The sequence below is a fragment of the Erpetoichthys calabaricus genome, chromosome 10, assembly GCF_900747795.2.
Source record: "Erpetoichthys calabaricus chromosome 10, fErpCal1.3, whole genome shotgun sequence".
Lineage (NCBI taxonomy): Eukaryota > Metazoa > Chordata > Cladistia > Polypteriformes > Polypteridae > Erpetoichthys > Erpetoichthys calabaricus.
This window is the reverse complement of record NC_041403.2, coordinates 81776836-81848924: the sequence shown is the minus strand read 5'-3', so window position 1 is coordinate 81848924 and position 72089 is coordinate 81776836.

The window sequence follows — 72089 nt, the reverse complement described above, 5'->3', positions numbered from 1 at the left end:
TGGCAGCAACCAGTAGGACCCAGGTACACCCATCTACTGTCCGGAGAAGTCTGGCCAGAAGTGGTCTTCATGGAAGAGTTGCAGCCAAAAAGCCATACCTCCGATGTGGAAACAAGGCCAAGCGACTCAAATATGCACGAAAACATAGGAACTGGGGAGCAGAAAAATGGCAGCAGGTGCTCTGGACTGATGAGTCAAAATTTGAAATATTTTGCTGTAGCAGAAGGCAATTTGTTCATCGAAGGGCTGGAGAGCAGTACAATAATGAGTGTCTGCAGGCAATAGTGAAGCATGGTGGAGGTTTCTTGAACGTTTGGGACTGCATTTCTGCAAATGGAGCTGGAGATTTGGTCAGGGTTAATGGTGTTCTCAATGCTGAGAAATACAGGCAGATACTTATCCATCATGCAATACCATCAGGGAGGCGTATGATTGGGCCCAAATGTATTCTGCAGCAGGACAACGACCCCAAACATACAGCCAAAGTCATTAAGAACCATCTTCAGCGTAAAGAAGAACAAGAAGTCCTGGAAGTGATGGTATGGCCCCCACAGAGCCCTGATCTCACCATTATCGAGTGTGTCTGGGATTACATGAAGAGACAGGATGTGAGGAAGCCTACATCCACAGAAGATCTGTGGTAGTTCTCCAAGATGTTTGGAACAACCTACCAGCCGAGTTCCTTCAAAAACTGTGTGCAAGTGTACCTAGAAGAATTGATGCTGTTTTGAAGGCAAAGGGTGGTCACACCAAATATTGGTTTGATTTAGATTTCTGTTTTGTTCATTCACTGCATTTTGTTGATGTTGATTGATGAAAATAAACGATTAACACTTCCATTTTGAAAAGCAATCTTTGTTTACAGCATTTTTTCACACCTGCCTAAAACTTTTGTACAATACTGTATATATATATATATATATATATATATATTATTTTTCTGGACTTTTGCTGTTATATCTTTGACATGGTAGACAAGTACACATGTTTCAAAGCACCACCACACATTTATTTACAGTTGCTATGTACAATTGTGCACACAAGCCCCCAAAACTCCCCCAAAGTCCAGGCCTCTTCACTATGCTTCACTCTCTTCAGGACGCCTCTTCTCCTCTCCACCCGAGCTCTGTCCTGCTCCTCACCCGACTCCAGCCCCCGAACAAGGGGAGGCGGCCCCTTTTATAATCACCCGGATGTGCTCCAGGTGCCTCCCGACAATCTTCCGCCGGCACTCCCCAGTGTGGCGGAAGTGCCAGCTGTGCACCCGGAGGCACTCTGGGTGTCCCCAATCCTTTTCCCCCCAGCACTTCCAGGTGTGGCAGAAGTGCTGAGGTCCAGGGCTCCTTAGGCATTGGGGCCGCCCCCTGGCGGTGACCATGGGGACCTACAGGGTTGAGCTTCAATGCTCTGTACCCGTGGTCCCCATAACCACCAGGGCAGTCGCCCCCACGTGGTCTGGGGGAGGCGTAAGCCCTCCTTCAGTCCTTTGGGGCGTCCCGGCCGGGTCGCCCCCCCCAGCCACCTGTGACACTGCCCCTCCGCTACCGAAGACCCGGCGGACGGAGCGGCTCGTCCCGCAAGGGCAGCTCACCCTCAAAGTGGGTCCTACTCCTGAAGCTCCAGGGCCCGGTCCTGCAAAACAAGAAGCAGAAACAGGGGTGGAGACACTGCCTGGACACCACCATCTGGCGTCATGTCGTGCCTCGCACAGGCAGCGCTCCCCCTTCCTACCAGCACCCCGGGGCCTACTCCTTTGGCACCCCTTCTGAGGTTTCCGTGCTCCTATGGTTGGAACCACTCGCACCCCCATAGCCTCAGCCGACTTTGGGGTTTCCCTCTGCCTACACAGAGGGCGGCCATCCACTGGACGTGAGCTTTCTGCCTCACGTCCTCCCTTATCGGAGGAACCGGCTCTCTTCCCACGATTCCACCTTTTCCTCTGGGACACCATGACGGTTTGGGTCTGCCTATGGCAAAGGCACAGATCCTGTCCTGTCTGCATCCCTATAGAGCGACACGAGGCTGGCGCTGGCTCAGGGCGTAGGGCACTAGGACCCGGGGCACACATCAGCCTGCGTCCTGCCTGCCCTCTCGCTCTCTCTCCCCTCACCACGCGTGCAGCACCCAATGCCACGTCCACTGTCGGAGACCCCCCTACTTGGCTCCGATCATTTACATCATGGGCCTTTTCAGTGGGATCTCCCTTATGCTTTACGGGGTTGGTTCTACTCACCATCCCCGCCGTACCGCTCCGGCCAAAGGATCCAGCGTCGTGCCATTCTGTCCACTCATGCAGCGCCTGCACTGACGCAACTGCCTTCCCCTCCAGCTTCTGCAACTCCACACGGAGGGCACGTAGCACCTGTGAAAGCAACTCTTTGGGCTGAAGGCAGACCTCCAGCTCATGCAGAGCCACAGGCAAGCACAGAAAGTCAGCCGGTGATTCACTTTCCTGGCTGTCAGTCACATACGCCTGCTGCTTCCTGTGGGGCCTTTCCTCCGGCCCAAGATGGACATTCCTTGGTCCCGCCTCCATCCAATCATTGGCGGGCACGCAAGACACACCTTCCAATCTTGTGCCTGTCTCGGGGAGGGACTTCCGGTCCGTGGCCATCTTGTCTCTCTTCTTCCTGGTGCGGCGGCATGCTTACGGTCTTTCGAGCTGCAGCTGCTCCTTCTCTGCAGCTGCCGCCGTGCTGCCAAGGCCCTACAGACCGTCATGCGTCTGCCACTGATGGGGATCCGGGCAGTCCCTGCCTGCAAAACACAAAACACACCCGGCCCTCCAGGGCCGGCTGCCAGCAAGCAGGGAACGTACGTACTCAAAAGCACTCTGGGTGTCCCCGATCTGATTCCCCCCAGCACTTCCAGGTGTGGTGGAAGTGCTGAGGTCCAGGGCTCCTTAGGCATTGGGGCGTCCCCTGGCGGTGACCACGGGCCCCTACAGGGTTGAGCTTCAATGCTCTGTACCCATGGTCCCCATAGCCACCAGGGTGGTCGCCCCCACATGGTCTGGGGGAGGCGTAAGCCCTCCTCCGGTCCGCCGGGGCATCCCGGCCGGGTCGCACCCCCAGCCACCTGTGACAATACAGTAATCCCTCCTCCATCGCGGGGGTTGCGTTCCAGAGCCACCCGCGAAATAAGAAAATCCGCGAAGTAGAAACCATATGTTTATATGGTTATTTTTATATTGTCATGCTTGGGTCACAGATTTGCGCAGAAACACAGGAGGTTGTAGAGAGACAGGAACGTTATTCAAACACTGCAAACAAACATTTGTCTCTTTTTCAAAAGTTTAAACTGTGCTCCATGACAAGACAGAGATGACAGTTCCGTCTCACAATTAAAAGAATGCAAACATATCTTCCTCTTCAAAGGAGTGCGCGTCAGGAGCAGATCATGTCAGAGAGATAGAGAAAAGCAAACAAATCAATAGGGCTGTTTGGCTTTTAAGTATGCGAAGCACCGCGGCACAAAGCTGTTGAAGGTGGCACCTCACACCCCCTCCTTCAGGAGCAGAGAGAGAGAGAGATAAAAACAAACAACCAAAAATCAATACGTGCCCTTCGTGCTTTTAAGTATGCAAAGCACCGTGCAGCATGTCGCTTAAAGGAAGCAGCAGCACAGAAGGGAGCAAAGTGAAGATAATCTTTCAGCATTTTTAGACAAGCGTCCGTATCGTCTAGGTGTGCGAACAGCCCCCCTGCTCAATCCCCCTACGACAGGATCAGAGAAAGTCAGCGCAAGAGAGAGAGAGAGAAAAGTACGTTGGGTAGCTTCTCAGCCATCTGCCAAGAGCGTCCCTTGTATGAAATCAACTGGGCAAACCAACTGAGGAAGCATGTACCAGAAATTAAAAGACCCATTGTCCGCAGAAATCTGCGAACCAGCAAAAAATCTGCGATATATATTTAAATATGCTTACATATAAAATCCGCGATGGAGTGAAGCCGCGAAAGGCGAAGCGCGATATAGCGAGGGATTACTGTGTATATATATATATATATATATCTGTCTGCTTTTCACGGGACAAGAGAACTACTTAACGGATTTAGATCGGGTTTTTTTCCATAATTTGCTCGAACATGGTTGTTCAATAGACATTATCATCTACAGATTGTTAAGAAGAAACGTTTGACATTTTTGAGAGAGAGATCACAGCTATGTGTGTTTTAGAGGGTAGCTGCTGATTGCCAGAGATATCACGGCCATGTGCTTTTCTCCCTTCGCAGGTTACGCTCTCCCATCAGAACTGAACACAATCAGATACAGTGCCAACATTTACCTACCTTCCACTTGGCCAGAATTACATTTTTTTTTTCATTGATTTTTAAAGTTTGTCCTGTTTCACTACTACATGGGCAGAGCCGCAGGGGACAGCTAGTACTAAATAAAAAACAGCAATCACTGAGATTGATAAAGGATAACCCCCTCCTAAACAATGTTTGTAAACTCAATCAGGTGTACATAATCACGATCTTCATTGCACACCAAGGTTACTGGCTTCCACCTGTGATTGGTTTAGCATACAAACAGCCTTTACTGGAGCCTTTCAGTGCTTGGTAGTACAACTGAAGCAAACAATTGACTGTGGGTGGTAGGGCACTGTCCAAAGAGCTCAGGGATAAAGTTGTGGACAGGCACAAGTCAGAAGATGGTTACAAAAATACTTCAAAAGCTTTATCAATCCCTAGGAGTACAGTAAAGTTCATAAATAAGAATTGGAAAGTGTTTGGTAGTACTAGGACCTTCCCCGGATCAGGCCATCCCTTCAAATTGGATGGAAGAGTGATGAGGAAACTGGCTAGCAAGAGGACAATGGGAACTTTGAAAGAGTTACAGGACTTTATGGCAAAGAGTGGTCATTGTGTAGATGTGACAATAATATCACAAATGCTCCACAAATGTGACTTGTACAGGAGGGCTGAAAGAAAAAAGCCACTCCTCAAGAAAGACCACGTTAAGTCTTGACTGAGCTTTGCCAAAACACAGCCTGAAGACTGGTGGCAAAAGTGTTATAGTCAGATGAGAGCCAAAGAGAACTATGTGGCCTCAACACCAAACAGTACACCAGGCAGAAAGCCAATACAGCTCAACATCCAAAACACACCGTGGCTACAGAAAAGCATGGAGGTGGTAGCATGATGTTGTGGGGGTGTTTCTCTGCAGCAGGAACTGAGCCACTTGTCAGGGTAGAAGGAAAATGGATGGGGCAAAATACCATCAAATTCTGGAAGAAAACCTGCTACCCTTTCCCATTAAGTTGAAATTGGGAAGAAGGTTCACCTTTCAACATGACAATAAACTGAAGCACACTGCAAAAAATTGACCACACAGTAGCTGAAGGAGGAAAAAGTGAATGTCCTTGCGTGGCCTATTCAGAGTCCAGACTTAAATCCTATTGAAAATCTGTGGAATGATTTCAAATTTGATGTCCACCAACGATCACCATCCAGTCTGACTGAGCTTGGACAGCTCTGTAAAGACGAGTGGGCAAATATTGTTCTAGTTGGTAGAGACTCAAGGCTGTAATTGAAGCAAAAGGGGGTTCTATAAAGTAATGACACAGAGTAGGTGATCCTTGATCAATTCAATCTTTCAGTTGATTAATTATTATTCTGAACTATTGCTTATATATGTTTAACATGGATGTTATAAGTTGCATTGAGTAAATAAAGCTGAAAAAATATTTTTGTGTTTTCATTTTAGGCTGTAAAGCAACAAAATGTGAATATTTTGAAAGGGGGTTATTCATTTCTATGTATGTGGTGACACCTCATCTGGGCTAGCAGTAAAGAGAAAAGCCCAGGGATGCAATGAGAATTCTGCATGTATCAAAGAATATTTGTACTATTTGTCAAAGGCAGTACAGAAGATAGCACAAAGAAGTGAATGCTAGGAATCAGTGCTTTTCTGATTTTTTTTTTTTTAGTGGCAATTGTACATCAATTTTCGTGATCCGGTGCTCATTTTCAGAGTTTTTAGGGCCCCTGAATTCATTTCTGGCATTTATTTTATATTATTTTTGTCCATTTTTGCCATTTTGTTTAATTTTTGCCACCATTTTGGGTGCCCGTTGCAAGGACACATGATGACCTTTATGGCCGTGTCCTCGGAAGTTGTGACCTGGGTATTGCAACACAACAAAATTAACTATTCAATCACTCTCTAAATCTCTGTGCTTCATTCTTTTGTGTATCAACCTTTTGCTTTTGTCCTTGATCGAGAATTATGCTCTTGATACTCGGTTTTCTTTGATCTACTGGTTTCCACTTGTTTCTGCTTTCCCATCATTCTCCTGGTTATTTCAAATCTCATCTGCCCAGTAGATATATCAATGAGGTCCGCAGTGAATTGGATCCTTTCATGTGAGCCCACTTGGTAAACAAGAGAAAGCAGCACTGTCTGTTAAAATGGAGACTTTGGATGGCTCTACATGAGCCCCATTAACCTTTCCGAAGCCTCCCAAGTACTGAGGGTGTAGCCCCTTCTGTTTCGATCATGTCTTTGTGGTGGCATTAGTTCTCTTTGTGGAGTGCCTTCTAGTGGTCACAACAGATTGAAACTGGCATCATTAGAAGGCAACAAACTAATAGAGGCAACAGTTACTCAATCAGAACCACTACACCATTTAACTTTTATTATTATTTTTCCTCTTTTCTAAAAATTTCTAAACATTTTTTATAAATGAAACATCATACTACATTTCGCCTATTGTTTTGTCAGGCTAAAATGTGCCAAGGCTACCAAGGGAGCCCATCCACTCATTTATAAAATTTGAACATTTGCATTTTGTAGGGCTTTTCATGTTTTAAAGCTCGCAGATTTGGCTTTATTAATGAACTCCTTAATTATCCTAAGACTCCCTAAAGACTAAACTAAACAAAGATATGAAAGAAAGAAAAGCTGTGCTCAATTTTGTTTATATGGCATATAAATTGTATTAAATTGTCTACCAAATGCCCCTATACTTTTATGCCCACACAATTAATGTATTAATTTCTTTATTTTACGCTGGATAACTCTGTTATATTTTAAAAGCTTGTTCGGTGCTCAACTGATACTTTGGTGAATTGAGAGTCTAATTAGAGCATTTTCTGGTTCATTTTGACTGCTCTTACTATGTACTCGGTAATATCTTTTATTTTGTGCGTTCCGTTTCATTTGTTACTGGAGATATTCTGAGAAAAAAAGTCCCCAACAGTGTTTGTATTGTTTGAGTTGTTTTTCTAATTTAAACTCCTGAACTGCAGAGACAAGCACAATGTACTGTATAGTTAGAGAAACTACGTCAGACTGGTGTGCTTGTGATTAATACTGGTAATAATCAGTGCCCATGATTGCAAATGCGCTAGTTCATTACTTTCTAGCGCTATCTGAAGAGGCTTCATTAAAGTGAGCTTTGCAGACTTGTGTGTCACTCATATCTTTGGCAAACAAGCATGACTACTCTTGTTTCACTCACCTTTGTTCACCCCTCTATTTATATCACTTAGTCTCTCCGGCATAAAGACTCTTTTGAGTCAAATACACCTTACTTCGATGCCAAACACCCTTGTCGTTTTATTTCTAAGCGCTGTCAGTGCTTACTTGTATGCAGAGGAGCCTGGAGTGCTGTTCTCGCCTTCTCAGTGTCCTGTTGCCAGCTTTCATCCTGCCGCTGAATTCTTATTTAAGTCCATCTGACTAAGAGTGTCCATTATGCATTAGTTTAGCTGCAAGAATCTGGCAAATCTGCGTTGCTTTTTCTTTTTCAAGTTGTTCCTCATAGTTTTCCTTTTGTTGATTTTTATGTCTTGAATTTGTCAGTTTTTTTGGTTTTCCTTCCATTTGGACTAGTCTCACACTCCATATAGACATGAGGAGTTTAAACCCTTGAGTTAAGCCAGTAAGTCGGTGGGACGTTTTCAGTTGAGTTTTGTAGGCTCAAGGAGTGTTTTGTAGGAGGAATCAAAAAAAGGAACTGTAAGTTTGGAGATAAACTGCTGCAATTCTGTATATGTTGTCATACAAATGAGCCAGAGACATCAAAAAAAGTTTTGGGCAGCCACCCGTATATTATGCCCTGGCTGCAAATGGGTAAATGGTTGAGTTGTTTATAGAACAGAGTCCAAAACAGAACTGATTGTGGGATAAGAATATGGCGGCTTTAAAGGCCTAGACATGAAGTGACGTCTTAGGGACCAGAACCAGAAGTGATGTTGACGGGACCGAAAGTGGCATCATCAATGTAAGAGGGACTGGAAGTGATGTCATCGGGACCAGAAAGTGACGTCATCAATGGTGCCAGTACCGGGACTATCGTTATCAGTAACACTGGTACCGGAAGTGACGTCATCATAGGCGCCGGAAGTGAGTGGGATTTCCTGTGGATGGTCCACTGAGGATTGAGAGAGAAAGTTGGTGCAGCTCGCCACCCTCTGGTCTGGCAGGTTACTACTATTATTCAGGCCCTTTAGCTGCCTCCCAATTGCATGTGGGTGACAATGTGTACGCTTAATGGTAGTGGCGTTGAAGTGGGTAGCAGTGTCAAGGCTGCCGTGAAACATTTGTGACCAGGACGCTGGCCTTCAAATAATATCGCCTTAAAAATATAAATAATTAAAAGTATAAAATTGTACTTTTAATTTGGATATTTTTGTTGATTTTGAAATACTGTTGACTTAGTGTGCCCTATGATACTGCCTTTTGCCAGGTCTAATCATTTCTACCACCACCCAACCTAAACATATGTGGAAATATTTGTAAATGTTCTTCTTTTTCCATTTTTTTTCTATATCCTGTGAATCCTAGAATCACTGGGATTAATATAGCATGAAAGTCAAAATGCCAGTGCAGCCACAATCCATAAATAAATCTCAATAAAAATGATAAAAGCTAAGAAATAAACACAATCCCAATCGGGATACTTGCCCGTTGATTCCACATGCATCTCTCTATGATTTCCAGTCCCCTTCTCACCACCCTTTGCCAGGCTGAGACGCAGGCATACACAGTCCACACTTTTCAGTTTTTGTCCCAGCCACCTCAGCTGGTACCTTCTGGGATATGTAGCACCCAACTTCATTATCCCACCAAAATCCATATGTTGTCAACACAGGGAAACATGGACACTGCACAAAGGGTGCACCCGTTACGTGAATCTTACCACTGAACCAATTCCAACATCCCATTGTTACAAAAGTGGCATGCTCTTTCATTATCTCCACACTCTTCCACTCAATCAGCAGTCACTAAGAGTTCATTAAGTTGGACATCTCTTGTGCCCACAGAAGTTGGCAAAGCGAGTTTTAGAACTCAATCTACATATGAACACCAGACTAAGCATATTACATTAATTTAAAAAAAAATAACAAGAAGTGGTGGTGTAGTGGTTAGCATATCTGCCCTTAAGGGGGAAGTTGTGGGTTCAGTTCATGGGCATAATGTATGTATATTCTATTTTGTTTTTGAAGTACAGTATCTATCAATTTCTATAGTAAATTTGTATTGTTCTTTGTTATCAGGCATTACCTATTATTCTAGCGTGAGCATCTAAAAGGTGTTTGTTTGGAAAAAATAGGAATACCAAGAGACAAAGTAAAATATTGAGGTATATATTAACATTTGGAATGTAATCCCTGTACAATGAGATTACATGATTTATTTAGACTCATCTTGCACTTACCTCTACTCCATCTGAGTTGGTGTTGCAAACCCAAATGATTTTTAAGTTTTTCTACAGATCACTCACTGTACTGTACTGTAAATTTCAGTACAAATACACTGTACATGAATGGACACATTCCATCATCGGGGGTCAGACTGGAAGTGACACCATCAGTGTTAAAACTGGAAGTGACAAAATCGGGGTGAACCCCAGAAGTGATGTCATGGTGGCGGACCGGAAGTGACGTTAGCTGGTAAACGGAAGTGACATCATTGGGTTGAAACCCAGAATTGACGTCATCATGTTTAAAACCGGACATGGCGTCATCGCGGTGAACCCGGAAGTGACGTCATCGGGGTGGACCGAAAGTAGCATTGACTGGTTACCAAAAGTGATGTAATCGGGATTGGAACCAGAAGTGACACCATTGGGTTAAAAAAAACGGAAGTGACGCCATTGGTGTTTAACCGGAAGTGACGTCATCGGGACAGAAGTGGCGTAATTGGGTTTGAAACCAGAAGTGACATCATTAGGTTTGTAAAACCGGGAGTGACGCCATCAGCAAAAACCGGAAGTGACGTCATTGGGCCTGAACCCGGAAGTGGCGTCATCAGGAGAAACCCGGGAGTGACGTCAATGGGTCAAAACAGGAAGTGATGTCATTGGGGTGAAAACGGAAGTGACATAAGCAGGTTAAAAACCGGACGTAACGTCATCGTTGTTGAAACCGGAAGTGGCATCATCGGGCGGAAACCGGAAGTTGTGTCATCGGGAGAAACCCGGAAGTGACGTAATGGGGCTAAACCCGGAAATTACGTCATCAGAGATTGAACTGGATGCGACGTCATCGAGGCTGAAACCGGAAGTGACGTCATCAGGGGAAAAAAAACGTAAACGATGCCTTGGGAGTTGAACCGAAAGTGACATCATCGACGTTGAAACCGGAAGTGATTTATCGGGTGAAAACCGGGAGTGACGTCAAAGGGTCAAAAAGAGGAACTGACATCATCAGGGTAAAATGGAAGTGACATCAGTGTGTTGAAAAACCGGAAGTAACGCTATTGGTGAAACCGGGAGTGACGCTATTGGTCAAAAGCAGAAGTAATGTCATCGGGGAAAACGAAGTGACATAATTGGGTCAAAAACGCAGAAGTGATGTCATTGGGATAGACCCGGAAATGACATCATCAGGGAAACACCCAGCAGTGATGACATTGGGGGTAAACCCGGAAGCTCTTACCACTTCTCTTACCAGTTGTACTTTTCTTTATCCTCCTCCTCCCTCTTATTGTCACCTCCTCCTTGCTCCTCAGGAACTAAGTCCTCCTCTCTTCAATATGTCAGGAACTTTTCCTCCTGGATTTGGACCTGTACAATGAGATTACATGATTTATTGAGACACATCGTGCACTTACCTCTGCACCATCTGAGTTGGTGTTGCAAACCCAAATGATTTTTCAGTTTTTCTACAGATCACTCACTGTACTGTACTATAAATTTCAGTACAAGTACACATTTCATTTCACACATTTCCCTTTTTTTATAACCCAGGCTCACACCCAAACCTGATTACATTCCAAATGAAAACATATACCTCAATACAAACAAACACCTTTTAGATTTAGATGCTCACACTAGAATAATAGGCAATGCCTGATAACAAAGAACAATACAAATTTACTATAGAAATTGCTACTTCAAAAACAAAATAGAACATACATACTGTACGTCATGCCCAGGAACTGAACCCACAACCTCTCCTTTAAGGGCAGATATGCTAACCACTACATCACCACTTCTTGTTATTGTTTTGGAAAAAATATCACACCTTTCTATTTCTTCAGAGTTACATACTGGGCAAAATAAAATTATATGATAGTTTGTAAAGTTATTCCACATAAGAGGTCCACTTGTACATTTATCTTCCACCTCAATCCCTTGATCTTCTTCAAATCATAAAGTATGATGTACAGTATCAACTGAGAAAGACCTCCTGTCCAGGTTTGGAGGTAACATAGTGGATACCATACATGCCCCTCATCCAAGAAGCCTGAGTTCAATTCCCATTTATGACCTTAAATGTTTCCTCTAAAAAAATAAAATTATATATTTGTCAATATTGTACGCTGCCGCTCGTCAGGTTTTCAATGATGCACATTTTGCTGCATATGCTTTACTTGAGTCAACAACAAAGTGATTCTGATTATTTCACTAAAGACTTAAATATTCGACATTTATATCTAAACTCTTGCTATTCAAAGTGAGAGGCTAAAGAAATGCATTCTCTGTAACTTCTCTCACTAAGAGTTCTATAAACTAGAAACCTCTTGAGCCGATAGATGATGGAAGACAGTAGTCACCAAACAGGGTCTATTAAATTCATGTCATTACGTTGTCTCAATATTTAAAAAGCTCAGACTTGCACTTGAATTGATACAGTTTCCAGGATGAAATGCATGTGTGTGATAATACATACAGTACAGTGGCTCTATGCATTATTCTGCAGTGTGCCTCCATTCACATTCGTTTACAGGTCTTTCTCACTTTTTACATCTATTTTCTGAAACTACAGCTCATCTTATACAAACTCTGTACACAACAGCTACAAACACTCACAGAACCCAAAACATGTCACACACCTGACAACAAAGTACACACTGCATTCAAAACATTCTCTTCTAAAAAAAGGTGATTTTTGCATCAGAACTGTACACACAAACCATCACATGAATAGCTTGTCCTAAACATCAACTACACACTGATAGGATAAATGATAAACACAGCAATCCATTTTGCTATTTCAGTGTGCAGTGGCATTGTTGCCCAGTACCAAACTTACTATTGCAATCTTTTGGTCAGGAGCAAAGACAGGCTGCCTCTCCCTCTTTCAGGATCTTTTTGCAATTCTGAAAATACACACATTTACTCATCTTATTGTATTTCTTGTGAAAAGTGCAAAATCTCGATCTACATTTACCTTAAGATTTTCTCGATCGTTACTGTACCCGTTTTAATATTCTAAACATTACATTATACCAGCCACTGTGAAATGTGACACATGGGGCCACACACACATTGACCTGTTTCTCTCATGTTCAGGTCATGGTTGATGACATGTTTAACTAGTGTTGCCTGTATCTCATTTCACACTGTTTATCTCCTTCAAGGAGCCCTTCCTCTTGCTCTGTCTATGAACCCCACCCCACTTGCCTCCATGGCACTACATAGGGTAGCAGGCACTCACTGAAGCCTCTTCAATTTCCTTTATATTAAGCTGGCTACTGGCATGGAGTAACAATGTGGAAACTCATTGGTTGAACCCTATCTGACAAGCGTGTCTAATTCATCCATTGTGTGCCTTTTTCCCTTATACCATACATGAACATTTCAAAGATACAATCTGTTGTGATAGCAGGGTTGTAGCAGCAGCAGTCATAGCCTAGTGGTCAAAATACTGTAAAAATACTTGGCAATGTATGGTTTTTCACTATTTCTCCATGAAATATATTTAATGTCATTTCGATATAAGTACACCACACATGAGAGCACACATTCCATTTTACAGTTTGCAGTTTGGGAACAGTCCAGGATCACAGCCAATCTATTTAAAATCCAAGTGATAAAAATCTACCAGTTACTTGGTGTCCAAAGGATTACAGTGAACCCTCGTTTATCACGGTTTATCCGTTCCAGACTCTACCACGATAAGTGAATTTTCGCAAAGTAGGATTCTTTATTTATAAATCGAATATTTTCGCAGTTAGAGTATAGAAAACCTGTTTATGACCTTCTAAATACATTTTTTAACATTATTAGAGCCCTCTAGACATGAAATAACACCCTTTAGTCACCATTACACTCGTATTATCTATAATAATAAAAGGCAAAGCCCTCACTGACTGACTGACTGACTCACTCACTCACTGACTGACTGACTCACTCATCACTAATTCTCCAACTTCCCGTGTAGGTGGAAGGCTGAAATTTGGCAGGCTCATTCCTTACAGCTTACTTACAAAAGTTAGGCAGTTTTCATTTCAAAATTATACGCGTAATGGTCATAACTGGAACCTCTTTTTTGTCCATATACTGTAATGGTAGGCAGCAAGATGGCCGTAGGAGACTGAGTTGCGTGTCGCGTCATCACGCCTCCCACGTAATCACGTGAACTGACTGTGAACTCAGTACGTAGAAAAGAAGGAGGAGCCCCAAAGAGCGCAGAAGAAAACATTCATTACACAATTGACAAGGCAGCGAAACAATAAGAAGCGAGTGAGTGACGCATACAAGCATCTTCATAAGACACGAGGTATAAAAAAGCACGGTGTAAACTGTAAGTCTAAATTAACTTTATAGAAACGCTCCCGCTGCCGTTTGCAATACCATATTCGCGAGATACAAGTTTAATGAGAAGACACGAGGTATAAAAAAGCACGGTGTAAACCGTAACCTTAACTTTATAGAAACGCTCCCGCTGCCGTTTGCAATGCCATATTCGCGAGATACAAGTTTAATGAGAACACACGACGTATAAAAAAGCACGGTGTAAACCGTAACCTTAACTTTATAGAAACGCTCCCGCTGCCGTTTGCAATGCCATATTCGCGAGATACAAGTTTAATGAGAAGACACGAGGTATAAACGAGAGTTTGCATCACTTTGTAACAGAGTTAAAATTTCTGTAGCGAGAAACTTTTAACTGCCGGGTCTTAGCTAACATTAAATAAACCCGTGGACATCGCAACATCACACAAGACAGTGGCTCACGTGAAGTGACTGAACGCAGCAGGAGTGATCACTTCCATTAATCAAACCTCTTCAAAAAACACATTACACAATTGATAAGGTAGGAAAAGAATATGAAACAAGGCACGGTATAAACCGTAACTTTAAGTTTATAGAAACGCTGCCGTTTGCAATACCATATTCGCCCCTGCGAAGCGCGGTGATTTTGCTATATATATTAAACTATTTCAACCATTGTATGATCTGCTTCTCGCAACTGAAAGAGGGCACCGTGGCAGAAGTTAGCCGACTTGCTCACCAACCACAAGCGTTACCTGGTAGGTAACCACCCATACAATCAGATTGTGAATCAGACTACGAATGCCTGCAATGTAATTACCCCGATCTACATGCTGTCAAATGAACGAACCTCACGCCGTGGCACAACGTTAGGGGCTTCGCCTCTACGTCCGAGGATCGATTCCCGTAAGGGAGTGCAGTGACTGTGTACTCCTGATGAGCCCACAATTACGGCGAAACACGTGTCGCATACTATGCATCTTCAAAGCACGGTGTAAACAGTAAGTTTAAATTGAGTTTATAGAAACGCTCCCGCTGCCGTTTGCAATACCATATTAGATGACTTTGTAACACAGTTAAAATTGCTGGAGCGATACATTTTTAACTGCCGGGTCATGTCACGTGTTCTTGGGTAGGTACACCAAAAAATGTATACATTTATGCATGTAATGGGCAAACAAAAAATGCACTATACCCGAAAGCACTACAGTAGTACTCAATGTATCTTTACTTCTTAAATGTTAATGTTTTACTGTTTAATAATTTATACGCTTCTTATATGTTATTCAGATTCTTTTATCAAAATACCAGTAACAGCGCACTGCACGATAAAGTGGAGTGAATACACTTGACATGACCATTCATAGTATTTATCCTCTTTCTCTGTACGTTTACCATTCGTTTGCTCAGAGGTTGATGCGCTTGCTGCTTAATGAGCAGCTCTTGACCCTAGCGTCCCGCTGCTTCTCTTCTTTCGTCGGCATCTTTTCCCGTTAAAACTCATTTTTTTTAAAACTTAGTATGTTTTCTTTAATTTTTCAGTTAAGCTGGCACTTAAGTCTTCAATCTGCCTCAAGAATGATTAGCGAAGGTGGTAGACAATGAAAACGTCAGCCGTATGCATCCGCCACGCACGCACTGGTGCGCGCAGCTGTGAGTTGATTCTACAATAAAATAAAATAAAGATAAAAAGAGTAATAACTTGCAGCACCGCTATTCAATTACACTTGCCTAACGCCTCTCCTAAGGGGAAATACTGTGGGATCTGGGCATCCGTCAAAGCAGCAATCACAAGCCCGATTAGAAAGCGGGAAGCTGTGATTTGTCGTCTCCCTCCCATGTAACAATCACAGCCCGTGTTGCAACGCACTATGTATGTATATGTATATATGTGTATGTGTGTGTATATGTATGTGTGTATATATATATATATATATATGTGTTCATATGTGTGGGAAAGCGAATAGTAGACGTGACGTAGTATCTGTGTACCAAATTTCAAGTCAATAGGTGAAACGGTTTGCGAGCTACAGCTGATTTAAAATCCTGGACAGACAAACGAATAGCCACGGTAGTGTTTTATAGAAGAACATTTTAATGTTTAATAATTTATATTTATATGCAATGTGCTTCTTATATATTACTTCATATTCTCAAATGATAATGATGTTAATGTTGTTTATATTGATTTCTATGTTATTGTAAGTGCTCTTTATTTGTGGAAAAATAAATTTGGCAGTTAAACTTATTTTATACATACATTTTATTTTTTTCTCTTGCACTCAGTGAGCGAATCCACTGGGTAATCAGCTATATATATATATATATATATATATATATATATATATATATATATATATATATATATATATGTATGTGTATATATATATGTGTGTATATATATATATATATATATATATATATATATATATATAGATAGATAGATAGATATATGTGTATGTATGTAGATATACAAATATGTATATATATGTATATATGTTTATATATATGTAGATATACAAATATGTATATGTATATATATGTATATATGTGTATATATATGTAGATATACAAATATGTATATGTATATATATGTATATGTGTCTGCATGTGTGTGTGTATATATATATATATATATATATATATATATATATGTATGTGTATATATATGTTGATATATGTATATATATGTGGATGTGTATATGTATATATTTATGTATATACAGTATGTTTATGTATATATATGTTTACATAACCTCTTTAACACAGTACTTCTCCGCTGCGAAGCGCGGGTATTTTGCTAGTCCAATATATTAGGCAAAATAAGAGAAAATAAGACATATTAGACATTACAAATATCATATTATTATTATTGTACTGTACATTTAATTACACACACAAACAGTTCTTACACACAACCACTAAACTATGAAGCCACGAACTCAGTAGGAGAGTCTTCAGGTTGTAAGCTGGAGCACTGATCACACCCTCAGAGGACACAGACGCCCCTGGGAAAACCCCCGAAACAGCTGACAGACTACCTTCACATTGCTCCTTACCCTTCTTACTTGCACTATAACGCACGATAAACCTCTCACGCGGTACTCCGCTTACTTAAAAGTATTGTGCAGCGCCTCTCAGCTTTGGAATTGGTTGTTTTGTTTCTCTCTCTCTCTCAGACATTCTCTGCTCCTGGCGGAACTGTCATCTCTGACTTGTCACGGAGCACGTTTAAACTTTTGAAAAGAGACAAATGTTTGTTTGCAGTACTTTGAATAAAGTTCTTTTTTTTTCTACAACCTCCTGTGTCTCTGTGCAAATCTGTGACCCAAGCGTGACAAGGTGGGGCAGTATCTTCAGCAGGTGCGTCGTTGTCTTCTTCCGCTGAAGAAGTACTAGGAGTAGGCAGTAGGTGTCTGGGTGCGCGGCTGAAGAACATCTTGATAGGCAGTTGCTGGCGCTGTCTTTTCATATGTGTGAGGAGGCTTTTGTAGGGTATTGCCATCTTTGATCATATCCAAGAGTTTCACCTTCTCCTGGATGGTAAGCATCTTCCTCTGGCGCTTAGTTTCATTGTCAGAAGGCTTAGAAAAAGCAGCACGTTTAGGAGCCATCGTGGGGCTTAGATAAAAGTTCTCAGAAAGCGCACGCGTAGTGACGTAAGTGTGTATGAGAAAAAATCGCGATAGAGTGAAGCCACGAAAGTCGAAGCGTGATATAGCGAGGGATCACTGTACAATGATACTTTCACACTGACACCTCATACCTGCTGACAGATTAGGCCCCATCCACTGATAATATAGGCAATAATAAATATAAACAGGAACAAGTTTTACATGGCTGGGAACTGAACCCATTCCCACTGCTTTAAGGGTAGGTACCCTACTCACTACACCGACTTTACAACTTTCAAAAGTTTGTCAATCATAAAATGGCCTCCATCTGCACCCAAATAGACTAAAAGTGAGGAAAGAACTCAACACAAATATGAGGTAAAGTTAAACAATTAGCTGCCACTTCAATCTCTTGTTCTTTATTCAAGTACGATAGTGTGATGTACTGTATCAACTCAAACAGAAACCCAGGCCAGTTATGGTAGTGTAGTGGTTAACATAAATGGTTGTCATCCAGGAAGCGTGAGTTCAATTCCAATGTCAAACAGACAAATTTCTCTTTAATAACAAATATGCCTTCCATTAGTTCACACCAAATCTGGTACTTTTTCCCATGATACACACTTAGCTGTGTAAATATCACTTGAATAAGCCTCATTTTACACTCACGGCTCAATGGCTTCCACAATCATAATGTGATTCTCGTTAACTCAAAGCAAAAGTAGGCCATCCATATTTATCAGCACAATCATGATATTCACAGGGAGCACCCACCAGAACCAATCATCAAGAATATCGCTTATAGTTCAAAAAGCAGAGTAGACAACAATACGTGCAGATTGAGTACTTGAGATGTTAAGTATGAAGCTGATGGGATCATTGATGTACTACAGTAGAACTTGAAAGGGTTTACAGTTTAATTTAATTGTCATAAATTAGAAATCCTTCTTCTAACCCTACTTATCCAGAAAGAGGGATTCAGAGAAGATGGAGTGTATCCACACATGTAATGGGAACAAGGAACAATCATTGAACAAGGCACCAGCCATTCCCAATGAGGACACACACATCAAAGAACAATTTAGCATCAACAGTTCAATGAACCTGCATGTCTATGGACTGTGAGAAGAAACCAGAGAATCTGGAGAAAACCAACACAGGGAAAACATGCAAACTCTACAAAGGGCACAACCAGTATTTGAATCTCACCACTGAATGGATTTCAAAATCCCACGGTTACCAAAATAGCCTTTCCTTTCCCTCTCTCCCTCTCTCCTCTCCCCTTCCTCTCAGACATTGTCGGTTGCCTCAATGGTGCTCCATTGTGTACCACTCCAAAGATCCACTCTGTTGTGATAGTGGGGTTGTAGCAGCAGTTCCTGTAGCCTAGTGGCCAAAATACTGTAAAAATGGTTGGCCATGTACATTGTGACCCTGGAAGTCATGGGTTAATTCCCATCTTCTGACACTTTATGGTCAATTCTTTTTTTTACTTCAGTCTAATGCCTCTTACTGTATTTGATTGATATCAGGAAAATAGCTCCTCAATGAGGTTCAGAAAGGGAGAATATGGTGGAACGTCAACAGCAGAGAAGGTTGGGTGTTCCAGAAACCAAACCTCAACGTCTGCCGCCCCATGAAAAGTTACAGTACATTGAAAGGCGTGACTAATTCATCCATCCCCAATATATATGTATGCATACTCTGACGGTTCAATCTATAGTGTGTAGTGCGGTAGTGGTAGCTTAGCAGTCACATCACTGCCAATATGTGGATGTTGTCCATAGAATTAAAACCAATGTCAAGGTTTAATGCCCAGTGGTTTGTGAGATTTTGTGTGACAGACGGACAATCCTCAGCATTTTATATAGAGATATATTCATCCATCCATCCAGCCTAACCTAACAATAATCAAGCACATGGCAGGAACAACATTTGGTCAGGGCACCAGTCCATCACGGGGCAAACACAAACCTGGGCAAATTTAGCAACACCAATTCACCCATCCTGGATGTCTTTGGACTGTGAGAGGAAACCAATGTGGACACTCGGAAAATGTGCAAACTTCATGCACTCGGGATGCAAACCTTGGCCTCTTTATTGTGAACTAGCAACATATAGTACTTAGTATAGTACTTTACAGTTATATTGCAGCAATACAAGCTTAAATAAACCTGCATGTTATCCCTCTGTAAATATCTGTTAAATGGGCCTGTACTGCTATAAACTTTACGTAATGGTGTACAACAATTAGATCCCTGCCTGTGTACAGCCTGGGTAGAATTTGTATGTTCTTCCCATGTTAGCACTAGATGTTTGTCTAAACGGTTTATTTGGCCATGTTCAGTTAATTGTCAACTCCAAATCAGTCAAGAGTGTATGAGTGAGTGCTGATTAGCACACTGCCCAGAGCTTGGGTTCTCATATCCATGTTGCAGGGATTAGCACAGAATCTTCTGTGAACTGGATAACTTGACTGGAAAATCAATGAATTGGTGGAAAATATAGGGGGCAAATGCACACAATTATTACAGAACATTTAAATTATGTTTCATAACATATTTGTTTTAAGTCTTTTTTGGAAGTTAAGGTTAAAAACAACCTCTAAAATATGCATTCGTATTTATTACTTGTTTTATATGAATTATTTGTATACCTGATTTTATTCCGTATGATCACCAGTCATTATTGTTTGTTTTTAGTTTTCTCTAATTTAGGATGTTTCTATGGAAGCCAAGAGAGGACGTGCAGTATCGTTATTTTTTTAAATTGTTTCCTCGAGATAACGGAATAATTTTATCGAGATTTTGATAAAACAAAAGATCTTGTTTTCTCGAAATTATGAAATAATTGTATTTAATGTTTTAGCTTCTGCGATGGGCTGGCGCCCTGCCCGGGGTTTGTTTCCTGCCTTGCGCCCTGTGTTGGCTGGGATTGGCTCCAGCAGACCCCCGTGACCCTGTAGTTAGGATATAGCAGGTTGGAAAATGGATGGATGGATGTTTAGCTTATTGAAGCCACGTCCTGTTTGAAATGGCAAAAGAGCAGAACTGTATTGATCAGCACATCACATTTTTGTTCAATCAACGGCTGAAATATGTTTATGCCTTAGTTTAGAAAATAATAACGTTAGTGCCTGTCACTTAAGAAGACAGTTAGAAAGGCTTCAACTGTATAGGCGTCGCAATCTAAGCGAGCCTGATGCCAGGAGCAAAGGTCATGTTTTGTTTTCTGGAGATAGTGATAAAATTATTCCATTATCTCAAGAAAACAAATTTTCATTTTCTCGACATCTCAATAAAATGATTCCGTTATCTTGAGAAAACAAAGTTTGTTTTCTCAAGATCTCAATAAAATTAGTCTGTTATCTCGTGTTAAGCTTTTCAAATTCTCCCACTAATTCAAGCAAAATCTATCTGTGGTCCTAGAATTGTGTTTGGAAATGACAGATGGATGTTAGGAAGTGGAAAATTTCAAATAGGAATCTGGAAACTACTAGGAAGTTGTGCTTGCAGCCGAAGAAAGAAAGCATTCTAAGATAAGGCTTGAGCTTAAACTCCTGCTTTATATGTAATTTAGGATGAATTTCTTCAATTTTGGGGTGGAACGTTCCTGTTTGTTACACAAAACCCTTGCCTGGTAACTGACTAAAACCAATCATAAAAATGCCACAATTTATTCTATTATCAGCTGAAGGATTGATTACTGTACCAGATTTTATAAAAGTCCCATGTATTCATTATAAATTTTAATGTGCTTTGTTCTTCTGAACTATGAACTTCCCTTCAGCAGAAGTAAATTGCTGATTGACCTGACTCTGAGTTCCTGTGTCATCCTTCATTTGCACCTCCATTATGAGGACGGATGCTAACATCTGTATAAAGTTAGCTGGTAAAAAGGAATGCCTGAAGTTGTAACATTGATCTGCAGATGTCTGAAGGCTCATATATTCGTGTATATACGCCTTTAGATATCTATATGCAGGTGCACAACATTCACACATGAAACATCCTGTCATTGTGCTCACCTGTCAAAGCCCATTCATAGCATTGTATAAATGCATAATTGTTCAGATCTTTACACAGTTCTGTGCTGCTTTGAAAAAGTCAATCTACTCAGCATAAAATATGGTTCAAAAAGCTGACTACAAAGAGTTTTTGAGGATTGACAAACACACACAAAAAAGGCAAGCTTTAAGGGAACGTAACAAAGGCACTAAAGCAGCACCACTCAAGTACATTTGACCTGCCTAAACAAACACAGTGACCAGCATTTTTCTTGCACAAACAGCAGCACTCAGTATTTTGGAGGCAATCTGCTAAGACTTTCGCTTCACTGTCTCCATTAAGAGCAGAGTTTATTGGCCATTACGTGGAGCAAATTGACAACAGTCCAACAATTCAAGTGTGGGGTTGCTCTTCAAAGAATATGCCCCTGCTGAGCCACAACAAAGACACGACTTACTGTATGTTTGTAAAGACACATTTGGCTGCGCCTCTCAATATAGATGAGTGGAGTTCTTTTCACTAAACCACACTTTATTTTACAAATTAGTCAAATCGTTTTCTCTTAATGTTTGACAGAAAAATGAGCAACAAGAAATCTGGATTTAAATGTGCTTCCAAACTGCAATGTGAATTTATCTTGCTTCCGATAATGAAGAAATACAGTGTGGGATAACTGATATGTTTCAGTATTGCAAGAATTCTCGTAGATTGTTTCTCTTTATTTTTGTCACACACAATTTCCAGTCCTCTGAATTGCTTTTGTTTTTGGCCAGAGCAGAGCACTGCGCAATTCAAAGGAGACTTGCCATCTCTTTACTGTTTGCAGCACCTGACACACTTATCAGTATTCAGACTTATTTTTATTTTAAGTGAACTACAGTATATCTAATCAGACTTGTGCTTCATTTCTTGTAAAATAAGTTAAACGGAAGATTTAGAATTTAAGATCTGACACACAAACTCCTTGACTGAAACAAATGACAAAATATGTTTGCGTGTATATTAACTACTCAGACTCTGCTATTGTTTTCTAGGCGCCTTTCTCACCTCCTGTCTGGTTTTATGCTTCTTGTCCTTGAAGGTAACTCTCTCAGCATGTCCCCCATGTCTTTTCTCCTCCTCGTCCGTCTTACACTTGCACTTCTTCTTTCAATTGTGTCACCAAAATCAAACTGACCAATTACACCAAAGCCACACTGACCAATCAAACTGCTCTGCAGACCATTAATATCATTCGTAAAAAAAAGCCAAACAAAATTTCAAAAAATAAAATAACAAAATTTGGTATAATTGGAATTTACTAAGGAAAGTTACTGAAGAAAAACAGGAGGGCATCTGGATTAAACAAATACCAAGAGAAGAGTCAAGGAAGGCATGGAAAATGGTGGCATAGAAGGAACTGCCAAATCATCTAGCAGATCTGGCCTGGAAGGCAGCCTATGATGTCCTAAATACAAACAAAAATCTTTATAAATAATGAGAAGTGGAACGTGCCCAAGAGGTGCTTAGTGACAGAAATGGCGGAACATGCCCTATGGGGATGTACAGTCGTGGCCGAAATTATTGGCACCCCTGGAATTTTCCCAGAACATACACCATTTCTCCCAGAAAATTGTTTCAATTACAAATGTTTTTGTATACACATGTTTACTTCCTTTATGTGCATTGGAACAACACAAAAAAACAGAGAAAAAAAGCCAAATCTGACATCATGTCACACAGAACTCCAAAAATGGGCTGGACAAAATTATTGGCACCTTTTCAAAATTGTGGGTAAATCGTTTTATTTCAAGCATATGATGCTTGTTTGAACTCACCTGTGGTAAGAAACAGGTGCTGGCAATATAGCAATCACACCTGAAGCCAGTTAAAATGGAGAAAAGTTGACTCAACCTTTCTGTTGTGTGTCTGAGTGTGCCACACTAAGCATGGAGAACAGAAAGAAGAGCAGAGAATTGTCTGAGGACTTGAGAACAAAAGTTGTGGAAAAATATCAACAAGCTCAAGGCTACAAGTCCATCTCCAGAGATCTTCATGTTCCTTTGTCCACTGTGCGCAACATAATCAAGAAGTTCACAACACATGGCACTGTAGTTAATCTCCCTGGACGTGGACGGAAGAGAAAAATTGATAAAAGACTGCAATGAAGGATAGTCCGAATGGTGGATAAACAGCCCCAATCAACTTCAAAACATATTCAAGCTGTTCTGCAGACTCAGGGTGCAACAGTGTCAGCTCGAACTATCCGTTGACATCTAAACGAAATGAAACGCTATGGCAGGAGAGCCAGGAGGACCCCACTGCTGACACAGAAACATAAAAAAGCCAGACTGGAGTTTGCCAAAATGTACTTGAGGAAGCCAAAATCCTTCTGGGCGAACGTCTTGTGGACAGATGAGACCAAGGTAGAGCTTTTTGGTAAAGCTCATCATTCTACTGTTTACAGAAAACGGAATGAGGCCTACGAAGAAAAGAACACAGTACCTACAGTCAAACATGGTGGAGGTTCCTAGATGTTTTGCTGCCTCTGGCGCTGGATGCCTTGACTGTGTGCAAGGCATCATGAAATCTGAAGACTACCAAAAGATATTGGGGCGCAATGTAGGGCATCATTGTCAGAATGCTGGGTCTGTGTCAGTGGTCATGGGTGTTCCAGCAGGACAATGACCCCAAACATACCTCTAAAAGCACCCAGAAATGGTTGAAGACAAAGTGCTGGAGAGTTCTGGTGGCCAGCAATGAGTCCGGATCTAAATCCGATTGAACACTTATGGAGAGATCTCAAAATTGCTGTTGGGAGAAGGCGCCCTTCAAATCTGAGAGACCTTGAGCAGTTTGCAAAAGAAGAGTGGTCGGAGATTTCAGTTGAGAGGTGTAACAAGCTTGTTGATGGTTATAGGAAGCGCTTGATTTCAGTTATTTTTTCCAAAGGGCGTGCGACCAAATATTAAGTTGAGGGGGCCAATAATTTTGTCCAGCCCGGTTTTTGAGTTTTGTGTGAAATGATGTCAGATTTGGCTTTTTTTCTGTTTTTTTGTGTTGTTCCAATGCACATAAAGGAAATAAACATGTGTATACCAAAACATTTGTAATTGCAACAATTTTCTGGGAGAAATGGTGCATTTTCTGAGAAAATTCCAGGGGTGCCGATAATTTCGGCCATGACTGTAAGTTAATTCAAAAAGAAATCTTAACAGGAATAAAACTAAACAAAAATGTGGTGTTATATGGGAAGTTCCATGAAAACATGGTATAAATATAATAAAGAATGACATTTGATAGGCAAGAAACTCAATGACAAACAAAAGAAAAGTATTGTCACTGTTTTTCAGAGGAGCATTAAAGATTACGAAGAATGGCAAGCAAATGGAAAAAGGTAAGAGGAGTACCTTGGAGACCCTCTTATCCTCTTTATTCGTTTTTAGCATTTGACCTGTAAGCAGTCTCACCTTTTTAAAGTAGCAATGGAAAGGATTTTATTTCTTGAGGCTCAATAGTTTAAACCTTTTTTTCTTTGGCTTACAATACACTGGAGAAAAAAATGAAAAGTGAACTGAGAGATTAAATTTAATGGCTTTTAAGAATCATATTTTAATAATTGCACATATAAAATAAAAAGTTGTTAATACAAAAACAGATTGTTCTGAGGGACTGGACACTGTTTATTAAATAGTAGATTTTCAGAACTTGCAATTCTTTTCGTCTATTTTTTTTTTCCCACAGATAGACAAAATTGTTGTCTTCAGAGTTTAAAACCTCTCTGCTTGTACAAAATGAATATATTTGAAGTTGAGAATGGCTTGTGGTTCCTTATTTCTAAAACCCAGGTTTACAAAAATCTTATTTATTCATCCTTAACAATGAGGCCAAAGAAATACTGAAATTTACAAATGTATGCTTTTAAATAAATAGCTTAGACTGTTTCTAGAGTAGAGGGTGGTGCAGTGGTAGCACTGCTGCCTCGCAGTTAGGAGTCTTGGGTTTGCTTCCTGGGTCCTCCCTGCATGGAGTTTGCATGTTCTCCCCATGTCTGCGTGGGTTTCCTCCCACAGTCCAAAGACATGCAGGTTAGGTGCATTAGCGATTCTAAATTGTCACTTTGTGTGTGTGTGTCCTGCGGTGGGCTGGCACCCTGCCTGGGATTTGTTCCTGCCTTGCGCCCTGTGTTGGCTGGGATTGGCTCCTGTGTTAGGATATTGGACAATGACTGACTGACTGTTTATAGAGTATTATGCCTTCTTTTAAATAGTAGGAATCAATTCTGTTAAAAAAAACAATTAAAATGACAGATTTTTACAGTTTTAAGAATTAGAATTCAATTTGGTTTAAGTTACTTAAAAAGCTTCTTGATTTTTGTGTCCACCTCATCCAAAACTTCAAGGGGAAATTCACATTAAAAGAAAAGAACTTATTAGGGAGGTAACAATGCTTTGTTATGCCAATGCAGAAACTCTTCCATATGCTTTACTGTTCCGAATTAGAGATAAATCAAAACTGTAACTTTAAATTAAAACATAGTGTGTGTTATCAGGTTTTCAGATTCTGGTCCAATTAATTTTTTTTTCCATAAGTGTATGTTTCAAGTGAAAGTTGCTTTTGTCTTTTCTTTCAAGGATAAAAACCTTTCTCAGGTCAGAGTTTCCATTTTTGTTGGGATGAGTTATCTGGATAACATGGAGCAGAGCGCAGGAATCAGCTCCTGATGTGGTGTTAGACCATCACAGGACACACTCACGCTTACACCCACATTTCTTAGAGAATACCAGATAAAGTGAAGGAGGAAGGAACGGGGAAGTAACAGAATACAAAACACACAGAAAAAACAACCACAGACATACAGATGCAATAAAGATGGTGACCGGCCTAGGAATGGAAGCGAGTCTGCTGGAGCTGGGAGGCAACATGGACAATTATGAGCTACCAGCCTATGATTATTTATTCACTCGCCCATTCATTTTCAAACCTGCCTTATCAAATTATTTTATGGAGGGGGTCAGGACCAATTTAGGCTGCAACCTACCAGTCCATTGCACAAACCCATCCTCGTTCATTCTTTCAGTCTGGTTAATCCAGTGCAGGGTCACAGGGACCCTCATTCAGTCTGGACTGGGTTTGAGTCCCCAGTTACCCTGACCTGCACATATTTGGGATGTGTGAGGAAATTAAGAATAAAGAGACCCACACAGACACTGAGATAATGTGCAAACTCCATGAAGACAGTGACCAGGATGAGACTTAAGTCCAGGACTCTAACCCATGTTAATTATTATTTATTATTATTATCATTATTTGTTTCATTAAGATTTCATTATTTAGTAAACTGCTGTCATGTTTATGCATTTTTACATTAATAGTGCCATTTAATATTCACTTTATTCCATTTATTACACTTTTACCATTTTTTGTTTTTTTTTTCTATTAACGGTACCATATTGGCATTCAGTTTGCACATTTGCTATGCTTTCTTTGTTTCTTTAAGAGATCTTAATGTGTTAAGCCCATTTCTGAAAAAAAGAGGTGTGCTGCCGAATGTGCTGTTTAATAAGCCCACTCCAAAGGTCAGCCGCTAAGGGGCAGATGCACTGTGGGATGCAGTCAGAAGATAAATTTGATCCAGACTGCTTGCGTTATACTGACAAAAGTGCAATCTGACCTACTGCTTGCAAAAGATATTTTTGTGAAATCGTATTTGTATGTGATATGAGGTGACAGACACAAGGAAAAGTCTTCTGTATATTAAAAAAGACACAAAATAACATATCATAGAGGTAGGTTGCAAGCGTGAACACAATTGTTGTTCTTTGTCCACTGGATAGTTGAAATCCAGGCACAAAGATAGGAAAAAAGGGGAAGACAAAGTTTAAACACAAAAGTGATGGTCAAAAATGCAAACCCCAAAAAAGCAATCTACCTGTTTTATTTGTGCCTCTTCTATGTATTCTAAAAAATAAGAACAAAAGAAAAGCAAATATTGACAGTTTTAAAGAAATCCTTTAAATTGTCGACATTGGTCATGACTGCCTGCTATCCCCAGTAGTTTCTTTGTCAATTATTATTCTGTCTCATACCTGACCTTTCTTTTCTAAATAACACACTAATATCAGTGTGGTCCAGCCTGCAGCTTTTGTAGGAAATTAACTGTATCTGAGTCTCACAGGAGGCCCCGGAAATCCCCACATCAACAGAAATAAACACTATTTTATAAAACCCAAAGAATTATCTTCCTCCCACACATTCCTTCTAATACCAGTCAAATATCACACCGCTCCCAGCTGTTTAATTCAAATAAATACATGCCTGCTCTCCAAACGGGGGAAAAATGTTAGGTCTCAGGTGTACATTTCAACATTTATGCGCATTTGAAAAAGGAAGGATGAGTAAACCTCATCTACATAAAGACTTAATGTTTAATTCTTTATGTAGCTCACATTAAACATGCCAGTAATTCTGCAGCGCACGGGGTTGAAGGATTTCCGTCAGTTAAGTAGATGTTTATTTAAACAGAATGTCTTTGGTAGAAATAAAAAAAAAATGGATCTATGATATGTGGTGCAGTGAGAGCCTGTAGCACAAGATGATTTGCTGTTAATATAGCTGACTTGCGGACAAATGATAATAGAGGTTTTAGGCTTAGCTTGGGCAGTTACCAGATGTATGCCCGCGGTTGAGCCACATGTAAGTGGTTATCTGATAAAAGTGAAGAAGGTCTTAAGGCAACTGGAAAAGACACTGACCGTGTCATTTTAAATTCTGCAGAGGCAATAACCCCTCCTGGACGTGAACTTACAGTTGCATTTGTTTGAGCTTAGCTACAGCAATTGCACTTCTATAAAGTATATACTGTACACACACACACATATATATATAAATATATATGCTATGCTGGATGCTGAACAGTTTGGAGGCAGGTTACTTGCCAGAGCAGGAGACCGTAATGGAAGGACAAGGATGGTCCAGCGTCCCAACCAGGAAGGGTGCTAGTTCCTTGCCATGATAGGAGGCCTGCTTAAAAGGACAGAAGGTGGCTGCTCCCGGGATGTTATGTCTTCCCCCACATGCACAAGAAAGCAGCATCCCACTGGCGGTATTCCCATAAGGATATCCACAGGGCAGGCTGGGAATTGTACCAGGGCTGTCTTAGCAGCATCATAGGCCCCCGGGCAAAGTAATGCACTGGGGCTGCTGTTTTAATAGCAAAACAGAAACAGACATAGACATTAGAAAGAGCCAGTGCCCATTATGGCCATACGTTAAGACGGCCCTGGGAAAAGCCCTGTTGAGGATCATGGGAGCCAAAAGGGGGAGCTGCAGGGGATCATTGTACCCTATATTATAGAATGTTATAGCATCATTTTTTAAAACGCAAAACATTGAAAGGACATGTTTTTCAAGCTCTTTGAAAAATAGTCTTCTCTGTATAAGATGCCTGTCAACTAACAAAATATTTAAGTTAAACTTGAATGAAAATGTGACCTTCACCTTACAAAGAATGTTAATGTTTAACATTAACTTATATTGCAAGGTGGGAGGCTATAATGGATGGACAGAAGGTAGCTGCTCCCGGAAGTTATGTCTTCCACCCCCCTGCACACTATGGCAGCATCCCACTGGAGATACTACAGTATGGATACCTGCAGGGCAGGCTGGGAATTATAGTCCCATGGAACAGCTCTATTAAGGACCTTTTTTTTATATGGAAAGAGCAAAGATAGATTAAGCAACTTAATTTGTTTTATAAAGTGAGTCTGAGTTGGTTGTGTAGTAACAAGCAGACTAGAGTAACACTTTTTTTGATACTTGTTTGTTTAATTTTATAGCGACTACACTATGAGATATTCTGCCTATGGACGTTTCTTCACAAATCTTTTAAACAGAGGCTAAACTGCCACATTTTATTGTACTAAAACTCCTCTACATTTAATTCATTTCTCCATTTCCATGGCTTCTTATTCTCTCTGATGGTTCCTGCTTTGCTCTCAGTGCTGCCAAGATAAGTTTTGGCATACCACAACCATGAAAGTGGGTTATGTAGGTTCACCAAATGGATGAATGGACTGTTTATCCTATGCTCTTGACATAAATATTTTTCCATGCTTCTTTAGTGTTTGTAAATGGTCTGCTCTTATCTCAGCTGGTGCTTCATTTTCAGATTTATTTTTTAGTTTATCTGTTTCATACTCACTATCAGGAACCTTGCAATGGTGCATGCTCTTCCTGGTGTTCCATGAAATAAAGAATAAGTCATATTTTTAACATTAACATGCCATTGATTACAGTGAAGTGCATTTAGTTAATAAAGTGTTACAAGAACTGAGCCAAATGTTTCACAGTTTAATAAAAGCAGTAATGGAAAATGTATGATTCATGTCATCAGGGAAGCACTTTGTTATAGGTTTCACTGTAGGAAATTTAAATCAAGGTGATAAACAATGATTTTTATTCAAACAGTCAAAAAAGTCAGCTATTACTTTGAGAGAAACACACCCATGTCTTTTCTCATATATTGGTCATTCAGATTTGTTGAAAACAATTCTCACATTTGTCCACCTCAAAGCTACTAACTCAAGGTGCTCTCATAGGCAGCTCCTTTCACAGTGCTGTTTTGATGGGCTTCATCTGAGAGAAACGTAACTCTCTACCAATCTTTGCTGTTATTTAATGCAACCAGAGGATCAATAGGAAAAACCTGGGGTAAGTGTGCCATGGTCAAGATAATAAGTCCATCAAATAGTTAATACAAGTCCATTCTATTCATCTTGATGTACTGTACCTCAGTAATAATAATAATAATAATAATAATATATTTTTTATTTGATCATCAGACACTGTAACTTATTTACTGTCAATATCTTTTTCTAACAGATAACATTTGAAACATCAAAAGCAAACGTGAAGAACATACTCAGACTTCAGTTCAGGCACTGTGTATTTTCCTAGATATCTGGTGGTGTGCCATCACAAAATTATAAAGGACAAATGTATGACAATGAAAGAATTGCTCACCGCACAGATGGAATATATACACAGCAGTAAATGTGCACAGCTAGTAACATCCTCTTGGTGTTAAGTTGTATTTATTAGAAAGATATACAGGTATATATATTTTACAAAAAGAAAAAAAGAAAAGAAAAGGTAACAAAGAAACTTAAACACAAATGAAAAAAGACCACAGATCCATTTTAAATAAAAGGGTAACTGTACTTTTCAATTTATTGGGCCACATCACTGTATACACAATCCTTTTTAACAAGTCTAAAAGCAGCACCCATCCAAATATTGATATTACGTAGCTATTGCAGGTGGTGATTTGGAAGCAGAAGTGAATTGTATGCTCAGAAATCTATGTAACATTATGATTACATTTTCAATAGATACTGATCTAGTGTACTGTATTCGTTTATACTTTTTAGACTGAAAAAAATATATACTGTATACAGTATACATAAATACTGTATATATATATATATATATATATATATATATATATATATATATATATATATATATATATATATATATATATATATACAGCTTCTTCTCATTCACACCATCCCCGTTCAACAAACCCAGGACAAGTCATTGCTGTTTCCTGTCTGCTCGCTGCATTTCAGAATGCCATCTTTAACCATACTGTTATGTTAAAGTCATTGTTTTGGCTCACACAGTAAGTCTTTTCTTTTTATTTATTTTTATTTTGTATCTTTTATGGGTTGCACAGTGGCACGGTGGTAGCACTGCTATTTTGCAGTTATAAGACCGGGTTTCACATTGAGTGGAGTTTGTATGTTCTTCCAGAGTCTGCGTGGGTTTCTTCTGGATGCTCTGGTTTCCTCCCACAGTCCAAGGACATGCAGGTTAGGTGTATTGGAAAAACTACATTGGCTTTATGTGTGGTTTGGGTGTGTATCTGCCCTGTGATGGACTGGCACCCTGTCCAGGGTTTGTTCCTTCCTTGTGCCCTGTGCTAGCTGGGATGGACTCCAGCACCACCTGTGACGCTGTTCAGGACTAAGTGGGTTAGAGACTGACAGACTATATCTTTTATGTACGATTTTGTAAATGTTGCTATTAATTATGTTTTTTATGTTTATTAGTGAGTACTGTTTTGTTTTTTTTTATTAGATTATTTGTATTTGTGTTTTCTATGTGCACTGTGTTTTAAATGATGAACCAAGTGGGATTGCATCCAGTCTTATATAAACTGGGGTTTTACATCACATTACTGTGCTGACTTTGCGCTCATGCTTCTGTTCTTTGGCCTCTTTCTTAATATTTGGATTATGTAAGTACTTTTTCTTTATGATTTTCTGGGTTTTGATCTATTTAAAGGATTAAGATTTTTGATTTACGGACTTGGCTTGCTTGCTTTGGTTTGCCTTTTAGGCATTTTGCTTTGTTATTTGGGACCAGAGGTTTATAGGCTTACTTTCTTCCCTCCTTTTGAGCTAAATATGTATTTTTAGTTTTATCCTTTTTTGAACTGTGGAAGAAATGAAGCCTGCTGTTTGAATTTGGGCCAGGTTGATGTTTGCTACTGGAGCCTTGCAGTATAGAGTTTGAGTTAAAGCCTTTGTGTGGAATTTTGTGGATCCCAGAAGATGATAACATATGCATATTCTGTCATAAATGCGATATTCAATGTAGAGTTGTAGGCTGCCAGGGCCAGCATAAATTCCTCCAAATATCTTTATACTGACTGTCTAAGATAGAAAGAGCAACCAGCTCTTTGTGTAGATATCTTTTCTGTGTACATTTTCTCTGCATGCTTTTATTTTGGTGCATTTGTCAACAGGCGTTTGTCCTGCAGACTTTAGTCAGAGACAAGATAGATAGATAGATAGATAGATAGATAGATAGATAGATAGATAGATAGATAGATAGATAGATAGATAGATAGATAGATAGATAGATAGATAGATAGGACTTTATTAGTCCCCAGGCTGAAATATGGCTTTTTACAGAAGCTATTTAGATAATTAAATACATAAGTATGTTGATAAGTAAGTAAATAAATAAATACACACACACACACTTCAGTCTGAACATACGCAGGAATGACTATAAAGAAAGAAAATTAAGCAGAAAGAAAAGTTCTGAATTGGCGGTCCCAGTCATAGTGAATTATTATACAGGCATATTGCTGTTGGTATAAAGAAGCCCCAGTAGTTTCTTGACCCACTTTTACTGAATTATTCGTTGCCTGAAAGTCCTCAATGTTAGTGTGTCAGAGAGAGGACGTTCAGCATTGTTCATAATGGCACTCAGGTTTGTTTTCATTCTCTCCTTCGCTACGACCTCCAGGGGTTCCACAGTGCATACTATAACTGAGATTACCCTTTTAGTTTGCTTGTTAATTCAGTGGGAACCTTTCTTGAGTTGATGTTACCAGCCCACAATACCACAGTGTAGAAAATCACTTTGGCCATCACAGAGTTATAGAAGATGTGAAGGACGTCACTTTCCACATTAAAGGAACACAGTCTCCTAGGGAAGAAGAGCCTGCGCTGCCCTTTCTTATATAGTTTCTCTGTGTTCTTAAAGTTGTTCTGTACTCCAGTTATGCATTTTGTAATATTTATGTATGTTATAATCAGTGTTTTACAAATGTTTACATATTAGCAATTGGCTGAAGCCAGGACCAATTTACTTTTTCTAATGTAGAAGCACAGAGACAGATGTACTGTCTACTGACCATGCTGTAATATAAATAACTCATTTTCAGGACTTACCTGGCCAGGAATATGACATAGTAGCTACAGGTTTGAATCTCAAGCCAAAAGATTATGTATTCAAATTTGACGAGTGGAACAACATGTGATTCACATCAGGTCATATGTACAGTATGCTGGTGGCACTAGGAGTGCTCAAAGGAAGGAGCAGGGAGTAACATCAACTTTTTGAAGTGTCCCCTGTTTACTTTATCTAGATTCTGTTTACGGGACTTTGAGATACAAAAGTCACTATATGTAATAAAACTTTATTTACCTTAAAATGTTTATATGAAATTAAACTACAGTGTATGTCTGTTTCTACCAAGAGGTTTTGAGAAATGGCTGCCTGAAGTTAGTTAAGTATCACCATCAGATTTAAACCAACATTCTAAAAAATGCACCTGCTTGGTTTGTAAGCCATTCCTTTAATTTGCCTTTCTCTGTGCTTCAGTCATCAAAAATCATAAACAATTTAATGCGTAATCTGTGCATCATTCATTCTAAACATGGAATGAATAAATGAAACAGTTTAAGACAGAAACAGTGTTGTCTGCTGCTCTGTTACAGAATAGATTTGAATTCCTGCCCTAAGTCACTTATACAGTATTTAACTCATTGACATTATTAGGTATCCCAACCTTCAGAGGTCTTTACACTGAAGTTTGCACCTTTTGATCAGCAACACACTTATGATTCTATTTAAAAGTAATATTTTTTAAAAGTATCTACCTAATTTTCCTAATACTCTATCTAGATTCACACATGAAAATATTTTAACTAATAATGAGGAGACTATTGGTACCATTTGCAGACTTTACCAATGAGTGGCGTTCACAACATGATTTAATTTAAGCAACACTAGGAAATAGATGCCTCTATCTCAGGTAAGGAGTGCAGTTTGATTATTCATAACATTTATTATTAATTAATCTGTGCAAAACATGCCGTAATTCATCATAAAATTATACATCAGAAACTGCTCTTCAGGTAAAAATGATCTAAAATATATCAGGGCATGGAATGGTGAACAACGCCATATAGCTATGGCCTTTCTAGGGCATATGTTCTAGGAATGACCTCAATTACAACTTTTCTGAGTGAAAAACTCAGAAAATTTATTGTGTTTTTTATTAATAAATTTTAACTCTTTCTGTGATGTAATGGATTGATTTAATTTTTATTTTAACTGGATATTTATCATTTGTTTATAACAATATGAGTTGATTATTGTATTATAATTTTTCTATTGTAATGCATATATATATATATGGAATTACATATTTCAATAAAAAAAGTCAGTAACACATAATAAACAGAATGAAAATCCATCACTGATCAAACTGATGCACTCACCCACTGGAAAATGAGGTGGAAAATGAACTAAAAGCTCTACTGAAGTAGAAGTATTATTATTATGTAGACAAAAATTTACTTAAGTAAAAAATAAAAGTATTTGTCTTTGAAACTGCTTACGTAAAAGTACAAAAATGGGCTGAAAAAAAAATACACTCATTTCTTTAGAAAATAAATTAACTTCAACTAGTATATATATTTTCTCAATTATCTTCCCAGTACTTTGGAAAGCATTAGCAGAAAATACATTGCAGTAAAACTGATTTATTTATCAAAAAGCACATATTAATGACATATACTGTACATTTAGTACATACGCACATGTAGAAACAGAAATAGCGTACTGTGCTACCTATGGCAGTTAAATTTTACACAGATGTAGTACATGACCATGACATTAAAAATAAAACATTTGCAAGAAAATCTACATAAATGACACAGTTGCCTTATTGATTTCAAATTGTAATTATTGTTGTACACTTCTGGTAGAATGGGTCCACCATTAATGGCAACATACTTTGTACTCCCCTCCACAGGAATGAGATTTCTGGAAGCAGTCCACATATTTTTATTGCAAACTATATTAATTAAAATATGAATTCAAAAAGGTTTCTATGTTGTTTATTTAGGATTTTGACTTATAAATAAAAATGTTTTCATGCATTGAAATCCAGTAGAAAGTTTTATGTGAAATGCTTTATAATCCTATAAAAACAAACAAATGTGAAATACAGATATACTTTCATCACTTTCTTTGTGCCTTTCGACTAGATTTCAACATATAAAAACAATTTTATTTGCAAACCAAAATCTAAATCAACAGCACACCAGCCTTGTTGGTTTCAAACTGTAATTATTTTTGTGTACTTCTATCCAACTGTGTCCTTCATCGACTGCAAAGTGCTTCATGATCTCATTCCCCAGAATTGCATTTAAATTTGTGAAAACAAGTCCACATATTTTTATTACTAGACACACACTATAATAACTATTGTACAATTTGAAATGAATAATAAGGCTGTGATATTTTTAGATTGATATTTAAAAGTTGTTGGCAACATGCACCTCAGCCTGTTACATTAATGTTGCACATTACTGGAGTAACCTGTATATTTCAAATAGTTAAACATGTAGGAAATGTCATCATGACAACAAATGTATGGTAAACAAGTAATCAAAGAGGTCTCTAAATATCAGTTGATAATATAGTCTGTTGTTATCATTATAAAATATAATCTGAAGACTTCACTGAAGAAAAAAGAAAAGCTTACAGGATTTTCAAATAAAATGCAGTATTTGACATACTGAAAATATACATGACAAAAGTCTTATGAACCATGGCATTAGCATATAGAAGCAAATTTTTAAAAATCTCAAAACAGAGTTAATATCTTATTTCTATATAGAAAGTAAAACATGAATGAACAAGCTACAGTTAAATTCTACTGACTGTGTCACACAAAATGAAAAACAAACATGCCAATGAGTGATACTGGAGTTATCGAAAGGTAAGCCAAAGTACTTATGTTTGGCCAATGGTTGTTCAGCCACAACATTAAAACCACCTGTCTAATACCTCATGCTGCTAAAACAGCTTTGACCCATGCACTCCAAAAGACTATTAAAGGTGTCCTGTGGTATTTGGCACCAATACGCTAGCAGCAGATCCTTTAAGTCCTGTACATTGCAAATTGGGGCCTCCATAGATCAAACTTTTTTTTTCCTCCATATTCCAAATAATTCTTGTGCAGATTTGAAACCTGTTGCTGGCACACTTTCCTTGAACGTGGGACACTGATAATAATGAAACTGAAATGGACTGTGCAATGAGGACACAACACAGCAGAGGTAGGTGTAAAAGTGTGCATATTGCTTTATATTCAACAACGAAATTTTCAAAAACATCTTATGCACTGAAGTGCAGTGCAAGTCTTTCAATAAATAACTAGATAATTCTTGGTAAAAATGGTGTCCTTTGTGTAGGTTAAAATTCAGTTGAATAAACATTCTAATAAGAAGGGTTAAAAACACAGGTTCTATCCTATAAAATCATTCCTGAGCCTCCGTGCTTACTTCTAAAGCTGATGCCGCCTCAGTTCAACCTTTTCGGTCTCCTCAGCATGAGCAGACCTCCTCCAATCGGTGTAGTCAACTCTTTAAATCAGGCTCGCATCCCCACTGTCATCCCTTGGCATCTGAGGGGACCTCATGAGCCCTGCTTCTTTCTCCCTCTGCCATCAGTGGGAGCCCACTTGCAGAATTTGGTTACTCCTGCAACCCAGCCCTGTGAGTGTCATTACTTCTTGGCTTGAGGCAACCTTGCTTACTAGCTGCCTCTCCCCATAAAAGCACTGACTCAACCACGATCCTGCTGCACCTCTTCTTTTCCTTATCCTTTCCCTTAACCTTTGTCTTCTTTACTTTTGTTCTTTCTTTATCCATCTCTTTGTCCTACGCAGGCTGTTTTATACCTCAGTAGGCGCAGGTTCCTAATTATATATCCTAGAATGCTAATGAGGAAATCGGAATGAGCGAGAGCTGGGAAATCTGGAGGCCAAGTCAACACCATGAATTCTTTGTCATGTTCCTCAAACTATTCTTGAACATTTTTTGCTGTGGTAGGGCGTATTATCTTGCTAAAAAAGGCCACTAATATCATGGAATACCTTTGCTATGAAGAGATGTACGTGGTCTGCATCAGTCTATAGGTAGATGGTACATATCAAAGTAACATCCACACCAGGACCCAAGGTTTCTCAGCAGTACAATGCCCAAAGTATCATACTGCATCCAGAGGCTTGCCTTCTTCCCACAGTGCATCCTGATGCCAAATCTTCCCCAGGTAAATGAAGCACACACTCCCAGTTGTCCACATGATCTAAAAGAAAGCGTGATTCATCAGACCTGGTCACCTTCTTCAACTGCTCCTTGGTCCTGTAAGTGCTTTCGGTGGTGGACAGGGTTCAGCCTCCTATGTAGCAAGCTAAGATACACTCTGTGTTCTGACACCTTTCTCTCATGGCCAGCATTAAGTACTTCAGCAATTTGTGCTACAGTAGTTCTTCTGCAAGATCAGACCAGACAGACTAGTGTTCTCTCTATATGCACATAAATGAGCCTTGGGTACCCATGGCCCCATTGCTATTTCACTGGTTGTGCTTCATTCGACTACTTTTGGTAGGTACGAACCACTGGATATCGGGAACACCCTACAAGACCTACTGTTTTGGAGATGCTTTGACCAAGTCATCTAGACATCATAATTTGGCTCTTGTCAGAGTCACTCAGATCCTTACCCTTGTCAGTTTTTCTTGGTTCCAAAACATCACTTTCAAGAACTGACAGTTCACTTGCTACCTGATATACCCCACCCCTTGACAGGTGCCATTGGAACGAGATAATCAATGTTATACAGTGGTGTGAAAAACTATTTGCCCCCTTCCTGATTTCTTATTCTTTTGCATGTTTGTCACACAAAATGTTTCTGATCATCAAACACATTTAACCATTAGTCAAATATAACACAAGTAAACACAAAATGCAGTTTGTAAATGGTGGTTTTTATTATTTAGGGAGAAAAAAAATCCAAACCTACATGGCCCTGTGTGAAAAAGTAATTGCCCCCCGAACCTAATAACTGGTTGGGCCACCCTTAGCAACAATAACTGCAATCAAGCGTTTGCGATAACTTGCAATGAGTCTTTTACAGCGCTCTGGAGGAATTTTGGCCCACTCATCTTCACAAAATTGTTGTAATTCAGCTTTATTTGAGGGTTTTCTAGCATGAACCGCCTTTTTAAGGTCATGCCATAGCATCTCAATTGGATTCAGGTCAGGACTTTGACTAGGCCACTCCAAAGTCTTCATTTTGTTTTTCTTCAGCCATTTAGAGGTGGATTTGCTGGTGTGTTTTGGGTCATTGTCCTGTTGCAGCACCCAAGATCGCTTCAGCTTGAGTTGACGAACAGATGGCCGGACATTCTCCTTCAGGATTTTTTGGTAGACAGTAGAATTCATGGTTCCATCTATCACAGCAAGCCTTCCAGGTCCTGAAGCAGCAAAACAACCCCAGACCATCACACTACCACCACCATATTTTACTGTTGGTATGATGTTCTTTTTCTGAAATGCTGTGTTCCTTTTACGCCAGATGTAACGGGACATTTGCCTTCCAAAAAGTTCAACTTTTGACTCATCAGTCCACAAGGTATTTTCCCAAAAGTTTTGGCAATCATTGAGATGTTTCTTAGCAAAATTGAGACGAGCCCTAATGTTCTTTTTGCTTAACGTGGTTTGCGTCTTGGAAATCTGCCATGCAGGTCGTTTTTGCCCAGTCTCTTTCTTATGGTGGAGTCGTGAACACTGACCTTAATTGAGGCAAGTGAGGCCTGCAGTTCTTTAGACGTTGTCCTGGGGTCTTTTGTGACCTCTCGGATGAGTCGTCTCTGCGCTCTTGGGGTAATTTTGGTCGGCCGGCCACTCCTGGGAAGGTTCACCACTGTTCCATGTTTTTGCCATTTGTGGATAATGGCTCTCACTGTGGTTCGCTGGAGTCCCAAAGCTTTAGAAATGGCTTTATAACCTTTACCAGACTGATAGATCTCAATTACTTCTGTTCTCATTTGTTCCTGAATTTCTTTGGATCTTGGCATGATGTCTAGCTTTTGAGGTGCTTTTGGTCTACTTCTCTGTGTCAGGCAGCTCCTATTTAAGTGATTTCTTGATTGAAACAGGTGTGGCAGTAATCAGGCCTGGGGGTGGCTACGGAAATTGAACTCAGGTGTGATACACCACAGTTAGGTTATTTTTTAACAAGGGGGCAATTACTTTTTCACACAGGGCCATGTAGGTTTGGATTTTTTTTCTCCCTAAATAATAAACACCATCATTTAAAAACTGCATTTTGTGTTTACTTGTGTTATATTTGACTAATGGTTAAATGTGTTTGATGATCAGAAACATTTTGTGTGACAAACATGCAAAAGAATAAGAAATCAGGAAGGGGGCAAATAGTTTTTCACACCACTGTATATGTCACCTGTCAGTGGTTTTGTTGTTGTGGCTTATTGGTGTATGTGTTTAGTGAATACAGCACTGTGACTTCTGTTGTTTATGTGTGTCATCAATATAATGTCACTGGCGTGTTTTTTGTTTCTTTTTTTTGCAAAGAGGATACAGTTGTTGTCAGCAGCCCTTTATGTTACCAATTCTTAGGAATTATATGAGTCTGAAAGGCAGGCACTGCAGTTACTGTGATTTATTTATGTTTTGCCACAACATATATTTTTTTATTTAATAAATTTGGGCACTGCCATCTTACATCATTTTGCATCTGTCATCTCTATGGAAATATTCCCAGAATTCAGCACTGTGCTTGACATCACTGACATCATCAGAGTGATGGTATTTAGGTCGACCTGAACATTTCCAGATAAAATCCCTTATTTAGCGACTTCTCGTTTGCTTTCCTGGTTTTCAAATCATAACTCTTGTTTCTGACCTTTTGATTCTTTTTGACAATTTGGCTTTGAAGAAATATTGTGTTGGCCTCTGCATGTTTTGACTACGCTTAGTCAGTATAGCACCATTACTGAAACAGGAAAGCCTAAAACTTTGCAAGCACCCAAATTCACATACAGAAAATTCTTGATAACTATTACAAACTTTCAACTGTGTATTACGCATGTTTAGGAAATTACATATATACTAAATGCAGCTCACATAGGAATTGCACACTGAAGGGGAACATTTTTCAGATAGTTATGCTGATTGTTACCGTAGCTTATCCTTTTGGACAAATAAGCACTGCTTTGGTCACAAGAGTGAGTGGTTTATCAGAATTTTAACTGTAGTATTTTTCAGTTCCTTCAGCTATAATTTGAATTATTGATTCTGGTATTATTTTAAACACTATGCTAGTTTAAAAATCAACCTACTTCTGTGGTTTTTTTAAATCTGAGGAAGATACTTGAAATGCAGGTAACTCCACAGGTTCTGGGATGCAGTTAATACAGCATAATGAAACTGTATTCTCTTATGTCCTCGAGACTGAACATCTCTTCTAAATGTGATTTTTGGATATACAGTACTGCCTCTTTTTTATAAAGAGTGTTTCTGATACCACCATCCTGTGAACCTTCAACTGGGTCCTCCGTTCATTGCACTGGTATCTCCACATGCAGCAAAACCACTGCAGATGAGATTTAAGGTGAGAACTTCTACTTTGCATGCTAAGTTCTCAGCCAATACTCTGGACCATTACACTGGATTTTGAACACAACTTATCAATTATCCTTTGTAAAAACCTGCTTTGATAATGTAATGAAACAGAATTGTTATTAAATAATTGCTTATAAAGAGCAATTCCCTATATATACTACTCAAGCACAGTAAAGCCAGTAAATATAATTTGTAATATTCCTCCACTGCTGCCAGTTACATTCAACAATAATAAATAATTTGCATGCCACATGGATGCAGGAGAAAAACCAATGCATCTTGGGTAGCCCTCACAAACATGGGGAAATTCCTCACAGATAGTGACAGGGCCAGCCAATCAACTGAATGCTTGAGCTGTGAGGCAGTTTGGCTGATCAGAATTAGAAGCAAATATATTTATATAAAATTATTTTTTTGTCACCATTCTGAGGGGTTAGTGTCGATTTGAGCATGTCTGATAATGTTACGCTACAATGTGTTACGGATCAATTGACATCAGGGAAAACAGTAATATACTAGTCTGATCTTCTCTCTTTTTCTGCTGTCGGTAAAAGATGCATTTAAAAGATGCATTTACTTTATTTAGACATATTTTTTTCTTGCGTTATTAAACAGAGTACTGTAATCCATTTCTGTAAAATTGTTCCCTTACTACAGACCCTCGTTCCCCATGACTGAATCCAGTGTATCATGACAACCTTTTTCCATTTAATACATGGTGTATATTTAAAAATTAAGCTCCTGAATTTTTTGTTATCGCTCTTCTTCTGAGGTGGGGGTGGACAGGAAATTGACTAGACTTTCCAGATAGATTCCTTTGGCAGATAGCAAATTGGTAGTCTGAAATATCTTTCATCATATAATTCAAACTGCCTTCGTGCAGATCAAATTGACATGCTGCATTCATGCCGATATAATCCTTTAGGCATATGACAATTATTAAAATTCCTCTTATAATCGGCTATGGGTAAACCTTCACTGCTTTTACATGGTAATTTGCACATTTATTTCTTTATTTATTTTGATGAGATTGTACATGGAAACATTCTGTGTTTGAAATGAAACACTGGAGACCTCTTATGGTCAGTTTGAGATGAGCAAAAAATATAGTCATTTGGTGATATGGAAAGCAGTTATCAAGTCTTGATTGATTGTGTTTATGATCAAAATCAGAATTACAAGTAGAAATTAAACTACCTCTGTTAGCTTTAATGCCAATGGACAGATTTAATGGCATTTTGAATTATATTAATGCACTAAGCATGGAGCTCAGAGCATATTTTCACTTTTACATAGGAAAGTACACTGGGAGCATGAAGCTGTCAAAACAGAATATTATGTTTGATAAATCCTTTTTCTTCTTTGGCAATTCAGAATTTTCAAAATGTATCCATATTAAGGTCAATACAGCCTTCATTTTCAGATTTATATGGCGATTTGAAAAAGGGGTTGATTAAAATGCTTTATATCCAGAGTGGAGTTTGTAATTTCAGAGATGCCTAATCTGGACTTGCTCTTTAAGGCACACATTGTCCATCCAAAAATATTACAGTGTCAGACTCTTTATGTAAATCTAAAAACAGGACAAAATTCAAAGCAGCCACAAATTGCACGTCTTGAATCAGCACTTAACACAAGTTTAAGGAAATGTTTGTATCCTCATAAAACAAAGCTGCTGTTATTAGTAAAACATGCCTTCCTAAAATCTCTGAACTTGCAATACCTTTTTACACTTTTCACTAAATATATACTGATAAGCTGTTTTTTTTTAAATATTCAATTCAAAATCATTAGTTAAAGGCACAGGGTTGGTTCCTGCCTTGTGCCCTGTGTTGGCTGGGATTGGCTCCAGCAGACCCCCGTGACCCTGTGTTCGGATTCAGCGGGTTGGAAAATGGATGGATGGATAGTTAAAGGCATTTACCATAACTGACTGATTATTAGAAAATGCTAGATGTTATAAATACACAGAAACAAAGTGAAATTGGTAAAAGAACATTATTTTGTGCTGTCCTTTAACACAGTTCACTTCTCTTTATTTATGAGTGTAATTGTAATCTTCATTACACCTACTTGTACAAACAGTATTAATAATAAAAGACTGATCTGGTGAAACTGGCTGAATGCTAATCCTCTACTACATAATGTCCTCATGTGGCCGGCTTAGTGTACCACTGAGCTAAAACAGGATTATCAGTGACATCCGCAGGGATTGGTGCAGTGCTTCACAGCTCCAGGGGGGACCCGGGATCAAACACCAGTCCCCTCACTGCCCATGTGGAGTCACAGTGTACTTCCCAGCTGGGTGGGTTTTCAGCAGTTTGTCACATCAATGACATGCATATTAGGCTGAATGGGTCCTGTAAATAAATAATAATATGTCACTTATATAAAACATTTAACTTTGTTTAACTAGGATTGCAGAATTATGGAAGCATTTTCATAGAAATGTTTGTTATGTTTTTTCAAACATAAGATTGCTATGATTAATGTTTTGTTATAACAATATTTAATAATCGCATCCCTTCACTGACTGTCGGAACACAATTTAGGACTTCTGTATATACTCACATTTAAGTTCTCCTGCAGATAAGTTGGGGCTTGAGTTTACCGTGTAATTTCCAGTATTTTATAATGTCAGTCGTATAAGTGGAATGCAGAAAATTTACGCTATTCCTCCAAGAGATTATGATATGCAAATGCCCACCTGAGACAGTAACTGTGGAGCAATTGCCTTTTTTTTCTATGTATTGTGCCTACATGACCACACAGTAATACCCAAACTATTCTGGAGCGACGGTTTCACTGTCTTGTGTTTTTTTGTATCTCACACCCTCTTACACCTTTATTGTAAGAGCATCCCTTATCTACGATGGTGCGTTCGATCAGCAGAAAATATGAAGCTGGTTTTAAAGAAAATTTCATTGAAGTAGCGAAAGAAATTGGTAACTGCGCTGCTGCAACAAATGCAATGTGTCTGAGAAACTGATGTGAGATTGGAGGAAGCAAAATGTTAAAAAAAAAAAAATTAAGTGTCGTATTTTTGAATTTTGATCGATTTTTTGGGTTTCATGACCCACCTTGTATGCAAGTATATACAGTAAGTGTCGCATTTTTGAACGGGCTTATAAGTCGGGGTCTGATTTTATGATTGATTTTTCGGGTTTCAAGACCTGACTTGTACATGAGTATATACGGTACTTCCAAAGAAGCTTGCTCTGTGATGTGCCCAATCTGAACTACTAGTTGGTGATTTTAGTCTGTTAATGATTGGCACAACTAGTGGCACAAAAAGAAAAGAAAAATGTTCAAAATGTGATATTCCATCTTCATGTTTTTAAGCAGTCACAGAAAGATAAAATATATAGAACAGCATGTGGAATTGCATGAAAATTGAGCGGGAAATGATTGAAATATGCACAACTCCGTATAATCAGAATGGGGATCTAACTGTTTTAAACTAAATACACATTAACTCACTGCAGTAATGAAAAATGAAAAAGACAATGGCCGTAAATAAACAAACCCAATGAATGAACATAACAACAAACTGAAGTGCACAGACACAAGACACTTTCTTCATAATTCAAAGACTTTGGACAGAAAAGTATCTAGGCAATTCCAAAAAGTAAAGTTACTAGAACTTACAATCTTACTGTTACTCCAGTCCTGTTTTTATGGTGAAGGAAAAATGGCCATAGAGACCACCTGACAGTGACGACACGTGTCAATCCACTGACCTGTACCATCAGATCCATACCTGGACATCATTATAAAATAGCGACCTTGGTTTCCTAGAATAATTTGTTATCACCAGTTAAACAATAAAAAAATAAATAAAATACAACTGAAGTAAGCACAGAACTTCGTAAAGTCCTCCTGAAAAACTTGACAAGGCAAAATATTAATGCAAAAAATGTAAATTATTGTTTACTTTATGTGTTTATTTGTAGAAGATAAAACGGCAAAAAGAGAATATAGTGGTTTATACAGTAAACAAGTGAAGAGGCTTTTCAGACGGTAAAAGCAAGTACACACGCTGGTTACGACAATGCCATGGAACCACCGCAAAAGAGATCAGGGTGCTAAGTGCCAAATGAAATTTCTGCATTGGTCTGTTTTGAAGGTCAGATAAGTGTGGCAATCTTCAGACTTTTTAAAATAAACACATCACTTATAATCTCTGTTAATTGGTGATATTTCACACAGCTTCAGAGAAACATCAAATATTATTCTGTTACTCTCGATTTTATGCTGTGCACAATTGTGAAAGCAGTTCCAAGTTCAAGGTTATTTCCATAGCAATGGGTCGATTGTATAGCCTTCATCGGGTGCATCTCTTAGCTTCTTTTCTTTTCAGCATTGAGGTAACCTTGAACAGTTTTGTCCTTTGCAGATGCAGGCCATCAGCCTTTCACTAACTCTAGCTGTGTTGTTCAGAGCAATAGATAGAGGAGTAAATGCAGTTTGGTTTGTCCTGTTGGATAGCATTCAATTCTACTGTAGCAAACAGAGATAATTGTGGGTTGTGTTGCCAGTTATACAGTATAACCTGAAAATGTGCTTTTGTAACAGAATGGGAGTTACATATACACATAACACTAACTGTCTTAAACTATTAAGATACTAAAAACAAATGCAGTTGCAGAGGAATGTTTCTTTGATGTAAAAAATAATTAGGAAAGTTTAATTGCAAACTCAATATTTCATATTTAACCTATAATGTACATTTAAGACTTACTTAAATATTAATTGATACAATATCAAGTGTCCAAGGGAGCCCCCCTCCAGCAGCCTAGAGGCAGGTGGGTGACTCATTCCTCTTTAATAAACTGCCAGCTGAAAGAAGCCAGTCGAGAATAATACAAGGTCGGCCACTAAAATGACGAACACGACCCTACATAAATCTCTGTATTCTGTAAAGCTCCATATTTTCTCTTATCTCTGATCTTTTCATATATTCTCACCTCTTTGTAATTTCTATATAATTTTTTGTGATACAGTACATCCTTCAAACTCTGACTCAAGTAATCTCATCAGCTCTTATGCCTTTCTGGTTAACATATACATTCCACCAGTTGAAACAGGGAGCAGCTGAAAGCCTGCCTCCTCCACACTTCCTCCAAACTGGTAACAACAGGTACAAAAACTAGAATTGTCCTATGCCATTACCTATGTCAGCGCTTCTTCAATCAGACATATTGCTGTTTACAGGTGAAACTTTCAACAGAAAGGTACTACAAATTACACAACTGAGTGTTTAGCACTTCCCCCAAAAATAAAATAAAACAAATTTTGCTTGCCTTTGCAAAGCTAAACTTTCCCAACTGCCAAAAAGTAATGACCAAGGAGTTTTGAGGATTGGGTAAAGTAATTAAAAATCAAAATAAGAGAAAATTCAAGAGGACAGCCTATTGAAGCAGTCCAAGTGTACCTCATTTCCTGATAAGTTGATCAGGTTAAGCACTGTTGGGCTTCCACACTCATTCTTGATTCAGATAGTCGAAGAATATAAATAAATGCCGTGACAGAAGAAGACCACGTAGCCCAACACAGTTTGTCCATCCCAATTCATATAAGAGTACAGAAAATGATAATTCTCCATTTGTAGTTTCCCAGTTTCATTTGTTTGTTTTGTTTAGATTTTTTGTTTTTCTTGAGCATCATTGTCACTTAGATGGAGGATCACAGGAATCATTGGGTAGAGGGGTCCTTTCATCGGATTGGCTGGCCCAGCACTATCCCAGCTGTGGAATGGAATTGGGGGAGGCAGCTTGATGGCTGAGGTCTCCAGGAAAATCCAAATCATATTATGTGATATCATCTACTGTTAAATTCTGCTCTGTACTTGTAATATTTTTATTTTACTGTTATACTGTATTAAGGATTACTTGAGTTTTGTTCTGTGTATTGAATTGTATCAACCCCCTTCTCTTTGACACCCACTGCATGCCCAACCTACCTGGAAAGGGGTCTCTCTTTGAACTGCCTTTCCCAAGGTTTCTTCCATTTTTTTCCCTAATAGGGTTTTTTTTGGGAGTTTTTCCTTCTCTTCTTAGAGAGTCAAGGCTGGGGGGCTGTCAAGAGGCAGGAGGGCCTGTTAAAGCAAATTGTGGCACTTCTTGTGTGATTTTGGGCTATGCAAAAAATAAATTGTATTGTATTGTATTGTGCTGTACTTGCCTTTGGCACAATCACCAATGCATACAAGTGCCTCAATACTCTAATGTATGATTTGGAAAGGTGCCTCTGTCAGCCACAGAAATGCACTTCTCAGTTAAGAAGTCTTTTGTTTTTAAAAGGAAAAGAAAGAAAGTGTCTTGTGGGAAACCTTAGGATTAGGTTTAGGGATGGGCACCTGTCATTTTAGTGAGTGATCTGCGGTTATCTTTGCCCCTTGGGAGTAAAGTACCTTTGAGCTGTTTGAGATAGGGGAAAATATTGTTATTTACTTGGTAAAAAGGAACAAAGGAAAAATTTGTATTTAGTAGAAAAAAGAATAAATAAAAGGTGTGGTCATGTGAGCAGAAAAAGCATACAAAATAAAAGTTGTGGGGGCAACCCATTTGTCCCCATTTAATATAACAAAGGACACAAAAGTCACTCTGTGGCTGACAAAACAAGCAAAAAATCAGATTCCAATCAGAATATTGTCACTCCTGGCAGCTCTCAACACTGAAAAAAATGAAATCTAATCAAGTGGAAAAGTATTGATATCAGGACATTAAATCTTGTTTTCCGCATTGAAAGAATTATTGACTTATCAAAAAATTTGTATTTACTATTATTTAGCTTACACAAAGAAATCTTGTCAAGTGAATTTTGCTTACCCCATTGGTAGATTTTTTTGCTAAACAAAAACAAAACATTTCCTGCTTAAAGTTTATTTGTCTAGTTTTTGCATATGCAGTTTTTGCAATGAAAGCGTTTCTTTAGAAATATCTGTTAGATTGCTGGAGCTCCGACCTGTAGTTTGCCAAGATCACCAAGTGCACTTCCTTCTATTGCGGTCAGGTTTTATGGCGCTCTGATCAGAAGGGGTGGAGTCAGTTCCTCCTTGGTGGGGGGGGGGGGGGGGATCTTCTCAGCACTATGGGGGGGAAAGAAGGTGACGACAATGTTAGCGACAGTGCCCTCTCTGACCACGAGGTGTTATTATGGTGACCCTCTGATGCCCATGCATGACAAAGATAGGAATTTACAAAAAAATGGGAAAAATATAGAAAGACAAGTGACTAGTGGGAAAAATAGAAAATAATTTTATGCTTGTTTCGAAAAAGCAAATTAGATTTTGAAATGAAAGATCAATTCAGACTGTTGTTATCTCTTATTTTCCACATCTGAAATTATATTGGTGGCCCCTACTAGTAGTTCCAAGGTGGTGTTGGATGGATCATTCACGTAAGTTCTGGACCAATTAATTGTCCTCTTGTGATGGTGCGGGTCAGCTCCATGCTACTGGATCCTCCCGGGGAGCCTCTTGAATCTGCTACCACCAATAACGTACCTAAGGATGAGCCAGCGGATGAGGACACTCACATCGAGCAAGGGATTGGTGCAAAAAGTGACTCCAGTGCTTTTATTAAAACCCAACAATAAAACAGTGTTCAATAAGTGCAGTACTCAAAATGTTAAATAAATGAATAATTGACAAAAAGAAGGTGAAGGTTAAAAAGAAATAAATAATCCATGCAAATCAGAGGTTAAAACCTGAGACGATCCACAAAACTTTAAGCCCCAAATAAGGTGCTTTTAAACCTGGCACCTCCTCCCCTTATCCTGTTCGAGAACTCGCAGGAGTAGGAAACACCGACTGACAGGTGCAGTCAACCATCATAACCTGGGTCTATTCCCTGACACACTTCCATCGGCATCTGCGGGGCAACCTGTTGAGCCACACGAGCCTCTCCCACTGCTCACACTCAGCCCTTGCGGGAGACGCTGCTCCTACTCCCTTGACAATCACTCAAGGGGGCGCCCTTTCTTCAGCTTCAGTCTCCTGCAGCCATGAAGCTCACTCCCGACCACCTACCTCTCGTTCCCTGCAGCGCGGGTGCTCTCTCTTCATGTTTCTGTCTTCTGTCCTTTTAACCTCTGTCTCTTGTTTGTCTTTCTTTCACTGGCCAGGCTAATGTTCCTCCTTTCACCTTCTCTTCCCAATTCTTTTCTCTGACCCCTCCTTACTGTGCCAGCTTCTTTTTTATTTGCATTTTCACAGACAATATTATTTTATAGGAATTAGTTTTGAAGCCCCTAATATAACTGATTTGACACCCCAAACCTCAGCAATATGTTGGTTTCCTGTGAATTATATGAGCCAAGGACAAGTAGATTCAAAACTCAAGTTTACTGACCTGCATGGAAACTGCCTACTACAAGTGTTTACTATATTACGATCAACTAGCTGACTTTAGAAGCAGAAATTGGAATCATTTTACTTTTTACTTCAGCTATATTTAAATATCTCCACAAGTCCATTCTGTTTTTGTATCTGACTGATCAATAACTCACTCTGTATTTACTTTAAATGTGAGCAATGAATAAATCAGGAGCTGAGGCATCTAAATGTGAAGTGTGTTAGTAATGTCCTCTCCTTGACTCTCTTGCACTTTAACATAAACCTTAACCTTCTGCTTCCACAGGGCAGTGTGATACTTGTGATGGACTGACATTCCATGTATTTAGAGTTTAAATCTTGTCTTAATCTTTTGACTTGAGCCCAAGGGCTTTTCTAATTTTGTGGAATTTCTTTAAGTGATAGAATTATAGATTTGTCTGGTTTCTTGAACTTTTGCCATCCAACTTGCCTTTGCATTTTTTTTTCTTTTTTCTATCACTGTTGATGACTCCATCAGGTTGAACTGTTTTTTTTTTTATAAAACATTATTTAATCTGAACCATAATTTTAGTTTAAGGTGGAAGATTATGCAATATGCGTAGTGGGTAGTTGTATGGATGAGTGAACCTTGTGGTAAGAATTATTCGTTGTAGTAGAGTACGTTTTACGGATGAAAAGTATTTTTCAACATTAATATGTTGAAAAATAAAGTGTAAAATGAAGTGTAATTATAAAAAATACAATTACAACTGTAAAAAGTGTAAATATACTGTATGTAGATAATTATTTCTGGGATGCTGTAATTCTAGAGCAGTTTGTGGCCAAGCATTCAACAAGGGTCTTGTCAGAGCTTGCAGAACAGAAAAAAGGCTGTCATGTATTTTGCATTCTTGACAAATATATAAATTATGATAGAATGACTGAGCCAGACATATGAAACAGCATTTTAGTTCATACTATAAGTAATTTTAAATTACTTAAATGAATGCAGATATATAGTACTGTATATATATATATATATATATATATATATATATATATATATGGTTGCTAACACAAAAGCAAGTACCAGCTTCCTCTAGTCCATATGTATGTTCACATTAAGTTTATGTCCACTCAACAACTAAGTAGAGTAGCTGCAAAAATTGCAAGCGTTTATAGACTTCTCAAGCATTGTCATATAAAAATCTGTGAAATTCCTTATAGTTCCTTATAGGGATATTTTAAAAGAGGGTCCTCCTTAAGCAGAGCCAAATTAAAGTAATTCAGTTTAGTTTCTGATTTAGAAAGTGCTGCATGGCACTATACAGTATACTATATACAGTAAAAGGCAATCTCAAACCATAGCATGCCCTCAAGGCTTTCAGTTCTATTTTATTATTGCCTATTGGGAATAAATAAGTAAATAAACAAATTATAATTGCACTGACTCTGCCACAGTCACACAATCACTATTCTAGCGTGGCAAAAGTGAGTGGTTCTTCAAAGAATAGCAGCTACCAAAAAGACCAATAAAAGGAGAAATTCTGCTTTGGGTCAGAGCTGGCAAGCACCGTACACCACCACAATTAGTCAGTCAATGTATACTGTCATATCTTTGTGTGGGTGAATAAATAATTGCAGGGTGAATTCCAAAAGTATCGGGATGCCAAACAGGGTCACCCTTTTTAACAATTCTAAATTAAAATCCCTGCTCAAGGGCACAAAACAGAAATTAAGTAATGCAGCATTCTTGACTCCATTGAAGTGTTTGGTCCTTGAGAGTGGGTCAATCACAGGAAGCTCTGTTCTTTCACCAAGTTTGGGTCTGAATGTGACGTTGATATCAGGAGGTGTTGGACTTTTGTAGCCTTTCGGCTGGAAGGTCGGGGTTCATTTCCTTTCTTCTTGAAGCCGCAGAAGAGAGAAAAGATAAGACTGATAGTGACAGCACCCCCTCTCACCTCAGATGGGTATTGTGTTCTTGTGATGAGCCCGGAAGGACGCATATACTGTACATATCTGTAATCACTGGGGTAATGAAAGAAAACTGGCATTAATTTAAGTCGCACGCTATTAGACAACATCAAATTACTGCCAGACTCCTTCATGCATATTCTAGACCAGTAACACACAGACAATACACAAAGTGGGCAGGAAAACACTATTGGCAATGTAAAGGACAAAATAAAAAAGATAAGTATGTGATTCAATAGGACAGACCAATACAGCACCTGCTATATCAGAAATAGCAGTTCACACAAGTATAATGCTAAACTGCTTTTTTATTAACAACAAATACTTCAGTTTTCCTCCTACAATCCCCCACTTCTGCTTCTGCACAGACATCACAGCACCCATCCTGCACCAGGCAAACACCTGTACTATATGGCCAAGTGAAAATCTATACAGGACATATAAGAACATAACAAGAATATTCATGAGACCTTTCTGTTAAGCAAAATACAGCATATCAGTCGCAATTCATCTAAATATCATCAAGATGAGATGTGTAGGTTCCTAATGTACTACTATCAAACACCCTACTTGATAACTCATTCCATGTATCTGGAGTTCTTTTTTGTGAAAAACGGTTTTCTACGATTTGTTCAAAATCTACCTTTTAACCCACATGTGCCCCTGTATTCTCGCAGAAGATCTCCACCCTATTAATTTTGAACCTTTGTATCATTTTTTTCCTTGCAAGTGTCACATGTTTTAACTGAAAACACTCAGCACCCACAGTCTTTCCTCATAGGGCATACCTCACAACCCTGGAATACAGTGAGCCTCATCTCTCTTCTCTGAACCTTTTAAGGATTGTGACTTTTTTAATAATTAGACCAAAAGAGAACAAAGTATTTATAATGTAACACCCCCCTCGATGGCACGTATAGCATAAATACCACTTATCTGAATTTCTACTTGAGCACATTGTGTAACCCAGCAACCTGTACATGTACTGGATTTGGACAGTGACCACCATATAGTCCTTCTCACAAGATGTTCTTTCAAGTTTCAAACCATACTGTAATTACATCAATTGTACTTCCTAAGTGTAACACTTTACATTTATTTACATTTTGCTCCTCAGCTGAGTAATAATTGTCCTGAGTCTGTTATATCTGCCACCCTATCTACTTTAGGGTCATCTGCAAACTTAACTGCTTGCTGTTTATATTTTTATCAAGTTTAGTTGTGTAAATTGAAAAGAGCAGCAGCCCTAGCACTGGCCCCTTAGGGAAAGCACTTTTAATGTCATATAATGTGGAGATCAGTCCTCTCATCGTAAACTTTTTTTGCCTATATTCAACCCAATGTTGTACCAATCTACATTGTTCAATGTGAATAACATGATTCCCAGTGTTTTTTTTTACTTTAACCAATAGCCCATCATGAAGTGCCTTATCAAAAGCTTTTTCACAACTATGGTAAGTAGTTATGCCTTATACACCTCCCTGATGAAATGCTTTGGTTGCATACTGTAGCTCAGATTTATAATGTATAATGCATGCATATATTAGTATATATTTTAAATCCATGATATGTATCTTAAAGCAGTGCTTCTCAATCATTCTGGTGTTGTGGTCCTCTTCTTCCCACATGTCTTCAAGACCCATTAAGCATGAACATCAGAGTGTCTTCTCCTTGGGGAATCGAGCATTTATTGCTGACCCCCTACCATTATAAACAACAGAAACTCGCAACCTACCAGCAGCATCTCAGGGCCCACAGTGGTTAAGAAACATTGTCTTAGAGTGCTTAAAGCAGTGACTGACTAAAATTACAAACCATTAATGTATATTTGGTCTAAATCACTGAACATAGGGGATGTTTTTAAAGACTGAGTGTATGTAGACATTTTCTTATTATATACAGTAAATCTAACTAATTATAGACCTTGACAAGTAACATGGCAAATTAATGAAAGCAATTTAAAAAAAACTGTATGAACTACAGATACACTATCAGTCAAAAGTTTAAGAACATTTCAATTTTTCCAGTTTTTCTTCACATTTGATCAGTTGAAATGCAATGAATAACCTAAAATGGGGAAAAGGTAAGCAGTAAACTACCAGAGGTTTAAATTTAAAGTCTGCAAAAACTGAAAAAAGGAACTATCAGAATATTACAAATGGGCCTTCTTCATGGACAAACTAATAGGTTACAACCTAAAGATGTTCTGTAGCAGTTAAAGTAAATTAAGCCTTGCAAGTTGAAGCAAACAATTTTCACAGGTATCCTGACCTCTGGTTATTACTTAAAAACCCTTTGTCTGTCTTAAAGCAGAGTTGAAGCAGACTGTGTTATTACACCCTCTGAAGTACTACTTGGGCAATATTCCAATGATAATGGCAAGAAAACCACAATTAACAAATGAAGTGACACAGAGCATGATGTCTAAGCCTTTCATTTAGAGAAATTGCAAAAAAAAAAAAAATCTAAAGGCAACTGGAAACTGGAAGAAATTCTGACAGGAAGAGATCACAACCCAATAGGAATACACGTTTTCGAGGGTCACCAGCTTGCATGATAAGCACCTCATTACAAAACAGCTTCAAACAAGTAATCGAAAAAAGCAAGAATCCATTTTTACTTTGAAGAGGATACTTTGTGCTGCAGGTCTGACAGCGCTCACAAAGTTCAGGGGCCTCATGTATAACGCCGTGCGTAGAACTCACATTATAACATGGCGTAAGCACAAAAGCGGGATTGTGCGTACGCACAGAATAATCCAGATGCAGGAATCTGTGTGCACGCAAACTTTCACGTTCTTCCACTACATAAATACCGATCAGCGTGAAAAGTAACGCACGTGCACGCGCCTTCTGTCCCGCCCCAACTCCTCCCAGAATTACGCCTCTTTGAATATGCAAATCAATATAAATAGCCTTCTGTGAAAAGACAATGGGAAAAGCACAGGGGAAAATATAAGAATTTCAGCGAATACCAAGTGGAGGCAAAGGAAAAACGTACTATTTGTTGGTTTAAACAGTGGAATAATCAACAAAAGGAAGTTGTTCGAGTGACAGAGTGTTGGAGAAACTCGAAAGATCGAGTTCACAAAGTCGCACAGTGCCCGAAATAAACAAGAAATCATATATCAAAGTCGCCGTGAAAAGGCAAGTCGTAGCCCACCGTCTGAGTGTCATATGAAAGCTTATTAGGATACAGACAAAAAAATAGGCACACAGTGGGAAAAAAGCACGAAATGTCAACTTTAAACTCGAAATTTCCACTTTAATCACATAGTGTATTTTGCCATTAAAGTAGAACATCATAAACTTCATCTTAAAATCGTTTATTTTACTAGTTTCTCAAGCACATTAAATGCTTTGTTCTGTGTTTGATCTTCTGTGTGCTCTATGTGTGTGAATCACTACGTGCTTCCGTTCTTTCTCTTTCTCCGACAGGACACAGAATTCATTACATTCGAGATGTTACAGCTCTCTGAATAATTAAAATACTGAGATGTATACGTGATATCATTTTCATGATGATAGAAATGAAAGCATGTTATTAAACATGGGAACACGGTGGCGCAGTGATTGTTCATATCTCACGCAAGAGGCTTGCTGCGCCATGTGCGACCTTCGATGAAATAATTTATTACAGAAGTACTGTCTCTTTCAAACGTACTAACCTCCAATTCCTGTCCTTACTTTTCTTTCTCCAAAAACCTAATCGCCACACAATCAGCTCTGTAATAGACGTTAAGCCATTTGTAAGCTTAGAATGCCGATTCTTCAAAACTTTTAAGGAACATTGAAATATCTTCGTAGTACATGTTTAATTATACTATTCGTCTATCCATCCAGTGTTGCGTCAGCACCAGCAAGAATACAGCGCAAGGCAGGAGCTATCCGTGAACTAGCTAGCGCTGCGGCACCGTGTCCTCACATGTTTAATTATTAACAATACAGATTATTTAATTGAAGTTAAAGTTTTATCTGTATACTATAAGCAACATATTTTGCTGCATTTCATCTTAAAAATGATATTGTCATCATACGCGCTTTATAAAGTAGTGCAGGTTGTGCAATATTATAACTGTAGTGTAAGTTTACAGTGAGGTGATTGTACTTATAAGTACAAACAGTTCTACAAGGAGCACTTAATGGACTGATTGAGTGCGTTTATAGTTCTTGGGATGAAACTGTTTCTGAAACGCAAGGTCCGTACAGGAAAGGCTTTGAAGCTTTTTGCCGTGGTTGAGGTAGTGTGTACTTGAAACTGTATACCGATAATTCTCTTTCCGATCAGCTGCTGCTGTTATTCACACTCAGATACAGTGATATAAATACTCCGAGTGGTGCAGTGAAAGTAATATGGAAAAAGATGATCCGCAGTGGCAACCCTTAACGGGAGCAGCAAAAAGAAGAACAAGATGCAGTGAGCGTAACAACGCTAAAGCTGTTATGGTATTTGGAATACTATGGCTATTCCCTGGACCATTATATTGCTACAGGTTAATTACAATCAGATGCATTACACTAATAAACAATATGCAGTTAATTTCAGTGTATTTATAAAGCCGCGTCAGGAATGTGGAGCTAAGAAAGAAAGGATGAGCACACAGGAACAGTAGCACTGCTTTGACGCTGGGTGCCGCCAGTCTGCAAAACCAAGCGGAGAAATTACGTACGCCAAGGTATGAGTTACCGTGGAAATGTGCGTGGATTTACGCCAAGTTTAGGTTTTATACATCGCGATTTGAGCGTGGAAACATTCGTACACAACATTTCTGTGCGTACGCACCGTTTATACATGAGGCCCCAGGTCTTGGAGCACACATTAGCCATGCCACAAAGTGACAGCATGAGAGTGGCCCATTTCATTGTTTAAAGTCACAGCTCCAGGCACAGCTGCAATGTCTTTTTTGTTCCCCACATATCTGAACAGATGCTTTACACTTTTTTCTTCCATCAGGAAGAAAGAAACACTTTGTAAATACCAAAAAATCTTTTGTTATTATTATTTCACAGGGTCTCATGTTTTCAGACTCAGCGAGCAGGTGGACTTCTTTAATGCTTGTTTTGTCTCATAGCTGCGACACATGGCTAATTATGAGCATACAGGAATCAGTGTTATATATCTGGTAGCACTACTCATAATATGATCATTATGGTCAGCTAAAGTACCCCTCAAATAAAAACACATCCAGCTGAAGTCTTCTAAGTCAGCTGCCTGCTGAATTTTCAGGAAAATATTCAACATACAAAGTCACCAGTGAAGACAGCATATTCACTGTGAAAAACACTTTGGCGTATTTCTCCAATCATCACTAGTTGGTACACTTCAACATAGAACAGAATATAAATATAACTTTACTAATTCATGTGATGGCATTTTCTCTTGATCTAAACATTGTGTAAACCAGGGGTGCCCACACTTTTTCGGCTTGTGAGCTATTTTTAAAATGACCAGGTCGAAATGATCTACATACATTAAAAATTATATATATATATATATATATATATATATATATATATATATATATATAGTATACTTTATACATAAAATATATGATGTTGTACCTTGCAAAACTGAATAACCTTTATGGCACAATAACAATTCAATACATTTATGGTCACTACAGTATTTGGATTTAATAATCTTCATGTGGGTAAAGGCTGACTCGCATAAATAAGTAGAGCCGAATAATGCAGTCAAGGAGGTAGCACATTTCCTCATGTTTGGGTACTTTTCCTTTGTGAGTAAGTTCTAAAACTGTCTATGAGCCCCATACTTCAGCTGAATGTCATCCTGTAGTGTCAAAATCTCATCCTCCACTGTAGAGGAGTTTTAGGTGAAACAGAGTTGCAATATTTGATGCGGGTGAATCACCCTCAACATCTTCCCTAAATGGATAGCACTTAAATGTAGCAATTGGCTCATGTAAAGCTGAGTCTTGAAACCGTCTGTCAAAGTCTGACAGGCAATTTTCAATCTGCTCTGTGTAGCGTATGCTGTCAAGTTGCGCACACACCTTCCATTGCGTCTCCAGCTCTGACGCGAGGTTTTGGATGTTCCCCAAATCAAGGCGCTGTAGCTTTGAGGACAGATGTTGCATTTTTCATTTGAAAGCATTAACTGAGCTAATCATATTGACCATGGAGTTCTCTTTTCCTTGCAGCTGTAAATTAAGCTCATTCAACAAGTTGGTCAGATCAGAAAAAAAATGCCAAGTCAAGTGGCCATTGATCGTTATTAAGTTGCTTGTATTCTGCATATTAATGACAAGGAGAAACTCCTTTTTCTCCGGCCAGGGGTCTTGAAATCTCAGCAGGAATTTCTCCCTAGCCATCTGTCTCAACGAAGGCCTCTTTTTATCATCTTTCCATCTTGGAAGGATTTCTTATGCTTAATGATCGAGTGACTCACCCGGAACGATGCTTCGGTGTGTCTGCCTTTGCTTTTGAATTCAGCCGAGTGAACATTGACGGCTGTCCGATTAACTGCAATTTTAGTTCCCTCTACTTTCTCTTTCTCAGGTCGCTTTTTGGAAGGAAGTCAGTTTCGTAGTTTTTATGAACAGTTCGAAAGTGCCTTTACACATTTTCCTTCTTTGGAATAGCAATGATAGATTGACAGATCAGACAAACGCACTTCGATTGTTACATTGTGAGAAAAAAAAATCCTCTTCCAATTCCACATCCAGCCCATACCCTCCCCAAAAAATCCCTTCTTTAGTCGATATAAATTGGAAGGCTAACTAGATCACAGCCGGAGTTTTGCAGTAGCTCGCGCATTTGATCGTGCATGCGGGATGACCAGTGTATTAGAAGAAAAGAGATATCAGACTGGCCACCCTGTATGTCAATCAAGTGGCAAATGCCATAGAGAGGCATTGGGCACCCCTGGTGTAAACATGCTTAAAAACATATAGGTGGCTTTTCTGTTTTAAAAATGAGAGCTCTAGTCATATTCTTTAGGAATATATTTGACTCCTAGTTACTGTCCATACCTTAATATGCAAATACTGTCCCATGTAGGGTAGCTTATTCTGTCAGAAGCAGCATATTGCAAAAACTGATGTATTTTTATTGAAATGGCTTAACTGGACCGAGAGTCTTCCTAATATTCACATACTTGGTAGCTGCATGTTTTATTGCAATTCCAAGTACTGACTGTTGAATTATATGGCAAATCCTATTAATTGTATAATTTTTCTCTTCCTTGGTTTAATGATAATATTCAAGCATTTCTATTATTAACTAATCTTTACTCTTTATTCATTTTTACATTGTTGTATGCTTCATAATATTTTAAATACAATAGAACTTGATCCACCTCAGCTGGTACTCTATCTATCTATCTATCTATCTATCTATCTATCTATCTATCTATCTATCTATCTATCTATCTATCTATCTATCTATCTATCTATCTATCTATCTATCTATCTATCTATCTATCTATCTATCTATCTATCTATCTCAATAGTTTTAATCAATCAAGGAATCTGTATTGTTCATCACACCAGGCATGTTCAGAAAATGAGTGAATGGTTGGATTGACTTATTACAGAGTATGGCATCATGAGATTCAACACTTTTCTTAGAAGACATTTACTCTTATTTATCTTAATTTGGCTGCTTCATGCAGGTCCCTGGATTCATTCTTTTGACTCAGGGTTAATCAGGTTGGTAAAATTAAGTATGTTATGGAAAGTCATGGCAAGGTTTTGTGCAACTGCAAAAGCTTAATGGTTTAAGCAGACTCAGTAAATTCGTAGGAATTCCGCTAGGTCTTCCAGAAAACCGAGTGGTCCAGTTTCCTGTCCAGCCTTGCTCACTCATACACTTGACTTTGATGTATACTTGTAAATTTCTGGAATTGCTTGTGTCTGTGAAAGGGTCTGTAGAAAGTGGCCTGACAAAAGCTGTAACAGAGCTGAAAGGCTTAAATACTGAGGAATAAGACTTCACAAAGTCAAAAGAGTAAATGTGATGCAGACACTTTGAAGGCACAAGATCACTGTGAACCTCAAAAAGTACAGCAACATTTAATGGAACAAATGACTGAAATTGTAGAAATGTTGTTTTTGAATATTACAAAGGCAATGACTTATTATTTCCTTGAGGAACATATTGGCAGCTCTCCAGCTTCATGCACTTCAGCCTATCAATCTTGCAAATGTTGCGCAGCCTGAATAAGTGGCTCTGTGTGTTTGGCCTAGGGACCCCTTGGTTGCTGCCAATTACATAAGCAGAGGCCAATGTCTGCATTTAAATTGTTTAATTTGTCAGACTGTTTTTACTTTATTTTAGTAGTTATACAGAACAATATTTGAAGTAATTTTATGACAAATTTGAAAAAGATCATATTTTTAACATAGCCTTTGATTCAGAGAAGGCTTCTTTTCTCTCAACTTTCATTTTTATCTCTGTATTCACCTTTTCCTCTGAAGTATTTGCTAATTAATTTTTTTTCTAAATAGTTTTCTTTCATATCAACAGTTAACAAAGAGTAGACACAGGTGCAAAAAATAATAAACGCCTACAAGGAGCTGCACGCTTACTGTGGTGTCTGCTGCATCTGTGTGCTCATTAGCAAGCAATTAACTGTGTAAATAAAAGAAAAAAATTATAGAGCATAATCTGAGCAGGCAGGATCAGAAAAAAACAAGTCACCCGTATAAACCACACAAACACCCTTTAAATGACTTTTCTTAGATAAATAAATCCTATTTGGTCATTTCTGGGTTGATGCAATAATTCAGCTACAGTAGTAAAACTATACCAGTTATGAAGAAGAGTGGCACCATTGTTGTGCATGTCATTGGAGTCCACCAGCATCTGACATGAGTGAGAAATTAGTAGGTGGCACAAGTACTTTAAGAGTATTTGAAGAGGTGGCTACTGCATTATCAGCACCCCAAACCTCAGGCACAACCTCCACGATACAAGTCCTGAGAGAATAAAAAGGTTTATTTGCACTAATACCTTACAAAGGCTTTGTAAATCACATAATATTCATTATCTTCTCCTTCCACTCCTCCACGCAAGTTTTGTCCCCTTCCACCCAACTCGCCTGGCTGAGATCGAGTGTCCTCTTTAATCGCTGACCCAGGAGTACTTCCAGTGCTAGGACAGAGCCCATTGGAAGCAGTTCCAGGTCAAACAAAAGTCCCTGAAAGTAGGGATTGTGAGTCCCAGCAGTTTCCTCTGCCAGCCCCCACAGAACCCAACAGGGCTGCACCATGGTAATGTGGGTCCCAGCATGCCCTGTGTGTGTCTATGTGGGAAACCCAACCCAGGGATGTTGTCATTTAGTGTACTGGGGTAGAAAATATTCAGGAGTGCCCATTTTCCCCAGACCTTCCATTGCACTGTTCTTCCGGCCAGGAAAATATCCTTATTCAATCCTGGCCAGTCCATGAATGCCACCCATTACAACAGAAGAATGTAAGCATACAAGTTATTTTTGCCATTTTCTCATCCTTCTTTGGCATTGTAAGCCCATTCAACATGCTGTTGTGGCTAGTTATATTTATATTTTAATGTAAGAAATATACAGCAAGGTCTTTAAAATGTGTCCAGATCCAAAAGATAAATACTTTTTGAGTAACGTATTTAAGATTTTGGCATGGGTACTTTTCCTTCAATATCCCAAAAAGAATATGTTTACTTTCTACAGCGCAACTGATGTGCCAAGAATAGGCCCTTCTACAAACCTGAATTGAACTAAGCAAGTTTGAAAATGGATGTATAGTTGGGCACATGTATTTATTCACTCTTCAATGAATCTGATTGCCATCCCAAAGGTTTTAATATGTACAGCACAACATATCCTACAGAAACCCAAAGAGTATGCACAGAATTATCCCGCAGGCAGCATAAGTGGCTGGCTCTGAGCCACACATCACACCATGATTGAGACCTGAACCTGCAAACCTGTGTCTTCATGCCCAGTTTCTTAACAATATTACATTCCTGAAAATAACGTAATGGGTAAGAGGTAAGAAAATAAACATTACAGAGCATACTTTGTAAGAAAGCTGCGTTAAATGGAGACAGGTGGAAAGCATTAACTTAGGTCTTAGCATTATTAAATAGATTAAGTCTGTTAAAACTTGCTCACAAGCTGAAGAAACTGCTAAATTCAAGAACGTTCCTGTTTGGCTAATGATTTAAAGAAGCTCATTAAAGTAATTACAGACTCATTACAGATCTCTGGGTTTGTATACCAATTACAAGTACAGTGGGTTTTACTGGGCTCTTCTGCTTTATAAAGCACCTCGATTTTGCTGTCGATGGGGTGAATGGCATTCTTCCAGCATGTTTAGTACTTAAAGCAAAGATAGCTGACCCATTAATAAAATATAACGAACATTTAGGGGTTAAAATGTATTTTCTTTTAACATAATTGCTTTGAATTCTGTACTTATCATTGTTAAAGCCCCTGTAAATTTAATTTATCTATTTTAATGATAACACATTTGTATGATGATTAAACAGATGTGTTAAACTTTATTATCCAAACTCATTATACATGCTGCCACTTTGCCACACCATACATTATAAATAAGGGTGTACAGTATACAGATTATGAGAAACGTTTTATTTTTCAAATCTCAAGCAGGATTTGCGTTTTGATTCCCTGCGACCTCTGTTGCTCCTTTTGTGTGTGCTCCTGAAATGAAAATAAGCATGTGTGCAAGATGACCCCCAACCCCCAAGACATCACTATCATCTGGCATGATTTAAACCGAGTCACTGCATCTTTTTCTGCATAAGAAGGGAAATGACAGTGAACCACTTTCAAATTATCCACTCCCATATGTACGAAGATGCTGACAATAATGTGCTCCTTGTCAAAACACGTTACAAATGAGAGAGACCCATCCCCCGTCTGCAAATGTGGAGATGCTGATTGATAAAGGCAGAGTGGAAAACATGACTGGCAATGATGTCAATGTTAGTGAGTTGTCAGTAACTGTACGCATTTCGCAGACACGTTTTGCTCTTTGTGTGTGTGTGTGTGTGTTATGTTTTGTCTAGTTAATGTAATGTCACATAAAACTGAAGTGGCGTTCAAGAAGCTACTCGATTATTTTCAAACCGTGTACATGTGACATGTCTCATCTTATCCTGTTTTGTCTTAAATGGAAGAATTGGAAATATAGATATATATTTTTTTATTTCTTACTTTACTTTTTCATTTGTTAGGACAACTACAAACCATTATATTCCTATATGTCCCCACCAGGAATTTATATTTCTACAAATCTGAATCTGACAGAAATGTCTCTTGTGTATCTGTGAGAGTTGTTTACAAGAAAGTGAAACCTTGAAAGAATTTCCTGAATTGGAACAACTTCAAGAGAGTGGCGTGTGTTTTTTTTTTTGGTCTTGTTGGGTGACTGTCAACTAATTTATTTCCTGGTATACCTAAGGAATTCCCCTGTATGCTGTTGTATGTGTTGTGTGATAAGTTGCTTGCAGGGATTTCTATTATTGTTTTAGTATATGAACCCCAAATATGTTGAGTTGATAATACCAGTGCCTCACCTTCAAGAACCTGGAGTCTATTACTGGTGTGGCAGCTCACTCAGTTGACTTTACACATGTTCTTTGTGCTCCCATTGGCATTCTTACATCCACAATCCAAACCTGTGTGCTTAAGCTGAATGGACATGTGAGTGTGTGTACGAGTATGTGAGCATGTCCTTCCACTCACTGGTGCCCTTTTAGAGGTAGGTACTGCCTTGGGCCCAGATCTGCCTGGGTTCCAGAGTTCCAGACCCCGCAACCCTGTCTCTCTATTAAAAAAAAAATCTTGGAAGGAGACAAGGCGTGATTGTCTCAGAGACACTTTCACGTCCAGCGAGACGACTCTTTCGTACCAAGCGATGTAACCACACCCGGGGCCAGAGACCCCGCAAGACAAGAGCTTATGCAAAGAGATTTTGAAAAGTTCTGCGTGGTTATGTCAGACACATTTCTTGTAGAGAGAAAGAAACGATATTCACTCATGGGCAGTTATACGTTGAGTTGTCACAATATAATTCCAATCACGGAATCAAAATTCAGTGTGATATTGATGAAAAGTTAAAAGTGAAAAGAGATCGAAAAAAAACAACTGTATGTGTTTCCAATTGTCTCTCCATTTAAGAGGGGTTGTCCCTGGGGTGCGTTCAGCCCCCCTCTTCAAAACGCGAGCGGCAGAGACACAAAGTGGTTGGTGTGTAGTGCAGGTGGGGGGGCGGGGAGTGGGCGAGCGAAGCAAGCAGGGGGCTAAGCCCCCTAGTGCTAAATTAAGCAAATTCAATAAAGGATGTAGCCTTGGATGCTCCATGTGCACTGCACATTAAAGGGACTTACCACATTCAATTGTATCCACAAGTTTTATCTGCTAGCAAATGTCAGTCTCTGTATTTGCAGTGAGGATAAAGCCCCATGATTTAACATGGTCTCCTCCTGCTTGAGCTCCTGGGGCTCCTGTGCATGCCTCATACATACTGAACATTTAGGCAGCCATTATGCACTCAGCTGACCTTACATTGTATGTTCTTTTGTGCCCTATATTATCATGGAGTTACTTCTTTTAGCTGTGGTAGCTCAGAGGGTATGTGTATGGTGTTACTGTAGTCTGAAATCAGAGCAGAATTTGAATCACAGGACCACCACTGTTTTGGACATACAGTATGCCTGGACCTCCTGGTCTATGTTTTGAAACTCTTCCCAGAGAGCAGTTGGGTATCATGTTGTCTTTTGTAAGTTGGAAAGCCTCTTCTTTCAAGGACTGTGGGCCTACAGGAGTTTGTTTTTTTCCCAGGGTTCATTGTTGTCTCTGGGTTTTGGTCTTACATTTCTACTTATGAATGCATTTGATCTTATAGACTAATTCATTCTTTTAGGCATCTGGTGGCTTATTGATCCTCTCATTGCTGAAGCAAAATTTATTACTTAAGGACGTGTCCTAGTGTGACACACTCAGAGAATTTAACCTGTTAGTCTCGAGTACATTAAACTACATGGGGACCTAATCCAGGTATTTAACAACCACAAAGCCATTGATAAAGTAGATCCAGCAACATTGCAACTTAAAGGTGAATCTGCGTATTTGAGGACATCATTGAAAACTAAGCGGAAGTGTATTTAAAACTGAAGCCAGGAAGAACTTCTTTATGCAAAGAGTTTTGGGTTTCTGGAACAAACTACCGAGACATGTAGTTGAACCAGAAACCTTGACAACCTTTAAGAAGAGTCTGGATGAGATAATGGAACAGCTTAGCTATTAGCTAAACAAACGGGCTTGATGGACTGAATGGTCTCCTCTCGTTTGTCAAATTTCTTATGTTCTAATGTTCTAAAATATGAAAAGGGATTTATAAAAAATGTGGGTTTTTTTTTGCTTTAGTCTGGTAAAGTGACTTTAATTTTGCTGTACAATGGTTAATAAAAAAAAAAAATTTTTTCAACATCTTCTTCTCTAAGCTTTACAGCAATTTAATTGTATTGCTCCTCTGTGTAAGGCTTTATGGTAATTGAGCAAGCACACGTCTATTTAACTGATAACTTTCTGTATACCGGGAGAAGTAAGGCAGACTTTACCAGAGAGAGAAAGTTGGAATATTAGTCTTTATGTTAAAGAAAATGGAGTAATCAACTGAGAAAAAGGAATCAGAGAAGCTGTCCTTTGCAATTAGACAAATAGCAAAAAAATCTATTTTAACTACCCTAAGTTCTTGTCAATAAGCCGCGGCTTATCTAAGGAAAAAAGTTGTGAAAATGAAAAAATAGAATATCGGCTTATACATAAGTCCGGCTTATACATCCATCGCGGGGGTTGCGTTCCAGAGCCACCCGCGAAATAAGAATATCCGCGAAGTAGAAACCATATGTTTATATGGTTATTTTTATATTGTCATGCTTGGGTCACAGATTTGCGCAGAAACACAGGAGGTTGTAGAGAGACAGGAACATTATTGAAACACTGCAAACAAACATTTGTCTCTTTTTCAAAAGTTTAAACTGTGCTCCATGACAAGACAGAGATGACAGTTCCGTCTCACAATTAAAAGAATGCAAACATATCTTCCTCTTCAAAGCAGTGAAGCAAACAAATCAATATGTCTGTTTGGCTTTTAAGTATGCGAAGCACCGCGGCACAAAGCTGTTGAAGGCGGCAGCTCACACCCCCTCCGTCAGGAGCAGACAAAGAGAGAGAGAGGGAGAGTTTGTTTTTCAGTCAAAAATCAATACGTGCCCTTCGAGCTTTTAAGTATGCGAAGCACTGTGCAGCATGTCTTTTCAGGAATCAGCTTTACAAAAGATAGCAACGTGAAGATAATCTTTCAGCATTTTTAGACGAGCGTCCGTATCGTCTAGGTGTGCAAACAGCCCCCCTGCTCAATCCCCATACGTCAGGATCACAGATAGTCAGCGCAAGAGAGAGAGAACAGTAAGCCGGGTAGCTTCTCAGCCATCTGCCAATAGCGTCCCTTGTATGAAATCAACTGGGCAAACCAACTGAGGAAGCATGTACCAGAAATTAAAAGACCCATTGTCCGCAGAAATCCGCGATATATATTTAAATATGCTTACATATAAAATCACAATTTAAATGACCGCTACGCGCTCGTGTTGACTCGGCGACGCCCAGAGCAGAAAGAACGCGCTCCGGCCGCTCCAACCGCGCCATGCGGGGAGTGAGAGAGACGGCAATATCTCACACTCTCTCCCCCCTTAAAGAAATTAAATGGGCGTGAGTGAGACCACTGACCTCCCTCCCTTCTATTAGTTATAGGTTATAGTACGTTCGGCTTATCCATGAGTCCGGCTTATCTATGATACGATTTTATTTTAAAAATTCGTATGATTTTTGGTCTCCGGCTAATACATGAGTCCGGCTTATAGACAAGAACTTAGGGTAATATAGACCTTTTTATTTTTTACTTTAATTAAAATGAACACTGCTTGTCTTAGTTTGGATGGTGAGTGAGCTTATGTTTAGTATAGCAGCTCACATTTTAAATTATAAAAAGAATAGAAAAAAGAATTTGAAATTGCTGCTTAGTAAACAATGGACTCGTTAGCTTAATAGCACAGTTTGTTTTGCTTCTAAACATGTTAAGCATGTTAATCCTGTTAGCATGTGTCTTCCTGATAAAAATATTGTGAACATCTGATAGATTTGTGGCTTTTTAAGGGTTTGTATTGTGTTTATTATTTGTTTGTGTGTGTCATACAGTTTAAGGTCTGTCAAGAAACAAGTGTTACATAATTAAAATAGTAATCTGTAATTACAGTTGCATCTGATTAGCAATGTCTAGTTGGAACACCGTAATTTTTTTTTTATAAATATAGTAAATGTATCTTTTAACTGAAAAAAAGCTATAGGGCAATTAATTATTAAAAATTATTAAGACCTGTAAGGGCATGTATGTTTACATTTAAGGAGTGGCTAACTGACAATATCAATTAATTGAATAAATATATAAAAATATATTCATCTTTTGTTAGACAAATGGTAAAAACTACTTTCTTTTAACTAAGATTTGTATCAGATACATTACATTATAGAAGAAATTAAACAATATGACAGCTAGTAATCATGAGAAGCGTTTTATTTTTTTAATGCCATATGTAATATTTATTTTCTTATTTTATTAGTTTAAAAAGTATGTATTTTAAGGGAATTTTTAATTATTTTAGTATTTTAATGGTCCCAGAACAATAAGCCTCCAGAATTTCATTTTGTTAATGAACAGGTGACACATGTAGCCTTGTGACAACTCTGTCTGACTGCCATAACACTCTTGAACCAGAAGCCATCAATAGTCACAACTGAGGATGAGCCAAGCCAAGAGAGTAAACACATGTGAGGCTTACTTGTTCATAAGCAGAAACAGTTTATTTAAGTCATAGAATTGAAAGTACTTCCACAAGGTGCAAAAGAGCACCAATTAGAATCAATAAATACATAAAGAATGCAATAAATAATGCATAATATCGTGTCTTGCTTGTAAAATATCTTTGAGTTGTTTTACTAAATGCCATTGAAAAAAGTCTTACAATAAATAAGTTAAAATCACCTTTAAATCTTCATCTAGAATGGTAAAAGCAACAATATTTTAACCATCTCTGTCATTCCTGATCCTCCTGGACATCACCCAGATGTAGCCTATCACATCCTACAATCTGAAACCTCCTCTGGTATCCGCGGACCTGAACTGGAACTGCAATTGGCCCTCCCAGTACCAATACCTCCCGTCAGTACCTGCAGCTCTCCAGTGAACCTTGCACTGTCTCACTGATCCCGCCGTATCAAGACCCCATCCTTCCACCTACTCATGGGCTCTCTCACCCTCTCACCAGCTTCACTTTTTGGCTTGCTGTGCCCCTCTCTCGCAGCTCCTCCATCCTGCTCCATAAAAAGTATTCAGCAGTCTGGCGCCTACTCCATTTATCTTCCTGGGGTTACCTTTCCAGTGCTCAGAAATCACCTTTACACTCTCATTTCTTCCTTTTTCATTTCTTGCTTTCTCCCTTTCTGTTGTTGTTTCCCCTTTATGCACATACCCAGCTCCCTTTTATATCTTCTCTCATATTCAGCTAGCACTCACTAACTGCCTCGCAACTGTCAGCCCTGCATGTACTGTACCAATTTGAGCCGAGACACAGGTTGTGCCACCACAGAAAGATTAAATTATTAACAAATGATCTACACCCCCTTTTTGCATCACAACAGGCCCAACAGGCTTATAGTTTAATCATAAAAATACCAAAGCTAACACTTTAATATAGAACAGAAGGCTTCTCCACATCTGGTTATGCGGGAGCTTACTGTAATGGTGTTTTAAAGAGATAAAAAATGGAATCAGTATCAGAACAGTACTGGCATCCAAACTGGCTCTTTCACTAACATGATACTGGTGATTGGTGAGGGGCTCTAACAAAACCTGATCAGAGCATCCCTACTATTTATGACTTTATATGTTAAAAGATGGATTTTAAAATAAGCTCTAAACATTTTTAAATTCAAAACAGGACCCTGGACCAATGAATGAGGAGCAGAGGCTGGTCTTCCATTCAAAAAGTCAGTTCCTTGAGGATTTAGTTTTCTGTTTGTGCCCAGCACCGATTAAAGCAGAATAAACTATATTTAGCAAAAAAGCATGCATTTTACACATTTCCAGCATTTGCCTGGATAACTGACACATGAATTAGGGAACACAAGTAACAGCAGATTTTTTTTTCGTTTTTTCATAGATATTTTCATATCATTTGCTAGTGTGCAGCAAAGGTATATCATATATTGCTTTCTCCATTTTGCATGAAAACATGAGATTATTTTTTTCCATCACTACAAACTACATGGGATAAGTAACATATATGAAAGGTGTGGAGTATTCCTTTAAAGGAGCAGCTTGCTTTCCTTCTTAAACATTATTGAACCTGTCCCAAAAAAGACTGGGGATTTGTTGTAGTTTATAAAAGAGATTTATTATTGTAGGCATAGAAAACTGTTTTCTTTCTTCCACATTTTTGCTGAGATCTCTCCTTATTACTTTAATGGTATATTTTTAAAGCCGCCAAAAACTTTTAATAATATATAAAACACATAGTTTCTACCCATTAATATCCTGAAGCTGCTTTATCCATTGCCAGCTCATGGGGTTCAATACCGGCTATAATAATACTGGCTGTAACCCACTCAGAACACGATGCCAGTGCACAGTCACTCACAGACATATCCATGCTCCTTTATACTGCACCAGTTTAGAGACATACCAGTCATCTTAACAGGCATGCCTTTGAGACACGTGAGTACCTAGAAAAAACCTGCAGAGACCTGTTGAGAATACAAAATCCCAAATACACTAAGACCTGGCCAGTAATCGACACACAATCCTAGAACTGAGGCAACATTGCTAAGTACTGCACAGCCCCAATTATAAAATGTCTGACAAAAATAAGAATAAACAATGCATCAGATGTTCATAGTAATACCGAAGCAGTATAATCAACAGGACAGTTCACCAAAGATGCAAACATGAGGTAAATAGAGAAGAGACAGGTCTTCAGCCTGCATTTGACTGTTGACACTGATGGAGCTGTGCAGACGAGTGGGCATTTGCTGGATGCAGTGGAGTATGGCTTTAGAGTTGTGACAGTAAGATATGTTATTTTAATAACAATTAAAGTAATAAATTTAAACAGGTTTTCCATTCAGACGTTTTGATTGGTTGTATATTTTGTGATCTATAGGGGGCATGTGAGAAAGAAGATCCACAAACATCATAAGAAAACTTTACTTCTTACTTAAAAAGACCCTTAAGATAAGGATAGGGTTTTTAAGTCTTCTTTTTTGACATGAACTGTTGACTGCACCTTTAATGAGAAACATATTTCTGTTGGTTATTCAGTGAAAATTGGACTTCAGACATTTAAAGGAAAAAAATGTGTCAAATACTTTGCTAGGAGTTTCTCCTTTAGAATATAAAATTGGCCAAACTTGATTTTCTTTGTCTATGCAGATATTTGTTTAATATTATGTTTTCTATGCAAAATGTCCTAAAATTTTGTTAAAACAATATCAACATTATTTCTTTCATTTTTTTGAAGGCTTTCAAAATTCTGCCTGTTTGTGGGATAATGCACATCATTTTCTGAATGCCTGTCGGAAAAGCTAAATTAGCATTAAATTGAGGAGACTAGGTGAATAATGAGTTTACAACGAGCCACTTGCACATCTTTATTAGTCTTTTAGCCAGCTACTACGCATGATGTCTTCAACAGTTGTTCAGTTGCTGCATAAAAAAGCACTTCATCAAACTGTTACTTCTCACATCAAAACCCATGATATGGTAAACATTTTAAAAGTCACATCTGAGGCCAGAAGATTAATTAGGGATAGACTTGGAATATGGAGTACTACAAATCTTTGGAGGAGTTACAAAGTACTGTTTAATGCAGTATGTATCAACCACCTACATTATCTGAATTGTGTTTCAAGTCATCATTCCACCATTTCTTAATTGACTGAGTGAATCTTTATGTTGATTGAACAAACCCTACTGAAGTGCTTTGCATCGAGTTTGGAGGAAACACAGAGAGGGTCTGTAAATTTGACAAACTCAGTGAAATGCATTGAAGATTGGGAAAGAGAAACTGAAGTAGTTCTGAGAGGATTATAACAGTGCAATGGTCTTTTAAATGTCTCTTGATGGCTAAGGAAGTGTCTGCCAAGTATGCTGGTCTGATTATTGTGACCTGAGCTGTGAGGAAGCAGTGCCTACCACTTTGCCATTATGTCTGCCTGAGATAAAATTATACTCCCAAATCTCTCTCTTCATCCCCCGGCTCCTATAACTACAACTTATTAACACTCATTTAGCCTATGATGTAAGTGATCAGTGTTATATACTCGTGGATTGTCCCTCTCACTACCCAATCTGTGCTATATAGCAAGGAACATAACCTTCTTAATCCAGCAGTGAAAGCACAATGTACAATGAATCTATGCAGAACAACAAAGCATTTAATTATAATGTAATTATTAGCACGCAATTATCTCATTCTGGTCAGCTAATGTACACCTCAAATAAAAATACTGCAAGTTGTGTATCCACATGCACAGCTCCAATTGGTCCATGCCGCTTTACTGTATTATTGAGTGAAGATTTTGGGACAGTGTCATAAAATGTGAGGTGGAGTACACATGCAAGATGCCTGTATGAAATTTCTACACATGTGTAATGTGAATCGGGCTGGTAATACCAATCGGGTAAGTGATATCCCCAGTTAATATTGGTAGCTACAGCTCTGCAATGTCATGGTGGCCTCAAAAAGCAGCATGGGACACTGGGAAAAAAAAGTTAATTTAAACTGCCCATATAGTAAATGTTCAGCGAAAAATTGTTCAACAAGGTCACTGGCAAACCCAGCAAATTTGCTGCAAAAAATGCTTTCGCTTATCAACACTAATGAAGAGTATCATTCAGAGGTGTTTCTTCCACTCCTTACAAGCTGCTGATGTTTCACATTTGTCGTGACTGTTGTATTTAATCTTGAGAGAAAGTAAAAATCTGTTTCTTTCTCTGTTCTTTTAATAGAATAATGTTTAGCAAGTGTAGTGTATAGTGGGGTGTTTATCCGTCTGCTTTGTAAAAGTGATAATTTGTGAACTCTTTGGCATCATATTCTAAGCAGTTAAAATGATGTTAATTGACATTTAATGCCAACCTATAGGTGCCTCACAGAGAATCCATATTATTGATAATAAAAGTATTGTGATGGATTCATTATCACAGCTAACATCTAACAAATTACTGTACCATAAACTCCAAAGTGATCTACTGAATGACTGTTTCAAGGTATGCAAAAGTGACACTGGGTTTCAACAACTCACTTTAATGTCCACATCTTCTCATTGCTAATCGAGCGTAACACTGTCAACATTTAAATTTGCAAAAACCTCAAGTAAACTTTTTTCATGTTGTCATTATGGGGTGTTGTGTGCAGAATTCTGAGAAAAAAAAATGAATTTAATCCATTTTGGAATAAGGCTGTAACATAACAAAATGTGGAAAAAGTGATGCGCTGTGAATACTTTCCGGATGCACTGTATGTCTAAAGAAGATGTGTCATAAAATTAAAATATTATGAAGTGCTATGATGGTGCAGCTTGTAGCCCAGCTGCTTCACATTACATCTGATGAATTTAAGGATACATCACAATTTGTGCAGCAGGATCTTATTAACATCAAACCAATAGTGCAATATACTAAAAATAATTGTGTCTTTCAAATTCTAACCTTATATTTGAGAATACACAACATTTTAGCCCGTGCAAAGTGGCAAACTCAAACCAGCTCCACCAGAGTCCCTGTAACAGAAGGGGTCCAAAGACTCTTTTCAGAGTCCATTTAACTTGAATCTGCTTGATATTCCTATGCTA